Source organism: Oncorhynchus masou, chromosome 24 (genome assembly GCF_036934945.1).
Source record: "Oncorhynchus masou masou isolate Uvic2021 chromosome 24, UVic_Omas_1.1, whole genome shotgun sequence".
Classification (NCBI taxonomy): domain Eukaryota; kingdom Metazoa; phylum Chordata; class Actinopteri; order Salmoniformes; family Salmonidae; genus Oncorhynchus; species Oncorhynchus masou.
Genome location: NC_088235.1, coordinates 7,314,150 through 7,386,238, shown reverse-complemented (window position 1 = coordinate 7,386,238; position 72,089 = coordinate 7,314,150). Strand labels below are relative to the sequence as shown.

Sequence of the window (72,089 nt, the reverse complement as noted above, 5' to 3'; positions counted from 1 at the left end):
GTAGCCCAGGCCAGGGCTTTTTCCGACAGCAGGGTGATGATATATGCGATCTTAGACCGGTCGGGTGGAAACGACGAGGGTTGCAGCTCAAAGGAGAGAGAACATTGAGTGAGAAACCCTTTACAAGCACTTGGATCACCTGAGAACCTTGGGGAGGTGGAAGACGAGGTTCAGCCAGGGGTTAACTGCCATGGGTACGTGAACTTGAGGTACTGGGACGGGAACTGTTGCCGGGGTAAGTCGATCAGACATTTGCTTAATGGAAGTCAGCATCTCCGACAGAAGATGAGAATGTCTTGCCATTAAGGCCTCTTGCTGAACCAGGGCGGCTTCGTGGCGTTGGACAGTCTCCTGGTGGTGGGACAGCGTGGCAAAAAGGTCCTGGGAACTGGCTGCCTCTGGGTTCATTTTTGGCTCTGTGTTTCTGTCAGGACCCAGTTTCGAACCTGGGTCTCCGGAGTGAGAAACAGTCACTTAACCAACTGAGCCACGAATAGACAGCAGAACCCAGAAGATGAGGCAGACACAGCAGTACTTAAGACGGTGTATTTAATGAAGAAAAAATCCTAAAAATAAAAAATGGCAAATCCAAAAGGTGGAAGGAAAAACACAAAAAGATCTAAAAAGAAACTCACCAAAACTAAACTAAAACAAAAAACAGAATACCACAAGAACGTTACCCGGAATCGACAAGAGCACACAGAACACTAGGGCAGGGTGCTAACATACAAACACAGAGCACAGAACTGAGGGAAACAAAGGGTTTAAATACAATCAGGGGAAACGAGACACAGGTGCAAACAATAATGGGGGTCAAGGGAAAAACACAGGGACAAAAAGCACAATGGGGACATCTACTGACAAACAACTGGAACAACCCTGGCCAAATCCTGACAGTATGAACATCAGGGTAGAGACCAGCTGGGGAACAGGCTCCTACTGTAACACCTGTGGTATGAACATCAGGGTAGAGACCAGCTGGGGAACAGGCTCCTACTGTAACACCTGTGGTATGAACATCAGGGTAGAGACCAGCAGGTTTGGAGTTTGTGACCCCACCTTGACCTGCTGGTTTAGGGGAGAATGTGACCCACCTTGACCTGCTGGTTTAGGGGGAGTTTGTGACCCCACCATGACCTGCAGGCTTAGGGTGAGTTTGTGACCCCACCTTGACCTGCTGGTTTAGGGGAGAATGTGACCCCACCTTGACCTGCTGGTTTAGGGGGAGTTTGTGACCCCACCATGACCTGCAGGCTTAGGGGAGTTTGTGACCCCACCATGACCTGCTGGTTTAGGGGGAGTTGGTGACCCCATCATGACCTGCAGGCTTAGGGGAGTTTGTGACCCCACCATGACCTGCAGATTTAGGGGGAGTTTGTGACCCCACCATGACCTGCAGGTTTATGTGAAGTCAGTCAGTGGGCAGAGAGAGAGGTGGATAACCAGACATCAGCGACAGCCCAGCAGCCCTCAGGGTTGTACTCTAGAGGGTATTGTAGCCTAGGTCATATAAAACACTGAGATGTGGCTGGACCTGAGAGCTGGAACACAGTAGCTGGAATCCATTGACACAAATAATGGGATTCTAATTGTATGGCTGCAAGCCCATCTCAACAGTTTGGAAGCTCACTCACCTTCTAATAATGGGATTCTAATTGTATGGCTGCCAGCCCATCTCAACAGTTTGGAAGCTCACTCACCTTCTTCTAATAATGGGATTCTAATTGTATGGCTGCAAGCCCATCTCAACAGTTTGGAAGCTCACTCACCTTCTTCTAATAATGGGATTCTAATTGTATTGCTGCAAGCCCATCTCAACAGTTTGGAAACTCACTCACCTTCTTCTAATAATGGGATTCTAATTGTATGGCTGCAAGCCCATCTCAACAGTTTGGAAGCTCACTCGCCTTCTAATAATGGGATTCTAATTGTATGGCTGCAAGCCCATCTCAACAGTTTGGAAGCTCACTCACCTTCTAATAATGGGATTCTAATTGTATGGCTGCAAGCCCATCTCAACAGTTTGGAAGCTCACTCACCTTCTTCTAATAATGGGATTCTAATTGTATGGCTGCAAGCCCATCTCAACAGTTTGGAAGCTCACTCACCTTCTAATAATGGGATTCTAATTGTATTGCTGCAAGCCCATCTCAACAGTTTGGAAGCTCACTCACCTTCTTCTAATAATGGGATTCTAATTGTATGGCTGCAAGCCCATCTCAACAGTTTGGAAGCACACTCACCTTCTTCTAATAATGGGATTCTAATTGTATGGCTGCAAGCCCATCTCAACAGTTTGGAAGCTCACTCGCCTTCTTCTCATCCGTGGCCAGTGTGTGCCAACTACAGGGGTTTTGGTGGCCCAATGTTCGCCTAACAAAAATAGACAATCAGTCTCTGGAAACATACGGATTAATATAGGACAGTAATGAGCGTAGTGAAGGGGACTGAGGGATGTTCCCTTTGTGCCTGGGAACGAACCCCACCTGGGTCGTTGAAAGGAGTGAAACAGACCATTATCATTTATCAGCCATCATGCCGGGGTCGTCACAAACTGATCCTCGAGCTGTAATTACATGATAAATGTCTGTATAAAACGTCTCTTGTCTCCACAGCACCCGAGAGAGAGAGGGAGAGGGAGAGGGAGGGGGGAGAGGGAGGGGGTGAGGGAGAGAGGGGGAGAGAGAGGGAGAGGGGGAGAGAGAGGGAGAGGGAGGGGGAGAGGGATGGGGGTGAGGGAGAGAGGGGGAGAGAGAGGGGGGAGAGAGAGAGGGAGAGAGAGAGGGAGAGGGAGAGGGAGAGAGGGAGAGGGCCCTGAGGTCCCAGTGTCTCTATAATGTCCCTCCATGACAGAACCCCCTGAGGTCCCAGTGTCTCTATAATGTCCCTCCATGACAGAACCCCTGAGGTCCCAGTGTCTCTATAATGTCCCTCCATGACAGAACCCCCTGAGGTCCCAGTGTCTCTATAATGTCCCTCCATGACAGAACCCCTGAGGTCCCAGTGTCTCTATAATGTCCCTCCATGACAGAACCCCTGAGGTCCCAGTGTCTCTATAATGTCCCTCCATGACAGAACCCCCTGAGGTCCCAGTGTCTCTATAATGTCCCTCCATGACAGAACCCCTGAGGTCCCAGTGTCTCTATAATGTCCCTCCATGACAGAACCCCCTGAGGTCCCAGTGTCTCTATAATGTCCCTCGATGACAGAACCCCCTGAATAATGTCCCTCCATGACCCCCTGAGGTCCCAGTGTCTCTACCCTCCATGACAGAACCCCCTGAGGTCCCAGTGTCTCTATAATGTCCCTCCATGACAGAACCCCCTGAGGTCCCAGTGTCTCTATAATGTCCCTCCATGACAGAACCCCCTGAGGTCCCAGTGTCTCTATAATGTCCCTCCATGACAGAACCCCTGAGGTCCCAGTGTCTCTATAATGTCCCTCCATGACAGAACCCCCTGAGGTCCCAGTGTCTCTATAATGTCCCTCCATGACAGAACCCCCTGAGGACCCAGTGTCTCTATAATGTCCCTCCATGACAGAACCCCCTGAGGACCCAGTGTCTCTATAATGTCCCTCCATGACAGAACCCCTGAGGTCCCAGTGTCTCTATAATGTCCCTCCATGACAGAACCCCCTGAGGTCCCAGTGTCTCTATAATGTCCCTCCATGACAGAACCCCTGAGGTCCCAGTGTCTCTATAATGTCCCTCCATGACAGAAATGTCCCTCCATGACCCCCTGAGGTCCCAGTGTCTCTATAATGTCCCTCCATGACAGAACCCCCTGAGGTCCCAGTGTCTCTATAATGTCCCTCCATGACAGAACCCCTGAGGTTCCAGTGTCTCTATAATGTCCCTCCATGACAGAACCCCTGAGGTCCCAGTGTCTCTATAATGTCCCTCCATGACAGAACCCCTGAGGTCCCAGTGTCTCTATAATGTCCCTCCATGACAGAACCCCCTGAGGTCCCAGTGTCTCTATAATGTCCCTCCATGACAGAACCCCCTGGTGTCCCAGTGTCTCTATAATGTCCCTCCATGACAGAACCCCCTGAGGTCCCAGCGTGTCTCTATAATGTCCCTCCATGACAGAACCCCCTGAGGTCCCAGTGTCTCAATAATGTCCCTCCATGACAGAACCCCTGAGGTCCCAGTGTCTCTATAATGTCCCTCCATGACAGAACCCCCTGAGGTCCCAGTGTCTCTATAATGTCCCTCCATGACAGAACCCCCTGAGGTCCCAGTGTCTCTATAATGTCCCTACATGACAGAACCACCTGAGGTCCCAGTGTCTCTATAATGTCCCTCCATGACAGAACCCCCTGAGGTCCCAGTGTCTCAATAATGTCCATCCATGACAGAACCCCCTGAGGTCCCAGCGTAACTCTCTAATTCACCATTAACAAGATTTCTCGTCCACCCCCTGACACACGCACACACACACACACACACACACACACACACACACACACACACACACATTTACATTTACATTTACATTTAAGTCATTTAGCAGACGCTCTTATCCAGAGCGACTTACACCACTGGAGGTTGTTGTCACCTTAATTTGGGAGGAAGGGCTCGTGGTAATGGCTGGAGCAGGAATCAGTGGAATGGTATCAGACACACGGTTTCCATGGTTTCCATGTATTTGATGCCCTTCCATTAACTCCGTTCCAGCCGTTATTACGACCCCATCCTCCCATCAGCAGCCTCCACTGACGCACACACACACACACACACACACACATAAATAAGCCACCCTGCACCAGACCAGGAACAGCTTAGTGTGAGGGCCCTCTCTCTAATTGCGGACCATTGCACATAATGCCTGTGTGGCCGGAACAGGGGAGGTTCAACATTGTTTTCCAACACTGTGAAATGGCATCGAGGCCTCCTCTCACACGCCCAATGATAATTGAACAATTCAACTTTAGCATGCTAATGACCACTTCAGCGTTGCATACTGGATAACTAATTACCGTGGCAGGCCTCTCAACGCTGTCCAATGAAACGGCGTCCATGCTAACATACAATCACAAGATGATGAGGCTGTGTACGCTATCGGACAAGCTATCGTACAGTTTTTATCAACTTTTTGTGATTGTACGATAGCACACACACAACCTAATTTTGTGATTATATGTTAGCACACACAACCTCATTTTGTGATTGTACGATAGCATGCACAACCTCATTTTGTGCCACTTTTCTAAAGCTTGTCTTAGCAAACTCTGCGTACTGTAATCGTGTGTAAATCAGATGAAAGGATGCTATTCCATTTAGTCTGGAACGGGAGAGAACAAAGCATTTAGTCTGGAACAGGAGAGGACAAAGCATTTAGTCTGGAACAGGAGAGGACAAAGCATTTAGTCCGGAACAGGAGAGGACAAAGCATTTAGTCTGGAACAGGATAGGACGAAGCATTTAGTCTGGAACAGGAGAGGACAAAGCATTTAGTCTGGAACAGGAGAGGACAAAGCATTTAGTCTGGAACAGGATAGGACGAAGCATTTAGTCTGGAACAGGAGAGGACAAAGCATTTAGTCTGGAACAGGAGAGTACAAAGCATTTAGTCTGGAACAGGAGAGGACAAAGCATTTAGTCTGGAACAGGAGAGGACAAAGCATTTAGTCTGGAACAGGAGAGGACAAAGCATTTAGTCTGGAACAGGAGAGGACAAAGCATTTAGTCTGGAACAGGAGAGAACAAAGCATTTAGTCTGGATCAGGAGAGGGCAAAGCATTTAGTCTGGAACAGGAGAGGACAATGCATTTAGTCTGGAACAGGAGAGGACGAAGCCTTTAGCCTGGAACAGGAGAGGACAAAGCATTTAGTCCGGAACAGGATAGTACAAAGCATTTAGTCTGGAACAGGATAGGACGAAGCATTTAGTCTGGAACAGGAGAGGACAAAGCATTTAGTCTGGAACAGGAGAGCACAAAGCATTTAGCCACCACTTAATGATGTCATCCGTTGACAGGAGGTGGGATTACTTGCATGACATCTTTTAATTCAGTTCATTGAATAACACCTTCACATTAGGTGTATTGATTAAGGTTAGGTCTAATGGTGTGAGTGATTAAGGTTAGGTGTAATGGTATGAGTGATTAAGGTTAGGTGTAATGGTATTGTTGATTAAGGTTAGGACTAATGGTATTGATCATCTCTAGGTGTAATGGTATGATTGATTAAGGTTAGGTGTAATGGTATGAGTGATTAAGGTTAGGTGTATTGGTATGATTGATTAAGGTTAGGTGTATTGGTATGATTGATTAAGGTTAGGACTAATGGTATTGATCATCTCTAGGTGTAATGGTATGATTAATTAAGGTTAGGTGTATTGGTATGATTGATTAAGGTTAGGACTAATGGTATTGATCATCTCTAGGTGTAATGGTATGATTGATTAAGGTTAGGACTAATGGTATTGATCATCTCTAGGTGTAATGGTGTGAGTGATTAAGGTTAGGTCTAATGGTATTGATCATCTCTAGGTGTAATGGTATGATTGATTAAGGTTAGGTCTAATGGTATTGATCATCTCTAGGTGTAATGGTATGATTGATTAGGTCTAATGGTATGATTGATTAAGGTTAGGTGTAATGGTATTGATCATCTCCAGGTTGCAGTAAAGAGAGGTGATGTTTCAGTGGACCAGGGAACTACAACAGCCTCCAGCGACACAGCAGCTCCTTCATATCCTCCAGTCATAACTGATTGTGATGAAGCACGAGGAACCACATTGGAAAGGCATGACAGATGGTCACGCGACGGGATTCAGAGTCCGACTGAAAGCGGAAGACCGAAGCATATATTTTGTTTTGTTAAATGAACGTGGCTCTTCAAAACGCCAAGTCATTTCATTTGCAAGTTGTGATACAAAGGAGACTGATAAGCGTGAGCGAGAGACGACGGATATGATCGGGTACGTATTCTGAGGTGATCGGAGCCAATATCAAACGACACAAAGAAAGCTTTTGTTGGAGAATTCCTGTTGCAGTTCAGCCAATATCGTCTCTCTGCTTTAATTACAATTTTTTATTTTATTTGTTACCCTCCCATTGTTGGGCTTTTTTTTTATTTTATTTTATTGAGGTTGTGCCTGGCTACGTTAGTTATCAGGCCCATCTCTACTCCAAGAGAAGGTCACCAGAGACCGCGACGGGCAGAGTGCCTCAGTTTATTGGCTTTTCATTGAGTCCCTTTATACGAAGCTGATTTGACTATCTGCCGTTGCGATACTGAGCTCGGTTCGTAGCGTTTGGTGGCGCCGCCATCCGGATATTGTTCATCGCTGCTCTGAGATATTCCAGGGTGTATTTACACTTGTGGGTGAATTAAATATTCCTCATCCCTTTTGTAATATCCTCTTTTATATGTGTGGTCTCTCTCTCTCTGTGTGTGTGTGTGTGTGTGTGTGTGTGTGTGTGTGTGTGTGTGTGTGTGTGTGTGTGTGTGTGTGTGTGTGTGTGTGTGCGTGTGTATCAGTGTGTGTATCAGTGTGTGTATCAGTGTGTGTGTATCAGTGTGTGTGTCAGTGTGTGTGTATCAGTGTGTGTATCAGTGTGTGTGTCAGTGTGTGTGTCAGTGTGTGTATCAGTGTGTGTGTCAGTGTGTGTATCAGTGTGTGTGTCAGTGTGTGTATCAGTGTGTGTGTATCAGTGTGTGTATCAGTGTGTGTGTCAGTGTGTGTGTCAGTGTGTGTGTCAGTGTGTGTGTCAGTGTGTGTATCAGTGTGTGTGTCAGTGTGTGTGTCAGTGTGTGTGTCAGTGTGTGTATCAGTGTGTGTGTATCAGTGTGTGTATCAGTGTGTGTGTATCAGTGTGTGTGTCAGTGTGTGTGTCAGTGTGTGTGTGTCAGTGTGTGTATTAGTGTGTGTGTCAGTGTGTGTATCAGTGTGTGTATCAGTGTGTGTGTCAGTGTGTGTGTCAGTGTGTGTATCAGTGTGTGTGTCAGTGCAGCTGTAACTCTTTGTGTATCTTATGTCCCCCCCCAAAAGCATTGCCCCCACCAAAAAAGCATTGCCCCCCAAAAAGTATTGCCCCCCCCAAAGCATTACCCCCACCAAAAAAGCATTGCCCCCCAAAAAAGCATTGCCCCCACCAAAAAAGCATTGCCCCCCATAAAAGCATTGCCCCCCAAAAAAAGATTTGCCCCCCAAAAAGTATTACCCCCCAAAAGCATTGCCCCCACCAAAAAAGCATTGCCCCCCAAAAAAAGCATTGCCCCCACCAAAAAAGCATTTCCCCCACCAAAAAAGCATTTCCCCCACCAAAAAAGCATTGCCCCCACCAAAAAAGCATTTCCCCCACCAAAAAGCATTTCCCCCACCAAAAAAGCATTTCCCCCACCAAAAAAGCATTGCCCCCACCAAAAAAGCATTGCCCCCCCATAAAAGCATTGCCCCCACAAAAAAGCATTGCCCCCCCCAAAAAAAAAAGCATTGCCCCCCCCCCAAAAAGCATTGCCTCCCCCAAAAAAAGCATTGCCTCCCCCAAAAAAAGCATTTCCCCCACCAAAAAAGCATTGCCCCCCATAAAAGCATTGCCCCCCATAAAAGCATTGCCCCCACCAAAAAAAACATTGAGTTGTCCTGTATCTGATAGCTTGCGGATCATTTAGTGATCTACGGTACTTTAAAGAACCCTAGAAATGCCCATAACATTATGCCATAACACCCCAGTATGATACAGGGTGTATGGGGGGTGGGGTTTATCCACTTGAAACTGGGCAGCTCATTAAACCACACAATGCTGAGCCATTTGTACAAAAGGCCCTCTTCCCTCACCTTCTCTCTACTTTAGGGGAAATTACCCTCGGCTATCCTTCCTCCTGCTCCACGAGGACCACTTCAGACATTCTGCCTCACTGACAAAGGCAGAGGCTGAACATCCTAGCGAACGTTTATAGAGGAAATGCAGGCTTTCTGATCTTCATTTCACTGTTGTGCTTCTGTACGACAGTCTTCTGTATGACAGTCTTCTGTATGACAGTCTTCTCTATGACAGTCTTCTGTATGACAGTCTTCTATACGACAGTCTTCTCTATGACAGTCTTCTATATGACAGTCTTCCATATAACAGTCTTCCGTATGACAGTCTTCTGTATGACAGTCTTCTGTACGACAGTCTTCTCTATGATAGTCTTCTGTATGGCAGTCTTCTGTATGACAGTCTTCTCTATGACAGTCTTCTGTATGACAGTCTTCTATATGACAGTCTTCTCTATGACAGTCTTCTGTATGACAGTCTTCTATACGACATTCTTCTCTATGACAGTCTTCTATATGACAGTCTTCCATATAACAGTCTTCCATATGACAGTCTTCTGTATGACAGTCTTCTGTATGGCAGTCTTCTGTATGACAGTCTTCTCTATGACAGTCTTCTGTATGACAGTCTTCTATATGACAGTCTTCTCTATGACAGTCTTCTGTATGACAGTCTTCTATACGACATTCTTCTCTATGACAGTCTTCTATATGACAGTCTTCCATATAACAGTCTTCCGTATGACAGTCTTCTGTATGACAGTCTTCGCTATGACAGTCTTCCGTATGACAGTCTTCTATATGACAGTCTTCTCTATGACAGTCTTCTGTATGACAGTCTTCTATACGACAGTCTTCTCTATGACAGTCTTCTATATGACAGTCTTCCATATAACAGTCTTCCATATGACAGTCTTCTGTATGACAGTCTTCTGTACGACAGTCTTCTGTATGACAGTCTTCTGTATGACAGTCTTCTATACGACAGTCTTCCATATAACAGTCTTCTCTATAACAGTCTTCTCTATGACAGTCTTCTGTACGACAGTCTTCTGTATGACAGTCTTCTCTATGACAGTCTTCTCTATGACAGTCTTCTGTATGACAGTCTTCTCTATGACAGTCTTCTATATAACAGTCTTCTCTATGACAGTCTTCTCTATGACAGTCTTCTATATAACAGTCTTCTCTATGACAGTCTTCTCTATGACAGTCTTCTGTACGACAGTCTTCTACATGACAGTCTTCTATATGGCAGTCTTCCATATGACAGTCTTCTCTATGACAGTCTTCTCTATGATAGTCTTCTATATGACAATCTTCTGTATGACAGTCTTCTATATGACAGTCTTCTATATGACAGTCTTCTGTACGACAGTCTTCTCTATGACAGTCTTCTGTATGACAGTCTTCTATATGACAGTCTTCCGTATGACAGTCTTCTGTATGACAGTCTTCTGTATGACAGTCTTCCATATGACAGTCTTCTCTATGACAGTCTTCCGTATGACAGTCTTCCGTATAACAGTCTTCTATATGTGGCAGGGTAGCCTAGTGGTTAGAGCGTTGGACTAGTAACCGGAAGGTTGCAAGTTCAAATCCCGAGCTGACAAGGTACAAATCTGTCGTTCTGCCCCTGAACAGGCAGTTAACCCACTGTTCCTAGGCCGTCATTGAAAATAAGAATTTGTTCTTAACTGACTTGCCTAGTTAAATAAATATAAAAGAAATGGCAGTCCTCTGGGTGTCATTGGGTCTGTCTTTGACCTGTCCACTACTTTTCAATAACAAGAAATTCAAAAATAGCAAGCATTTGAAACAATGCTCAGTTGCACAGTCTTGTCCTGTGCGCCCTGGTTAGAGAGGTGGCTCCATAATTAAAGAGGTCTTGTCCTGTGCCCCCTGGTTAGAGAGGTGGCTCCATAATTAGAGGTCTTGTCCTGTGCCCCCTGGTTAGAGAGGTGGCTCCATAATTAGAAGTCTTATCCTGTGCCCCCTGGTTAGAGAGGTAGCTCCATAATTAGATGTCTTGTCATGTGCCCCCTGGTTAGAGAGGTAGCTCCATAATTAGAGGTCTTGTCCTGTGCCCCCTGGTTAGAGAGGTGGCTCCATAATTAGAGGTCTTGTCCTGTTCCCCCTGGTTAGAGAGGTGGCTCCATAATTAGAGGTCTTGTCCTGTGCCCCCTGGTTAAAGAGGTGGCTCCATAATTAGAAGTATTGTCCTGTGCCCCCTGGTTAGAGAGGTGGCTCCATAATTAGAAGTCTTGTCCTGTGCCCCTGGTTAGAGAGGTGGCTCCATAATTAGAAGTATTGTCCTGTGCCCCCTGGTTAGAGAGGTGGCTCCATAATTAGAGGTCTTGTCCTGTGCCCCCTAGTTGAGAGGTGGCTCCATAATTAGAGGTCTTGTCCTGTGCCCCCTGGTTAGAGAGGTGGCTCCATAATTAGAGGTCTTGTCCTGTGCCCCCTGGTTAGAGAGGTAGATCCATAATTAGAAGTCTTGTCCTGTGCCCCCTGGTTAGAGAGGTGGCTCCATAATTAAAGAGATCTTGTACTGTGCCCCCTGGTTAGAGAGGTGGCTCCATAATTAGAGGTCTTGTCCTGTGCCCCTGGTTAGAGAGGTGGCTCCATAATTAGAGGTCTTGTCCTGTGCCCCCTGGTTAGAGAGGTGGCTCCATAATTAGAGATCTTGTCCTGTGCCCCCTGGTTAGAGAGGTGGCTCCATAATTAGAGGTCTTGTCCTGTGCCCCCTGGTTAGAGAGGTGGCTCCATAATTAGAGGTCTTGTCCTGTGCCCCCCTAGTTGAGAGGTGGCTCCATAATTAGTGGTCTTGTCCTGTGCCCCCTGGTTAGAGAGGTGGCTCCATAATTAGAGGTCTTGTCCTGTGCCCCCTGGTTAGAGAGGTGGCTCCATAATTAAAGAGATCTTGTACTGTGCCCCCTGGTTAGAGAGGTGGCTCCATAATTAGAGGTCTTGTCCTGTGCCCCCTGGTTAGAGAGGTGGCTCCATAATTAGAGGTCTTGTCCTGTGCCCCCTGGTTAGAGAGGTGGCTCCATAATTAGAGGTCTTGTCCTGTGCCCCCTGGTTAGAGAGGTGGCTCCATAATTAGAGGTCTTGTCCTGTGCCCCCTGGTTAGAGAGGTGGCTCCATAATTAGTGGTCTTGTCCTGTGCCCCCTGGTTAGAGAGGTGGCTCCATAATTAGAGGTCTTGTCCTGTGCCCCCTGGTTAGAGAGGTGGCTCCATAATTAGAGGTCTTGTCCTGTGCCCCCTGGTTAGAGAGGTGGCTCCATAATTAGAGATCTTGTCCTGTTCTCCCCTGGTTAGAGAGGTGGCTCCATAATTAAAGAGATCTTGTCCTGTGCCCCCTGGTTAAAGAGGTGGCTCCATAATTAGAGGTCTTGTCCTGTGCCCCCTGGTTAGAGAGGTGACTCCATAATTAGAGGTCTTGTCCTGTGCCCCCTGGTTAGAGAGGTGGCTCCATAATTAGAGGTCTTGTCCTGTGCCCCCTGGTTAGAGAGGTGGCTCCATAATTAAAGGTCTTGTCCTTTGCCCCCTGGTTAGAGAGGTGACTCCATAATTAGAGGTCTTGACCTGTGCCCCCATGGTTAGAGAGATGGCTCCATAATTAGAGGTCTTGTCCTGTGCCCCCTGGTTAGAGAGGTGGCTCCATAATTAGAGGTCTTGTCCTGTGCCCCCTGGTTAGAGAGGTGGCTCCATAATTAAAGGTCTTGTCTTGTGCCCCCTGGTTAGAGAGGTGGCTCCATAATTAGAGGTCTTGTCCTGTGCCCCCTGGTTAGAGAGGTGGCTCCATAATTAGAGGTCTTGTCCTGTGCCCCCTGGTTAGAGAGGTGGCTCCATAATTAGAGGTCTTGTCCTGTGCCCCCTGGTTAGAGAGGTGGCTCCATAATAAGAGGGGAAGGATGTGGAGGGGGAGACAACATGTTACTCCTGTAATTTAATTAAGCACACACACACACCATAAGATCATATGACTTGTTTGTGCTCACCATATGTCTATGTTCTACTGGTACAGACCGTAGTGCATCTCCCCACAGTCAATGACCACGGCAATGTGAACTGAATCCACTCTGTGACAGATTGATTTCCATAGCCTACTGCGCTCTCATAACCCGACGCCCCATACTTTTTATTTTAAATTGAATGACTTGTTAGTTTGTGTTTTCTCCAGTTGAATGTGAAGACGAAAATGTCCCAAATATATGTATTTTTTTGCTCCCAGATAGCGTGTATACTGCGTGGAGGTTTTCCTGGTGGAAACCCGACCTCCACGTGGTTGGTTGTTTACGTCTTCCAGGAACGGGCCGCAGCGGAACAGCGCTGATTGGGAAACATCATTCCTGGATACAATTTCATTGCAGCAAGTTTGGACGGCTGGAAAATATATCGGCTGCCTCATCCACAAAGAGGTTCTGGAGAAAAACACTGACTCCTGTTGTCAACTTTCTCTGGCTTTATTAAAGTAAGAGCTCGACGTATGTCTCCGTCTTTTGTTCTAACGCTAGTAGTAGTCTCCGTCTTTTGTTCTAGTAGTCTCGTCTTTGTTTTCACTGCTAAGCCACGTTCTTTTTCGAGTGTTTTTGTCGTGAACTAACACGTTTGTTGACATTGGCAATATAGAAGTTGTAGCTAAATACAGCGAGATAAAGTAACGTAAATGATGTGTTGTCCAAATATAGTTTAATTATCTAGGACATGCTGTGCCTGCTCCCCTCCAAGTCGCACAGTCAAAAACGGCTGGCAATAATGTGGAACAGGAATCTATTCAATAACAAGGTTTCCAACATACAACAGAGTTGTTTATCGGCAGAATAAGATACCAGGTAGGGAGTGGGCTACGTGGTGAGGTGATGCCTATTCGACAGCTAGTTAATTCGGTGAATTGATCATGCTACTTTGTATACGTAGTTTTTTCGGCATCCTTGTTATTTACGAAGTTTTTGGAAACAGTTTTCCGGTTGGAACGTAACACATTATACCCAGCCGTCAAAAACACGTTTTCTCAATGTTTTTTTATTTTTATTTAGCTATATAGTCTTGTTGTTTAAGATGTTGTCTAAATGAGCTTTTACTTTCCTATAGTGTGATGCGGTTTGACGTCAACATATAGCTACACCTCACCGCTTCTATAGTTACATACACAAACCATTAGCAACACCTTCCTGATATTGAGTCGCTGCATCCCCCCCGTTTTGCCCTCAGAACAGACTCGATTCGTCGGGTCATGGACTCGACAAGGTGTTGAAAGCGTTCCACAGGGATGCTGGCCCATGTTGACTCTAATGTTGTGTCAAGTTGGCTGGAGGTCCTTTGGGTGGTGGACCATTCTTGAAACACACACGGGAAACTGTTGAGTGTGGAAAAACCCTGCAGCGTTGCAGTTCTTGACACACACAAACCGGCGCGATTGGCACCTAATTACTACCACACCCCCTTTCAAAGGCACTTAAATCTTTTGTCCTTCCCCATTCACCCTCTGAATGAGACACATACACAATACACGTCTCGGGGGCTTATAAATCCTTAATGAACCCGTCTCCTCCCCTTCATTTACACTGATTGAAGTGGATTTAACAGGTGACATCAATTAGGGATCATAGCTTTCACCTGGCCAGTCCCACGTTCCAAATGTTTTATACACTCAGTGTTGTTCCACTTATTATCAAGTTTGTTTCTGGTTGTTTCAGATCCACAAGAAGAATGTTTCAGCTTGGAAGCCAGCTGGCCCAGTTTCACTTCTCCACAGGACCCAGTACTGCTATTACAGGTGCCACCGGAGACCGTACACAGCCTGCCCTAACAGTACAGGACTTTATCCAACATGTCAGGTAGGCCTAAATGATTGATTTAACACGGCAGGGACTTATACAAGTGCTTATAGAGAGAGGACTAATTTGTAATAAGAGCGTCTGCCAAATGACTTAAATGTAAATGTAAGTGTGTTCTGTACGTATGGTGAGATTGTTAGCTTGATGTTCTCGTTTATCCTCGACAGTGGTGGCTAGCTAGACTACGTTGTGGGGACAGGGGGGGGTCAGGTTGTATGTAGCTAGCTAGACTACATGACCGGGAGGGGGCAGGTTGTACGTAGCTAGCTAGACTACATTATGGGGACGGGGGGTGGGTCAGGCTGTACCTAGCTAGCTAGACTACATTATAGAGACGGGGGGTCAGGCTGTACGTAGCTAGCTAGACTACATTATGGGAACGGGGGATGGGTCAGGTTGTACCTAGCTAGCTAGACTACATTATAGAGACGGGGGGTCAGGCTGTACGTAGCTAGCTAGACTACATTATGGGAACGGGGGATGGGTCAGGTTGTACCTAGCTAGCTAGACTACATTATAGAGACGGGGGCAGGGGGTACGTAGCTAGCCAGACTACATTATAGAGACGGGGGGGGGGTCAGGCTGTACCTAGCTAGCTAGACTACATTATGGAGACGGGGGGCAGGCTGTATGTAGCTAGCTAGACTACATTATAGGGACGGGGGTCAGGCTGTATCTAGCTAGCTAGACTACATTATGGGGACGGGGGTCAGGTTGTGTGTAGCTAGCTAGACTACATTATAGGGACGGGGGTCAGACTGTATGTAGCTAGCTAGACTACATTATAGAGACGGGGGTCAGGCTGTACCTAGCTAGCTAGACTACATTATGGAGATGGGGGGGGGGGGGGTCAGGCTGTATGTAGCTAGCTAGACTACATTATGGGGACGGGGGTGGGTCAGGTTGTACCTAGCTAGCTAGACTACATTATAGAGACGGGGGCAGGGGTACGTAGCTAGCCAGACTACATTATAGAGACGGGGGGGTCAGGCTGTACCTAGCTAGCTAGACTACATTATGGAGACGGGGGCAGGGGGTGCGTAGCTAGCCAGACTACATTATAGAGACGGGGGGTCAGGCTGTATGTAGCTAGCTAGACTACATTATAGGGACGGGGGGTCAGGCTGTATCTAGCTAGCTAGACTACATTATGGGGACGGGGGTCAGGTTGTGTGTAGCTAGCTAGACTACATTATGGGGACGGGGGGTCAGGTTGTGTGTAGCTAGCTAGACTACATTATAGGGACGGGGGTCAGACTGTATGTAGCTAGCTAGACTACATTATGGAGACGGGGGGGGGGTCAGGCTGTATGTAGCTAGCTAGACTACATTATGGGGACGGGGGTGGGTCAGGTTGTACCTAGCTAGCTAGACTACATTATAGAGACGGGGGCAGGGGGTACGTAGCTAGCCAGACTACATTATAGAGACGGGGGGGGGGTCAGGCTGTACCTAGCTAGCTAGACTACATTATGGAGACGGGGGCAGGGGGTACGTAGCTAGCCAGACTACATTATAGAGACGGGGGGTCAGGCTGTATGTAGCTAGCTAGACTACATTATAGGGACGGGGGGTCAGGCTGTATCTAGCTAGCTAGACTACATTATGGGGACGGGGGTCAGGTTGTGTGTAGCTAGCTAGACTACATTATAGGGACGGGGGTCAGACTGTATGTAGCTAGCTAGACTACATTATAGAGACGGGGGTCAGGCTGTACCTAGCTAGCTAGACTACATTATGGAGACGGGGGGGGTCAGGCTGTATGTAGCTAGCTAGACTACATTATGGGGACGGGGGTGGGTCAGGTTGTACCTAGCTAGCTAGACTACATTATAGAGACGGGGGCAGGGGGTACGTAGCTAGCCAGACTACATTATAGAGACGGGGGGTCAGGCTGTACCTAGCTAGCTAGACTACATTATGGAGACGGGGGCAGGGGGTACGTAGCTAGCCAGACTACATTATAGAGACGGGGGGTCAGGCTGTATGTAGCTAGCTAGACTACATTATAGGGACGGGGGGTCAGGCTGTATCTAGCTAGCTAGACTACATTATGGGGACGGGGGTCAGGTTGTGTGTAGCTAGCTAGACTACATTATAGGGACGGGGGTCAGACTGTATGTAGCTAGCTAGACTACATTATAGAGACGGGGGTCAGGCTGTACCTAGCTAGCTAGACTACATTATGGAGACGGGGGGTCAGGCTGTATGTAGCTAGCTAGACTACATTATGGGGACGGGGGGTGGGTCAGGTTGTACCTAGCTAGCTAGACTACATTATAGAGACGGGGGCAGGGGGTACGTAGCTAGCCAGACTACATTATAGAGACGGGGGGGGGGTCAGGCTGTACCTAGCTAGCTAGACTACATTATGGAGACGGGGGCAGGGGGTACGTAGCTAGCCAGACTACATTATAGAGACGGGGGGTCAGGCTGTATGTAGCTAGCTAGACTACATTATAGGGACGGGGGTCAGGCTGTATCTAGCTAGCTAGACTACATTATGGGGACGGGGGGTCAGGTTGTGTGTAGCTAGCTAGACTACATTATAGGGACGGGGGGTCAGGCTGTACCTAGCTAGCTAGACTACATTATAGGGACGGGGGTCAGACTGTATGTAGCTAGCTAGACTACATTATAGAGACGGGGGTCAGGCTGTACCTAGCTAGCTAGACTACATTATGGAGACGGGGGGTCAGGCTGTATGTAGCTAGCTAGACTACATTATAGGGACGGGGGGTCAGGTTGTGTGTAGCTAGCTAGACTACATTATGGGGACGGGGGGGTCAGGTTGTGTGTAGCTATCTAGACTACATTATAGAGACGGGGGTCAGGCTGTACCTAGCTAGCTAGACTACATTATGGAGACGGGGGGGGTCAGGCTGTATGTAGCTAGCTAGACTACATTATAGGGACGGGGGGTCAGGCTGTATCTAGCTAGACTACATTATGGGGACGGGGGGTCAGGTTGTATGTAGCTAGCTAGACTACATTATAGGGACGGGGGTCAGACTGTATGTAGCTAGCTAGACTACATTATAGAGACGGGGGGGGGGGGGTCAGACTGTATCTAGTTTATGAGGGGGGTCAGGCTGTATCTAGTTTATGGGGGGGGGGGTCAGGCTGTATCTAGTTTATGGGGGGGGGTCAGGCTGTATCTAGTTTGAGGGGGGGGGGGTCAGGCTGTATCTAGTTTGAGGGGGGGGTCAGGCTGTATCTAGTTTGAGGGGAGGGGGGTCAGGCTGTATCTAGTTTATGAGGGGAGGGGGTCAGGCTGTATCTAGTTTATGAGGGGAGGGGGTCAGGCTGTATCTAGTTTGAGGGGGGTCAGGCTGTGTCTAGTTTATGTGGGGGAGGGGGGTCAGGCTGTATCTAGTTTATGAGGGGAGGGGGTCAGGCTGTATCTAGTTTGAGGGGGGTCAGGCTGTGTCTAGTTTGAGGGGAGGGGGGTCAGGCTGTATCTAGTTTGAGGGGGGGGTCAGGCTGTACGTAGTAACAGCATAAGGACCTTGGGTTATATCCCTCTTTATTTTCTTTAGGAAACTTGGCGGACTGAAAAAAGAGAACATTTTCTGCGACCTACGAGTCCCGACCCCGTTTCAAACCACCAAGGCAGACGACATCGACCTCGTCATCCTCACAGGTGCTCAGTCGAGTATTAAACTAACTAGGCCTATGTACTGTGTGGTTGACTTGACTCCTAACCAATGCTCCTTCTCTTTTCTTTTTTTTTTGAGCACTGAGCAAATTTCACTTCTGCTGAGCGCAAACTTGAAAATTCTGTGCAGCTTCCAGCTCTCGTTTACTGTGAACACTGAGGCTGTACCTGCTTTAAGTTAGTTTTAATAGTGCCCAAGTAGGCTACTGTGGCTATGTGATCATAATGTAGGTCTACCAGAGTGGCCTGCCATCAAAAACAATGGAGAAAAACCTGTAGGTGTTCACTCCAACCCTGTTCCTGGAGAGCTACCGTCTTCTAGGTGTTCACTCCAACCCTGTTCCTGGAGAGCTACTGTCCTCTAGGTGTTCACTCCAACCCTGTTCCTGGAGAGCTACTGTCCTCTAGGTGTTCACTCCAACCCTGTTCCTGGAGAGCTACTGTCCTCTAGGTGTTCACTCCAACACTAATTAACTGGTAGATGAGCTGAATCAAGTTCGTTACAACTGGGGAGACTCTCCAGGAACAAGGTTGGAGAGCCCTGTTCCAACTCAAACCTCTACTCCCAACTCAAACCTCTACTCCCAACTCAAACCTCTACTCCCAACTCAAACCTCTACTCCCAACTCAAACCTCTACTCCCAACTCAAACCTCTACTCCCAACTCAAACCTCTACTCCCAACTCAAACCTCTACTCCCAACTCAAACCTCTACTCCCAACTCAAACCTCTACTCCCAACTCAAACCTCTACTCCCAACTCAAACCTCTACTCCCAACTCAAACCTCTACTCCCAACTCAAACCTCTACTCCCAACTCAAACCTCTACTCCCAACTCAAACCTCTTCTATCTGTCTTCTAAGGTCACGGGGTGTTCTGCATCGACCTGAAGCCCTGGAGAGGAACGGTGTCTTCCCAACGGCAGCAATGGCACGTCCAGCTCAAAGAACAGCACCACAACTTTGCCAACACCTCCATAGAACAGGTGGCTGACCCCCTTGAGGCCGTCATGGTAAATATGTCAAAACACCTTTCAGTTAATAAATCCATATCAAATGTAGCCAAGTCTTTCACATAGACTAGTGGTCCAAAAGATTACAGGATGAAGTTTAGATCAGGGGTTATCACTTTTATTGGGGGGGGGGTAACAAATTCATAAGACCCCCCCCCCCCAATAACTTGATTGAGATAATAAATGGCCTATAGTTTTACTATGACTGTGGCAGGGCATGGTCGGACAAGCCTCAGGCCCTGGGAAGGAGCGTTTTTAAAGGCCCACCTCTTAGGCATAGGAAAGGACATTTCCTGCAATTCTACAATTTTTTGGTAATTGGGCAAAGAAATGTTATTTAATGGGGGGTGGGCAAAGAAATGTTATTTAATGGGGGTGGGCAAAGAAATGTTGTTTAATGGGGGGGGGGGGGGGGGGGGGCAAAGAAATGTTGTTTAATGGGGGGTGGGGGAGGGGCAAAGAAATGTTGTTTAATGGGGGGGGGGCAAAGCAATTTCGTTACAGCTTTAAAGCTAATATCCTGTAACTCTACACATTTTGCCATGAGACCGAGACCTTTGCAGTTTAAAATCTTAAATTGCAGTGCATTTTATGTAAAAATGAGAATTATAATTTATGTATTTGCCCAAGGTTTAAGAACATACGATGTGTATTAATATTATAACATTGTATTACACCCTCAACTTATTCCAGAAATCCTTTGAAATGAGTTAAATGTGTTTAAATTAGTTTTTTATTTAAAAAGGGTATATACTCTTATTTTTTTATGTCTGGCCACAGACCCCACTTTGAGAACCCCTCGCCTAGATGGCATCAGTTCCCGTCAGTGTAGGCTAAGTGGTCTGGTACTTCCATTCTGCCAGCCAAGCTCCCTCTTATCCAACCTCTGCCCCAACATAGCATCTACAGCAGGGTTGTTCATTTTGCCCCTACGGTGTTCACCGAGGTCCGGAGGGCCGCACTTAAAATGGATGATTTATTTACTCTATCCATAGCTTAAAATGGATGATTTATTTACTCTATCCATAGCTTAAAATGGATGATTTATTTACTCTATCCATAGCTTAAAATGGATGATTTATTTACTCTATCCATAGCTTAAAATGGATGATTTATTTACTCTATCCATAGCTTTAAAATGGAGGATTTATTTACTCTATCCATAGCTTAAAATGGAGGATTTATTTACTCTATCCATAGCTTAAAATGGATGATTTATTTACTCTATCCATAGCTTCTGGATCGGCTCCCTGACTGTCTCGCTTTCGTTTAGATGACTGTTAGTTAGCTGGACAGTGAAGACTTTTTTTTTGGACCTTTATTTAACTAGGAAAGTCTGTTTAGAACAAATTCTTATTTTCAATGACGGCCTGGGAACAGTGGGTCAACCTGTTCAGGGGCAGAACAACAGATTTGTACCTTGTCAGCTCGGGAGTTTGAACTTGCAACCTTCCGGTCACTAGTCCAATGTTCTAACCACTAGGCTACCCTGCCGCCCCACTATAAATGTAGGTCTGTTATTTCTACAGAGATTCAGTTTTATTTTGGTCATCTCAGTGTTGATTGAGATTGTTTTTCCCCCCCCAGATTGAAGGGGTTCGCAGGCCAGATCTGGCCCATATGTTTGACATCCCTGAGGCTCTTGCTCTATGCAGTGAATGGAAATGAGTGACTCCTGTCCTGCCCTGGTAGACAGCTGTGTTGAGGCACCTGTTTTCCCCTCTATAAACATAATTACAGCCGTTAAAAAAATCAAGAGGCCCTACTTTGTGGAAGGGAATTCACCGAACCCTGCTCCGCTGTAGTGTTAATCAACTCATTTCCATATAAATGTACTACTCTGACTCAGTACTACTCTGACTCAGTCAAGATCCAGGACAAAGCAGACATTTTAGATTAGAATCCAAAACAAGTCAGTCAGACTTTTTGTTTTTTTAACTACAGCTTGGTTTAGAAGGATATTTTATCATCAAATCCTTCCAATGGTGATTTTTTTTTTTTGGGGGGGGGGGGGTAACACAATTTTCCTAAACTGTGCTTTCCATTTCCATAGTGTGTCAGAAGAACATACATTATGAGTTATGTTTTTGGGGGGTTATTATTTGTGGTTGTTAAAATGATGCTTGGTGAATAATGATACACTATACTTGACAGACCTGCTAATGATTCGGTCTCTGATTATTAGCTAATGATTTACATCTATACACTTAGATTTTAAATTCACTTTTTAGTGTTAGTTATTTGGGGGGGGGGGGTAGTTGAGTGTCATCCGCATAGCAACTATAGGAGAGACCATGTGAGGATATGACAGAGCTGTGTGACTTGGTATAATGAGAGAAGAGGGCCTAGAACCGAGCCCTGGGGGACACCAGTAGTGGGAGTACGTGGTGCAGATACAGATAATCTCCATGTGGTAAGAGCAGCCAGACGGGTAGAATGCAACCAAGAGTGTGCAGAGCCTGAGAGGGTGGAGAGGAGGATCTGATAGAGCCTGAGACGCCCAGCCCTGAGAGGGTGGAGATGAGGATCTGATAGAGCCTGAGACGCCCAGCCCTGAGAGGGTCTGATAGAGCCTGAGACGCCCAGCCCTGAGAGGGTGGAGAGGAGGATCTGAAGGTTCACGGTGTTGAAAGCAGAGGATAGATCTAGGAGGATGAGAACAGGAGAGTCAGCTTTGGCAGTGTGACGAGCCTCTGACACAGAGAGAGGAGCAGTCTCAGTTGAGTAACCAATCTTGAAGCCTGACTGATTAGGGTCCAGAAAATAATTCCTAGAGAGTTGGTCAGAGACGGCACGCTCAAGTATTTTTGGAAAGAAAGCGGGGATACAGGTCTGTAGTTTCTGAAGTCAGAGGGTTTCAGGACGAGGGGTGCAACTCTGGACATTTTGAGGTTAGAGGGTCAGCCAAGGGTCAGGGATGAGTTGCTGAGGAGGATCTGAAGGTTCACGGTGTTGAAAGCAGAGGATAGATCTAGGAGGATGAGAACAGGAGAGTCAGCTTTGGCAGTGTGACGAGCCTCTGACACAGAGAGAGGAGCAGTCTCAGTTGAGTAACCAATCTTGAAGCCTGACTGATTAGGGTCCAGAAAATAATTCCTAGAGAGTTGGTCAGAGACGGCACGCTCAAGTATTTTTGGAAAGAAAGCGGGGATACAGGTCTGTAGTTTCTGAAGTCAGAGGGTTTCAGGACGAGGGGTGCAACTCTGGACATTTTGAGGTTAGAGGGTCAGCCAAGGGTCAGGGATGAGTTGCTGAGGGAAGTGAAGGTCTCCAGTGATGGGATGGGGTTAGGCAGGTTGACGGGGTGGCCGGACCTCACTAGTTGCTGGATGTCATCTGGAGAGAGAGAGGGAGAAAGAGGTCAAGAGTCAGGGATGAGTTGCTGGGGGAAGTGAAGGTCTGGGGAGAAGGGGATGGGGTCGGGCAGGCAGGTTGTCGGGGTGGCTGGACCTCACTAGTTGCTGGATGTCATCTGGAGGGAGAAAGGGGTCAAGGGTCAGGGATGAGTTGCTGGGGGAAGTGAAGGTCTGGGGAGAAGGGGATGGGGTCGGGCAGGTTGTCGGGGTGGCTGGACCTCACTAGTTGCTGGATGTCATCTGGAGAGCGAGAGGGAGAAAGAGGTCAAGGCGACGGGAAGTTCTAGGTGAGTGAGACCAGTGGACTCAATAGGTTGAGTGGGACCAGTGGACTCAATAGGGTGAGTGAGACCAGTGGACTCAATAGGGGGAGTGGGACCAGTGGACTCAATAGGGTGAGTGGGACCAGTGGACTCAATGGGGGGAGTGGGACCAGTGGACTCAATAGGGGGAGTGGGACCAGTGGACTCAATAGGGGGAGTGGGACCAGTGGACTCAATAGGTTGAGTGAGACCAGTGGACTCAATAGGGTGAGTGGATCAGAGAGACCAGTGGACTCAATAGGGTGAGTGAGACCAGTGGACTCAATAGGGTGAGTGAGACCAGTGGACTCAATAGGGTGAGTGGGACCAGTGGACTCAATAGGGTGAGTGGGACCAGTGGACTCAATGGGGTGAGTGGGACCAGTGGACTCAATGGGTTGAGTGGGACCCGTGGACTCAATGGGTTGAGTGGGACCCGTGGACTCAATGGGTTGAGTGGGACCCGTGGACTCAATGGGTTGAGTGGGACCCGTGGACTCAATGGGTTGAGTGGGACCCGTGGACTCAATAGGGTGAGTGGGTCAGAGAGAGTGGGACCAGTGGACTCAACAGGGGGAGTGGATCAGAGAGAGTGGGACCAGTGGACTCAATAGGGTGAGTGGATGTTGTCAACCTTCTTGGAGGGGAAGGTGGGAAAGTGTTTCCTCGGTTTAGAGGCAGAGACATTTAGATTGATAAAGTGTACCTATACTAGCATACTGTGTACTCATTGTCGCGTACTATTTAACATGTCCCATTTAGTAGAAATTATGCAGTATCCCTCGGCCGCAATGCAAGACTGGATCCTGAGTAGGTGGGGGTTGAGTGTGGGGGTGCATTTTTTTCTCTCTCCCAAATTCAACAGACGTCCATCACATTAACCAGCCTGATAATAGCTAATTTCCAATACGATCAATTTGTCTAAACTCTGAATATAAAATGAATCGGGTTATAGGCCTAGTCAGTCTGGTTATAACCAATCACATTCAACTCATACCACAGCCCATCTATCCTATTTTAGACTGAAGACAGAAACGGATCATTTGGTCCCATTTCAGCATATTTGTTAGCGAAGAGGAAGTGTGTACACTTTGGCAAATGTTCAAATCAAAAGGCTATTTCACAGGAAAACGTGGCCGGCCGGGCGCATCGCGAGTTCAGAACCGTTGCATAGCAACATAAACTATATCGCTGATCATTGGGAACGAGCTCAGAATGACTACGAAGGCTTGATCCATCAATTCAGGTATGAAATAGGTAGGCCAGCCTTCAGAACTGGTTAACATGACCTCAATAACAGCCCAGTCCATGATGCTGACACATTCAGTCATTTATTTTATTTTACTAGGCAAGTCAGTTAAGAACAAATACTTATTTTCAATGACTGCCTAGGAACAGTGGGTTAACTGCCTGTTCAGGGGCAGAATGACAGATTTGTACCTTGTCAGTTTGGGGATTTGAACTTGCAACCTTTCGGTTATTAGTCCAACGCTCTAACCACTAGGCTACCCTGCCGCCCCACTTAAAGTGATCGATCAAACGATGGTTTGGCGTTTTAGTTTAAATACTCTGAAGGCCACGGGAACAGGAAACCCTTTTCAATGAGAACAGATCCTCTTTGGTCAAAGTATTTTTTATTTAACTAGGCAAGTCAGTTAAGAACAAATTCTTATTTTCAATGACGGTCTACCGGGGAACAGTGGGGTTAACTGCCTTGATCAGGGGCAGAACGACAGATTTTTACCTTGTCAGCTCGGGGATTTGAACTTGCAACCTACTAGTCAAACGCTCTAACCACTAGGCTACCCTGCCGCCCCACTTAAAGTGATCGATTTTCAAAATGTTGCATACTATTTAAAAAAAAAAAAATGTGCATACTCAATCGGACCACTATTTAGGACACGAGTCTGGGTATTTGGTCGTTGGCTTTAACAGCAGATACAGAGGAAGGTAGAGAGGAGGGAGTGGAAGGATGATGGGACAGCTGCCCACCGCCCTGTTCTGTAAGCTATACCCCCTCGAGACCAAGACAGGTAACCTGTGGCATCTATATATATCCTCCAGACCAAGACAGGTAACCTGTGGCATCTATATATATCCTCCAGACCAAGACAGGTAACCTGTGATCTCTATATAAATCCTCCAGACCAAGACAGGTAACCTGTGATCTCTATATAAATCCTCCAGACCAAGACAGGTAACCTGTGATCTCTATATATATCCTCCAGACCAAGACAGGTAACCTGTGATCTCTATGTAAATCCTCCAGACCAAGACAGGTAACCTGTGGCATCTATATATATAAATCCTCCAGACCAAGACAGGTAACCTGTGATCTCTATATAAATCCTCCAGACCAAGACAGGTAACCTGTGATATATATATATATCCTCCAGACCAAGACAGGTAACCTGTGATCTCTATATATATCCTCCAGACCAAGACAGGTAACCTGTGATATATATATATATATCCTCCAGACCAAGACAGGTAACCTGTGATCTCTATATATATCCTCCAGACCAAGACAGGTAACCTGTGATCTCTATATGTAAATCCTCCAGACCAAGACAGGTAACCTGTGATCTCTATATATATCCCCCAGACCAAGACAGGTAACCTGTGGCATCTATATGTAAATCCTCCAGACCAAGACAGGTAACCTGTGGCATCTCTATGTAAATCCTCCAGACCAAGACAGGTAACCTGTGGCATCTCTATGTAAATCCTCCAGACCAAGACAGGTAACCTGTGGCATCTCTATGTAAATCCTCCAGACCAAGACAGGTAACCAGTGATCTCTATGTAAATCCTCCAGACCAAGACAGGTAACCTGTGGCATCTCTATATAAATCCTCCAGACCAAGACAGGTAACCTGTGGCATCTCTATATATATATATCCTCCAGACCAAGACAGGTAACCTGTGATCTCTATATATATCCTCCAGACCAAGACAGGTAACCTGTGATCTCTATATAAATCCTCCAGACCAAGACAGGTAACCAGTGATCTCTATATAAATCCTCCAGACCAAGACAGGTAACCTGTGATCTCTATATAAATCCTCCAGACCAAGACAGGTAACCTGTGATCTCTATATAAATCCTCCAGACCAAGACAGGTAACCTGTGATCTCTATATAAATCCTCCAGACCAAGACAGGTAACCTGTGATCTCTATATAAATCCTCCAGACCAAGACAGGTAACCTGTGATCTCTATAAATCCTCCAGACCAAGACAGGTAACCTGTGATCTCTATATATATCCTCCAGACCAAGACAGGTAACCTGTGATCTCTATATATATATATCCTCCAGACCAAGACAGGTAACCTGTGGCAGTACCTGAGGAGGAGCGGCCTGTCGGTGCGTCAGGAGCTCTTCCTCCCCAGGCTAGTCTTCCTCGCCCCAGACTGCCAGCTGGATGAAGAGTTGAGGAAGAGGAGGGAGCTGGTCTCCCACAGTCAAATAGATGAGTTCCTCCGCTCCTTCAGAGAGGGCTATGTAGCTTGGATATCAGATGCCCTGACTCCTGCCTGGCTGTCTGGTGAGTGGAGGAAGCTTTTTGGGTCACATATATATTTTTTAAACAAATATATATATTTTTATTTATTTTTTAAACAAAAATATATATCTTTTTTTTTCTTAAACAAAAATGGATGCCTTGGATAAGAAAAGACTTTAAACTGCCATATTTCCCCAAAATATGGTGAAATAAGGGAGCTTTTCAATATTTCTAAGCTAATCAATATTTACTACTGTCAGCCTCGTCTGCCATTCATTGCTTGCTGTACTGCTGAAGGTAGACAGAGATGCACATTTGCATGTGTTTAAGCGTTTTGTAAATCCTGTGTGTTTTTGTTTCCTCCGTGTCCTGCAGGTCACCTGTCGTACGGTCAGATAGGGGAGCTGAAACGAGTGGTGAGGAGAATGGGGACCTGGGACCTGGTCAGACTACAGGGAGGAGAGCAGCTCAAGGTGGCTTTTACAACTTCATGGATATTAATGTCTGCCATTTCACAGACTCTTTTGTCCCAAACCACGAACGTGTGTGTGTGTGTGTGTGTGTGTGTGTGTGTGTGTGTGTGTGTGTGTACATTATAAATATGGGTGGCCCCGGGAATCGAACCCACATTCCGTGAGGTACCAGCACCGTGCTCTACCAACGGAGTCACTCAGGACTCCCATGGCCTTGTATATCTACATTTTAATAATAAATTATAATTAATAATAATAAAGTAGGCTACTTTCTAGTGCTGTACTGAAACCAAAAGACACTTGACTTTTTTGTTTTGCTGTGAAGTGTGTGTCGTGAATTTTTTTTAAAGTTTGTCTGTACTTGGTTTGAAGGGAGACTTCCGGAGCTGTCCTTACATCGCTCTGAACCGCCAGGAGACCGACACCATGGAGTTCTTCAAGATCAAAACGCTGTCTGCTAATTCGCTGTGGGCTCTGCTGGGACACGCCCCTCAGGTTAGTGCACCCAGCCCCGTCGTCGTGACAACCAGCGCACCGTATTGAGCTGTGATTGGTTGATGCTGTTGTGATTCTGCTCACTGACTGAAAGACCCAACACAAGGGCTTAGAAAGAGGAGTGGCTTGCCTCTACAACGCCTTGGCCAGACGAGATCAGAGAGAATCTGAAATCGGGGGCAGAGAAGACTGAACAGCCTGTGTTAAAGGTTTTAGGGTTCCCGAGTGGCTCAGGGGTTTTAGGGTTCCCGAGTGGCTCAGGGGTTTTAGGGTTCCCGAGTGGCTCAGGGGTTTTAGGGTTCCCGAGTGGCTCAGGGGTTTTAGGGTTCCCGAGTGGCTCAGGGGTTTTAGGGTTCCCGAGTGGCTCAGCGGTCTAAGGCACTGCATCTCAGCGCTTCAATTACATTTCAACTGTGGCATTCACACAACATATTGCAGTGGTTACTTCATTATTATTATTTTTTATGATATTTGCTCAGTTGGCAATATTATGTTGAATATTTCTGCTTCTTGATTCAGATTTCCGACTTATACAATACAAACCAACTTTATTGTCCATGTTACAACTGACAGAACTGTATTTTATAGATGATACGGCTGTTTTGGGGGGGGTAGGGCTGTGGCGGTCACCAAATTTCGTTGAACAGTGATTGTCAAGCGAAAAATAATTGTCCGAATCTTGGTAATTGACCCGGTAATTAACATAAACCCATTTAGCATCTCCTGGCTTCCACACATTGCCCACAAGCCACTGATGCAGACCTTTGGAACATCTACATTTAAAAAGTCTAATAAATCCATGTAATATAGTCTACACCTTCACAATAAATCCATGTAATATAGTCTACCTACACCATCACAATAAATCCATGTAATATAGTCTACACCTTCACAATAAATCCATGTAATATAGCCTACACCATCACAATAAATCCATGTAATATAATCTACACCTTCACAATAAATCCATGTAATATAATCTACACCTTCACAATAAATCCATGTAATATAGTCTACACCATCACAATAAATCCATGTAATATAGTCTACACCATCACAATGAATCCATGCAATATAGTCTACACCATCACAATAAATCCATGTAATATAGTCTACCTACACCTTCACAATAAATCCATGTAATATAGTCTACTACACCATCACAATAAATCCATGTAATATAGTCTACACCACCACAATAAATCCATGTAATATAGTCTACACCACCACAATAAATCCATGTAATATAGTCTACACCACCACAATAAATCCATGTAATATAGCCTACACCATCACAATAAATCCATGTAATATAATCTACACCTTCACAATAAATCCATGTAATATAATCTACACCATCACAATAAATCCATGTAATATAGTCTACACCATCACAATAAATCCATGTAATATAGTCTACACCATCACAATAAATCCATGTAATATAGTCTACCTACACCATCACAATAAATCCATGTAATATAGTCTACCTACACCTTCACAATAAATCCATGTAATATAGTCTACCTACACCATCACAATAAATCCATGTAATATAGTCTACACCATCACAATAAATCCATGTAATATAGTCTACCTACACCATCACAATGAATCCATGCAATATAGTCTACCTACACCTTCACAATAAATCCATGCAATATAGTCTACCTACACCATCACAATAAATCCATGTAATATAGTCTACCTACACATCACAATAAATCCATGTAATATAGTCTACCTACACCATCACAATAAATCCATGTAATATAGTCTACACCATCACAATGAATCCATGCAATATAGTCTACCTACACCTTCACAATAAATCCATGTAATATAGTCTACCTACACATCACAATAAATCCATGTAATATAGTCTACACCTTCACAATGAATCCATGCAATATAGTCTACCTACACCTTCACAATAAATCCATGTAATATAGTCTACACCTCCACAATAAATCCATGTAATATAGTCTACACCTTCACAATAAATCCATGTAATATAGTCTACACCATCACAATAAATCCATGTAATATAGTCTACACCATCACAATAAATCCATGTAATATAGTCTACACCTTCACAATAAATCCATGTAATATAGTCTACACCATCACAATAAATCCATGTAATATAGTCTACACCTTCACAATAAATCCATGTAATATAGTCTACACCTTCACAATAAATCCATGTAATATAGTCTACACCATCACAATAAATCCATGTAATATAGTCTACACCATCACAATAAATCCATGTAATATAGTCTACCTACACCATCACAATAAATCCATGTAATATAGTCTACACCTTCACAATAAATCCATGTAATATAGTCTACCTACACCTTCACAATAAATCCATGTAATATAGTCTACACCTTCACAATAAATCCATGTAATATAGTCTACCTACACCTTCACAATAAATCCATGTAATATAGTCTACCTACACCATCACAATAAATCCATGTAATATAGTCTACACCACCACAATAAATCCATGTAATATAGTCTACACCATCACAATAAATCCATGTAATATAGTCTACCTACACCATCACAATAAATCCATGTAATATAGTCTACCTACACCATCACAATAAATCCATGTAATATAGTCTACCTACACCTTCACAATAAATCCATGTAATATAGTCTACACCATCACAATAAATCCATGTAATATAGTCTACACCTTCACAATAAATCCATGTAATATAGTCTACCTACACCATCACAATAAATCCATGTAATATAATCTACACCTTCACAATAAATCCATGTAATATAGTCTACACCTTCACAATAAATCCATGTAATATAGTCTACCTACACCATCACAATAAATCCATGTAATATAGTCTACCTTCACAATAAATCCATGTAATATAGTCTACCTTCACAATAAATCCATGTAATATAGTCTACCTACACCATCACAATAAATCCATGTAATATAGTCTACACCATCACAATAAATCCATGTAATATAGTCTACCTACACCATCACAATAAATCCATGTAATATAGTCTACCTACACCATCACAATAAATCCATGTAATATAGTCTACCTACACCATCACAATAAATCCATGTAATATAGTCTACCTACACCATCACAATAAATCCATGTAATATAGTCTACCTACACCATCACAATAAATCCATGTAATATAGTCTACCTACACCATCACAATAAATCCATGTAATATAGTCTACCTACACCATCACAATAAATCCATGTAATATAGTCTACCTACACCATCACAATAAATCCATGTAATATAGTCTACCTACACCATCACAATAAATCCATGTAATATAGTCTGTCTACACCATCACAATAAATCCATGTAATATAGTCTACACCATCACAATAAATCCATGTAATATAGTCTACACCATCACAATAAATCCATGTAATATAGTCTACACCATCACAATAAATCCATGTAATATAGTCTACACCTTCACAATAAATCCATGTAATATAGTCTACACCTTCACAATAAATCCATGTAATATAGTCTACCTACACCATCACAATAAATCCATGTAATATAGTCTACCTACACCATCACAATAAATCCATGTAATATAGTCTACACCATCACAATGAATCCATGCAATATAGTCTACCTACACCTTCACAATAAATCCATGCAATATAGTCTACCTACACCATCACAATAAATCCATGTAATATAGTCTACCTACACCTTCACAATAAATCCATGTAATATAGTCTACACCATCACAATAAATCCATGTAATATAGTCTACACCATCACAATAAATCCATGTAATATAGTCTACCTACACCATCACAATAAATCCATGTAATATAATCTACACCTTCACAATAAATCCATGTAATATAGTCTACACCTTCACAATAAATCCATGTAATATAGTCTACCTACACCATCACAATAAATCCATGTAATATAGTCTACACCTTCACAATAAATCCATGTAATATAGTCTACCTACACCATCACAATAAATCCATGTAATATAGTCTACACCTTCACAATAAATCCATGTAATATAGTCTACCTACACCATCACAATAAATCCATGTAATATAGTCTACCTACACCATCACAATAAATCCATGTAATATAGTCTACCTACACCATCACAATAAATCCATGTAATATAGTCTACCTACACCATCACAATAAATCCATGTAATATAGTCTACCTACACCATCACAATAAATCCATGTAATATAGTCTACCTACACCATCACAATAAATCCATGTAATATAGTCTACCTACACCTTCACAATAAATCCATGTAATATAGTCTACCTACACCATCACAATAAATCCATGTAATATAGTCTACCTACACCATCACAATAAATCCATGTAATATAGTCTACACCATCACAATAAATCCATGTAATATAGTCTACCTACACCTTCACAATAAATCCATGTAATATAGTCTACACCATCACAATAAATCCATGTAATATAGTCTACACCATCACAATAAATCCATGTAATATAGTCTACACCTTCACAATAAATCCATGTAATATAGTCTACCTACACATCACAATAAATCCATGTAATATAGTCTACCTACACCTTCACAATAAATCCATGTAATATAGTCTACACCATCACAATAAATCCATGTAATATAGTCTACCTACACCATCACAATAAATCCATGTAATATAGTCTACACCTTCACAATAAATCCATGTAATATAGTCTACCTACACCTTCACAATAAATCCATGTAATATAGTCTACACCATCACAATAAATCCATGTAATATAAAGAAAGTCTAAAGAAACATGATATGAAAGAAAATGTTGTCAATTTCAGAAGAACAGAATAGCATGCTCTGAGTTGTCCTTTATGTTAGGGTCCTGCTCTGGCTATGCCATGCGGCTGTGGGCTAGTTCATTTAGCAGACAATATTTGCTTAGGATTCCGTGGCGTTATTTTATAATATGTTATAGTATGAAGAAAACAATTGAACGAAGCTGAATAAAATAGAAAGGATATTTTCTCCAAAACTTTAGCGGGATATAACGTCCTTTATCAGAAGTGACCGCAAATGTGATTATGCATCTAATGCTTTGTTATAAAGGTGCATTTTAATGGTGATAATGACCTTCCACCAAACTGGAAACTCACGTGCTGCATATGTTAGGCTCTACACCCCCCCAGTTAGGCTCTACACCCCCCCAGTTAGGCTCTACACCCCCCAGTTAGGCTCTACACCCCCAGTTAGGCTCTACACCCCCCAGTTAGGCTCTACACCCCCCAGTTAGGCTCTACACCCCCCAGTTAGGCTCTACACCCCCCAGTTAGGCTCTACACCCCCAGTTAGGCTCTACACCCCCCAGTTAGGCTCTACACCCCCCAGTTAGGCTCTACACCCCCAGTTAGGCTCTACACCCCTTGTGAAGCGGATTAATGTGCTTCATTTTAAGAAGTGATTTTGGTTGTGATGCAAACCTTATCTAAACGTGTAGCCGAGCCCATAGGTCTATATGAGGTGTGATACTAACCTTATCTAAACATGTGGGACGACCACGTATCGCTGTAGTTAGCTAGGTGGGACGACCACGTATCGCTGTAGTTAGCTAGGTGGGACGACCACGTGGTTGGCTAGGTGGGACGACCACGTATCCTGACCTTGCTCTAGAGTGTTTGTTCTTCATAGAAGACATTGCCTACCTACTCCTCCCTGTCCTTCTATTGGCCAGGTCCTACTGTGTTCTCCCATCATAAGCATCCCAAGGGGAGACTTTGGCTCAGGGAGCTGCAGACAGAGATTCGGTAGTTTTGGTGGTCAGGGTCGGTGACGTGGAGGTAGGTTCGGTGGTCAGGTTCGGTGGTCGGTGACGTAGCGGTAGGTTCGGTGGTCAGGGTCGGTGACGTAGCGGTAGGTTCGGTGGTCAGGGTCGGTGACGTAGCGGTAGGTTCGGCGGTCAGGGTCGGTGACGTAGCGGTAGGTTCGGCGGTCAGGGTCGGTGACGTAGCGGTAGGTTCGGCGGTCAGGGTCACGGTCGGTGACGTGGAGGTAGGTTCGGCGGTCACGGCCGGTGACGTGGAGGTAGGTTCGGCGGTCACGGCCGGTGACGTGGAGGTAGGTTCGGCGGTCAAGGCCGGTGACGTGGAGGTAGGTTCGGCGGTCAAGGCCGGTGACGTGGAGGTAGGTTCGCGGTCACGGCCGGTGACGTGGAGGTAGGTTCGGCGGTCAAGGCCGGTGACGTGGAGGTAGGTTCGGCGGTCACGGCCGGTGACGTGGAGGTAGGTTCGGCGGTCACGGCCGGTGACGTGGAGGTAGGTTCGGCGGTCACGGCCGGTGACGTGGAGGTAGGTTCGGCGGTCACGGCCGGTGACGTGGAGGTAGGTTCGGCGGTCAGGGTCACGGCCGGTGACGTGGAGGTAGTTTCGGCGGTCAGGGTCACGGCCGGTGACGTAGCGGTAGGTTCGGCGGTCAGGGTCACGGCCGGTGACGTGGAGGTAGGTTCGGCGGTCAGGGTCACGGCCGGTGACGTGGAGGTAGGTTCGGCGGTCAGGGTCACGGCCGGTGACGTGGAGGTAGGTTCGCGGTCAGGGTCGGTGACGTAGCGGTAGGTTCGGCGGTCAGGGCCGGTGACGTGGAGGTAGGTTCGGCGGTCACGGCCGGTGACGTGGAGGTAGGTTCGGCGGTCAGGGTCACGGCCGGTGACGTAGCGGTAGGTTCGGCGGTCAGGGTCACGGCCGGTGACGTGGAGGTAGGTTCGGCGGTCAGGGTCACGGCCGGTGACGTGGAGGTAGGTTCGGCGGTCAGGGTCACGGCCGGTGACGTGGAGGTAGGTTCGGCGGTCAGGGTCACGGCCGGTGACGTGGAGGTAGGTTCGGCGGTCAGGGTCGGTGACGTAGCGGTAGGTTCGGCGGTCAGGGCCGGTGACGTGGAGGTAGGTTCGGCGGTCAAGGCCGGTGACGTGGAGGTAGGTTCGGCGGTCACGGCCGGTGACGTGGAGGTAGGTTCGGCGGTCACGGCCGGTGACGTGGAGGTAGGTTCGGCGGTCAGGGTCACGGCCGGTGACGTGGAGGTAGGTTCGGCGGTCAGGGTCACGGCCGGTGACGTAGCGGTAGGTTCGGCGGTCAGGGTCACGGCCGGTGACGTGGAGGTAGGTTCGGCGGTCAGGGTCACGGCCGGTGACGTGGAGGTAGGTTCGGCGGTCAGGGTCACGGCCGGTGACGTGGAGGTAGGTTCGGCGGTCAGGGTCGGTGACGTAGCGGTAGGTTCGGCGGTCAGGGCCGGTGACGTGGAGGTAGGTTCGGCGGTCACGGCCGGTGACGTGGAGGTAGGTTCGGCGGTCAGGGTCACGGCCGGTGACGTAGCGGTAGGTTCGGCGGTCAGGGTCACGGCCGGTGACGTGGAGGTAGGTTCGGCGGTCAGGGTCACGGCCGGTGACGTGGAGGTAGGTTCGGCGGTCAGGGTCACGGCCGGTGACGTGGAGGTAGGTTCGGCGGTCAGGGTCACGGCCGGTGACGTGGAGGTAGGTTCGGCGGTCAGGGTCGGTGACGTAGCGGTAGGTTCGGCGGTCAGGGCCGGTGACGTGGAGGTAGGTTCGGCGGTCAAGGCCGGTGACGTGGAGGTAGGTTCGGCGGTCACGGCCGGTGACGTGGAGGTAGGTTCGGCGGTCACGGCCGGTGACGTGGAGGTAGGTTCGGCGGTCAAGGCCGGTGACGTGGAGGTAGGTTCGGCGGTCAGGGTCACGGCCGGTGACGTAGCGGTAGGTTCGGCGGTCAGGGTCACGGCCGGTGACGTGGAGGTAGGTTCGGCGGTCACGGCCGGTGACGTGGAGGTAGGTTCGGCGGTCAAGGCCGGTGACGTGGAGGTAGGTTCGGCGGTCACGGCCGGTGACGTGGAGGTAGGTTCGGCGGTCAGGGTCACGGCCGGTGACGTGGAGGTAGGTTCGGCGGTCAGGGTCGGTGACGTAGAGGTAGGTTCGGCGGTCACGGTCGGTGACGTAGAGGTAGGTTCGGTGGTCAGGGTCACGGTCGGTGACGTAGAGGTAGATTCGGTGGTCATCACCTCGCTCAGGTCCTGGAGATTACAGCTGCCCTCGCTGTGGCCGGTTGCCCTCGCTGTGGCCGGTTGCCCTCGCTGTGGCCGGTTGCCCTCGCTGTGGCCGGTTGCCCTCGCTGTGGCCGGTTGCCCTCGCTGTGGCCGGTTGCCCTCGCTGTGGCCGGTTGCCCTCGCTGTGGCCGGTTGCCCTCGCTGTGGCCGGTTGCCCTCGCTGTGGCCGGTACCTCAGCTTGTCTTCTGTACTAAGTTTGATAGCAGCCCAATTTTCTGCACTTTCCTCATTTGGAAAAGTTTTCTGAAGAATGTGTTTTGGTCCAGCAATAAAACACAAAGCTTTTTTTTTTTGTGTGGCGGAAATTACCATCGTTTTCATATTTATTTTCTTCCCATAATTGGAAAAAAGCTCTTCAAAGAAAAGCCAGTGATTGTTGAAATAATTATCTCCCAGTGTGTATAGAAACCCCTTGCCGCAGAGTGTGTAGGAGTCCTCTGAGCTTGGGCAATTACACAAAGACAAGTGCTGCACAATCCCAGGTGTCTGTTCTTCGCTATAGCAGTGTAGCACAACGGCACTGTGCCCACTCACAGAGCACCAGACCGGTGATGAACCCTACCCTTTTTTATGTAACGGTGGCTAATTAAACTCTGTCGTTCTATTATCTCTGTCGTTCTATTATCTCTGCTGAGCAGCCGAGCCACGGTGAAGAGTATGGCGGAGAGATCCCATGTCCGTCTGGATGAAGATAACTCAATAGGCCTGGTGGATGTTATTCATCTGTCTACTGTGTATTCAGTCCATCCACCCCCTTCTCCTCCTCCTTGTAGTACGATGCCATCGTTCTCAAGCCCTCTTTTTGTTCATTGGGTGAAACATTAACATGTGGAAATCCATGTTTTAGATTTAACACAATGGTTAGATGAGGACGTCTGCAGTTGTAGTCAGAATTGACTATTAATATATTTGAAAATGTTTTTTTTTTTTAATGCCGTCAATTTTTTTATTTAACTAGGCAAATTTGTTAATAACAAATTCTTATTTACAATGACGGCCTACTGGGGAACAGTGGGTTAACTGCCTGTTCAGGTGCAGAAACCACTAGGCTACCTCCTACCCGCTGTGTCTAGGGGCCACAGGTCTGTATCATATCCTACCCACTGTCTAGGGGCCACAGGTCTGTATCGTATCCTACCCGCTGTTCAGGGGCCACAGGTCTGTATCGTATCCTACCCACTGTCTAGGGGCCACAGGTCTGTATCGTATCCTACCCACTGTCTAGGGGCCACAGGTCTGTATCGTATCCTACCCACTGTTCAGGGGCCACAGGTCTGTATCGTATCCTACCCACTGTTCAGGGGCCACAGGTCTGTATCGTATCCTACCCACTGTCTAGGGGACACAGGTCTGTATCGTATCCTACCCACTGTCTAGGGGACACAGGTCTGTATCGTATCCTACCCACTGTCTAGGGGACACAGGTCTGTATCGTATCCTACCCACTGTCTAGGGGACACAGGTCTGTATCGTATCCTACCCACTGTCTAGGGGACACAGGTCTGTATCGTATCCTACCCACTGTCTAGGGGACACAGGTCTGTATCGTATCCTACCCACTGTCTAGGGGGACACAGGTCTGTATCGTATCCTACCCACTGTCTAGGGGGACACAGGTCTGTATCGTATCCTACCCACTGTCTAGGGGGACACAGGTCTGTATCGTATCCTACCCACTGTCTAGGGGGACACAGGTCTGTATCGTATCCTACCCACTGTCTAGGGGGCCACAGGTCTGTATCATATCCTACCCACTGTCTAGGGGACACAGGTCTGTATCATATCCTACCCACTGTCCAGGGGCCCCAGTCACATTCATATTAAAACACTCGGTGTATTGTAACGTTCTGTTATTGCTCTGAGTTGATGATGTCATCCCCGCAGTTGATTTCTCCATTGTCTGTCTATGCGATCTAGTAGTCCCTAAGGTTACGACTGGCTCACCAAAATGCCACCCTATTTATTACCTATGGGTCCCGGTCAGAAGTAGTGCACTGGAATAGTGTGCGGTGTGGGACACACGGCGTAGATTCTAATTCAGAACCCTGTTCCCATCTGTTATGTTGAATCCCACATAAACTAGTTAACAGACACTTTGGCCCATTTTTTTTTTTGTGTGTGTTGTGTGTCTGTTGTCTTGACGATCAGTCTTAAATAATGCTCAGCATCCATATGCTCTTTTTAAACCCCATTTTTGCTTTAGTTAATGGAGTCACAGAGAGGCGGTCAGTGAATGCTCTGGGGGGGGTTAATGACATTAAGACATGTTTGTAAAGGGCTAAATTAAATCAGTCGTAGATTGTAGCTCCGTCAAGTCATGCCAGACAACCAGACAACCCCATTGAAGAAAGAGAGCAGGAGAGAGAGAGAGAGGGAGGGAGGGGGGGAGATTCCTACTCTAACCTCCTCGCAGCAAATGCACTTATGTTGTAGGGACATAAAGTAAGTGGGTCTGGGATGTGAATGGAGCTAAATGGTTATTGGTGCTAGCTGGGTCTCTACTGGCTTCCGGCTGGTTCTGTTATCCCTGTTGCTTCATCGGTTTACGCTGCTGCTGCTACTCTATCATATATCCTGATGCCTAGTCACCTTCCCCCTATACATATCCATCACTACAGTATCCCTGTCTCCTTCCCCCTATACATATCCATCACTCCAGTATCCCTGTCACCTATACATATCTACCTCCATCACTCCAGTATCCCTGTCCCCTATACATATCTACCTCCATCACTCCAGTATCCCTGTACATTGTTAATATGGTACTGACCCTGTATATATCTACCTCCATCTCCCCTTACCCCCCTATACATATCTACCTCCATCACTCCAGTATCCCTGTCACCTTCCCCCTATACATATCTACCTCCATCACTCCAGTATCCCTGTCTCCTTCCCCCTATACATATCTACCTCCATCACTCCAGTATCCCTGTCCCCTTCCCCCTATACAGATCTACCTCCATCCCTCCAGTATCCCTGTCCCCTTCCCCCTATACATATCTACCTCATCACTCCAGTGTCCCCTTCCCCCTATACATATCTACCTCCATCACTCCAGTGTCCCCTTACCCCTATACAGATCTACCTCCATCACTCCAGTGTCTCCTTACCCCTATACATATCTACCTCCATCACTCCAGTATCCCTGTCTCCTTCCCCCTATACATATCTACCTCCATCACTCCAGTGTCCCCTTACCCCTATACAGATCTAACTCCATCACTCCAGTGTCCCCTTACCCCTATACATATCTACCTCCATCACTCCAGTGTCCCCTTACCCCTATACAGATCTACCTCCATCACTCCAGTGTCCCCTTACCCCTATACAGATCTACCTCCATCACTCCAGTGTCCCCTTACCCCTATACAGATCTACCTCCATCACTCCAGTGTCTCCTTACCCCTATACAGATCTACCTCCATCACTCCAGTGTCTCCTTACCCCTATACATATCTACCTCCACCACTCCAGTATCCCTGTCTCCTTACCCCTATACATATCTACCTCCATCACTCCAGTATCCCTGTCCCCTTCCCCCTATACAGATCTACCTCCATCCCTCCAGTATCCCTGTCCCCTTCCCCCTATACAGATCTACCTCATCACTCCAGTATCCCTGTCCCCTTCCCCCTATACATATCTACCTCCATCACTCCAGTATCCCTGTCTCCTTACCCCTATATCAAATCAAAATCAAATCAAATCAAATTTATTTATATAGCCCTTCGTACATCAGCTGATATCTCAAAGTGCTGTACAGAAACCCAGCCTAAAACCCCAAACAGCAAGCAATGCAGGTGTAGATGCACGGTGGTTAGGAAAAACTCCCTAGAAAGGCCAAAACCTAGGAAGAAACCTAAAGAGGAACCAGGCTATGTGGGGTGGCCAGTCCTCTTCTGGCTGTGCCGGGTAGAGATTATAACAGAACATGGCCAAGATGTTCAAATGTTCATAAATGACCAGCATGGTCGAATAGTAATAAGGCAGAACAGTTGAAACTGGAGCAGCAGCACGGCCAGGTGGACTGGGGACAGCAAGGAGTCATCATGTCAAGTAGTCCTGGGGCATGGTCCTAGGGCTCAGGTCTGGAGCAGCAGCACGGCCAGGTGGACTGGGAACAGCAAGGAGTCATCATGTCAGGTAGTCCTGGGGCATGGTCCTAGGGCTCAGGTCCTCCGAGAGAGAGAAGGAGAGAATTAGAGAACGCACACTTAGATTCACACAGGACACCGAATTGGACAGGAGAAGTACTAAAGATATAACAAACTGACCCCAGCCCCCCGACACATAAACTACTGCAGCATAAATACTGGAGGCTGAGACAGGAGGGGTCAGGAGACACTGTGGCCCCATCCGAGGACACCCCCGGACAGGGCCAAACAGGAAGGATACATATCTACCTCCATCACTCCAGTATCCCTGTCCCCTATACATATCTACCTCATCACTACAGTATCCCTGTCATCTTCCCCCTATACATATCCATCACTACAGTATCCCTGTCTCCTTCCCCCTATATATAGCTTGCTCAGTTGTGCACCGGGGCCTCCCACTCCTCTTTCTATTCTGGTTAGAGCCAGTTTGCTCTGTTCTGTGAAGGGAGTAGTACACAGCGTTGTACAAGATCTTCAATTTCTAGGCAATTTCTCGCATGGAATAGCCTTCATTTCTCAGAACAAGAATAGACTGACGAGTTTCAGAAGAAAGATCTTTGTTTCTGGTCATTTTGAGCCTGTAATCGAACTCACAAATACTGATGCTCCAGATACTCAACTAATCCAAAGAAGGCTAGTTTTCAGCTGTGCTAAGATAATTGCAAAGGGGTTTTCTAATGGTCAATTATCATAAAAAAAAGACTACACTTGGATTAGCTAACACAATGTGCCATTGGCACACAGGTTGCTGATAATGGGCCTCTGTATGCCTATGTAGATATTCCATTAAAAATCAGCCGTTTCCAGCTACAATAGTAATTTACAACATTAACAATGTCTACACTGTATTTCTGATTTTATTTTATTTTAATGGACACAAATGTGCATTTTTCCCAAGGACATTTCTAAGTGACCCCAAACTTTGGAACTGTAGTGTATCTACCTCACTCCAGTATCTACAGGCAGAAAATAGTCATTAGGCTGATGGCTACACTGTTACCCCGCTACATATCGGCTGATGGCTACACTGTTACCCGCTACATATCGGCTGATGGCTACACTGTTCCCCCGCTACATATCGGCTGATGGCTACACTGTTCCCCCGCTACATATCGGCTGATGGCTACACTGTTCCCCCGCTACATATCGGCTGATGGCTACACTGTTCCCCCGCTACATATCGGCTGATGGCTACACTGTTACCCCGCTACATATCGGCTGATGGCTACACTGTTCCCCCGCTACATATCGGCTGATGGCTACACTGTTCCCCCGCTACATATAGGCTGATGGCTACTCTGTTAACCCGCTACATATCGGCTGATGGCTACACTGTTCCCCCGCTACATATAGGCTGATGGCTACTCTGTTACCCCGCTACATATCGGCTGATGGCTACACTGTTTCCCAGCTACATATAGGCTGATGGCTACACTGTTCCCGACTACATATAGGCTGATGGCTACACAGTTCCCCAGCTACATATAGGCTGATGGCCGCACAGTTACCCCGCTACATATCGGCTGATGGCTACACTGTTACCCCGCTACATATCGGCTGATGGCTACACTGTTCCCCCGCTACATATCGGCTGATGGCTACACTGTTCCCCCGCTACATATAGGCTGATGGCTGCACTGTTACCCCGCTACATATCGGCTGATGGCTGCACTGTTTCCCAGCTACATATAGGCTGATGGCTACACTGTTCCCCAGCTACATATAGGCTGATGGCTACACTGTTCCCCAGCTACATATAGGCTGATGGCTACACTGTTCCCCCGCTACATATCGGCTGATGGCTACTCTGTTCCCCAGCTACATATAGGCTGATGGCTACACTGTTTCCCAGCTACATATAGGCTGATGGCTACACTGTTTCCCAGCTACATATAGGCTGATGGCTACACTGTTTCCCAGCTACATATAGGCTGATGGCTACTCTGTTCCCCCGCTACATATAGGCTGATGGCTGCACTGTTACCCCAGCTACATATCGGCTGATGGCTGCACTGTTACCCCAGCTACATATCGGCTGATGGCTACACTGTTACCCCAGCTACATATCGGCTGATGGCTACACTGTTCCCCCGCTACATATAGGCTGATGGCTACACTGTTCCCCCGCTACATATCGGCTGATGGCTCCGTTTCTCTTCTTCACTGACGAAAGAGGGAGTCCGTCACAATGGCTGCATAGCGTTCTATTTTTCAACAGAATTAGGTAGCCTGGTTGGAAACCTGTCTCTTTGGAAGCTGTTCTCTCCCTGGCAGCTCCACCTGATCTACTGGGGCCCGAGTGAACGGACTGCAGTACAACAGGGCTTTGATTCAATCTGACAGTGGGATATAGGCCTTGGGTCATTTTCTGATTGAGCAGCGTCTAGTGCGTGAATGGGATCCCCACCACCAAGGCCTTTTGAAACCAGTGTCTGTAACCTACCATCTGATTGAGTCCCGGCCAAGTGCTTTGTTTCGTCCTCCTTTCCTCTACTTCCTGCCCCCCCCCCCCCAACGCAGGAAGCAACAGTTTGTCAATATAGCTAGAAGTCAGAGGTGTTTGTAGAGGTATAGACCAGAGATCACAGACCCCACTGACCCCTGAGTGAGAGGTTACAGACGGTCAGAGACACCTCCAAGCCAAACCGACCACCATAACTTTAAAACAAACAATACTTTTTTTATTTTTTTAAATTTGTGTTTGTTTATTTATTCGTTTTCTTATGTTTTTAGTTTGTGAAATTTGATGGGGAGCTTTACACGTGGAGGACCACTGTTTTGTATGTAAATAAATAAAAATACAACATAAGGCTTCTCTCCTAAACGAACCACTCATCTCCTCTGTCCTCCCCTGTAGGTAACGGTATCTCCTCTGTCCTCCCCTGTAGGTAACGGTATCTCCTCTGTCCTCCCCTGTAGGTGACGGTAAAGATGTATAAACGTGGAGCTCCAGGCTGGCTGGGGAAGCCCCTGACGTCCACCAGCACCATCCCCCACAACACACAGGTCATCTTCCGGATCAACGGAGAGGACACGGACGCCAGGATCCCCGCTAACACCATCCAGAGCATCACACTCAGCATATGACTCTTTTTACCCTTGGTTACGGCCAAAATGTCTCCCTATATAGTACACTACTTTTAGTGCCTCCCTATATAGTACACTACTTTTAGTGCCTCCCTATATAGTACACTACTTTTAGTGCCTCCCTATATAGTACACTACTTTTAGTGCCTCCCTATATAGTACACTACCTTTAGTGCCTCCCTATATAGTACACTACCTTTAGTGCCTCCCTATATAGTACACTACCTTTAGTGCCTCCCTATATAGTACACTACTTTTAGTGCCTCCCTATATAGTACACTACTTTTAGTGCCTCCCTATATAGTACACTACTTTTAGTGCCTCCCTATATAGTACACTACTTTTAGTGCCTCCCTATATAGTACACTACTTTTAGTGCCTCCCTATATAGTACACTACTTGTAGTGCGCTGGTATATGGACTAGGGTGCCATTTTGGGATCCATCACAGACCGTGGATCTGTATGAGAAACTAGCCTGTTCTCCACGGTCTGCAGGTTTTAGGTGTGTGTGTGTGTGTGCAGTTTTCTAAACTACCAGGTTAGGTATCTGTTGAATCAGACTCTATATTTACACAAATTTACCAAACTAGATTTTTTTGGCCCTTAAGACCAGAAGGGCAAAAGGAGCGAAAGGGATTGTTGGTAACTGAAGGACCCTGTAGTCCGGCTTCAGGGACCTCCTTCTATACTAGTTATCACACAACAATAACAATATGTACCTGCTGTTTTTAATTATGTATATGAATACCTTTTTATCACATGGATCATTTAGTTGTGCTCCACAGCCACCAAACATCCCTCAACCACAGCCTCCTGCATGCCGCCAAACATCCCTCAACCACAGCCTCCTGCAGGCCGCCAAACATCCCTCAACCACAGCCTCCTGCAGGCCGCCAAACATCCCTCAACCACAGCCTCCTGCAGGCGGCCAAACATCCCTCAACCACAGCCTCCTGCAGGCGGCCAAACATCCCTCAACCACAGCTACACAGCCTCCTGCAGGCCGCCAAACATCCCTCAACCACAGCCTCCTGCAGGCTGCAAACATCCCTCAACCACAGTCTCCTGCAGGCCACTAAACATCCCTCAACCACAGCCTCCTGCAGGCCACTAAACATCCCTCAACCACAGCCTCCTGCAGGCCCAAACATCTCTCAAACATCCCTCAGGCGGCCAAACATCACAGCCTCCTGCAGGCCACTAAACATCCCTCAACCACAGCCTCCTGCAGGCCACCAAACATCCCTCAACCACAGCCTCCTGCAGGCCACCAAACATCCCTCAACCACAGCCTCCTGCAGGCCACTAAACATCCCTCAACCACAGCTCCTGCAGGCCACAAACATCCCTCAACCACAGCCTCCTGCAGGCCGCCAAACATCCCTCAACCACAGCCTCCTGCAGGCCGCCAAACATCCCTCAACCACAGCCTCCTGCAGGCCGCCAAACATCCCTCAACCACAGCCTCCTGCAGGCCGCCAAACATCCCTCAACCACAGCCTCCTGCAGGCCGCCAAACATCCCTCAACCACAGCCTCCTGCAGGCCGCCAAACATCCCTCAACCACAGCCTCCTGCAGGCCGCCAAACATCCCTCAACCACAGCCTCCTGCAGGCCGCCAAACATCCTCAACCACAGCCTCCTGCAGGCCGCCAAACATCCCTCAACCACAGCCTCCTGCAGGCCGCCAAACATCCCTCAACCACAGTCTCCTGCAGGCCGCTAAACATCCCTCAACCACAGTCTCCTGCAGGCGGCCAAACATCCCTCAACCACAGTTCCTGCAGGCCGCTCATCCCTCAACCACAGCCTCCTGCAGGCCGCCAAACATCCCTCAACGACAGCCTCCTGCAGGCGACAATATCCCTCAACCACAGCCTCCTAAGGCCGCCAAACATCCCTCAACCACAGCCTCCTGCAGACCGCCAAACATCCCTCAACCACAGCCTCCTTCAGGCCACTAAACATCCCTCAACCAGTCTTCAGACCATGAAACATCCCTCAACCACAGCCTCCTGCAGGCCACTAAACATCCCTCAACCACAGTCCTCCTACAGACCACCAAACCCTCAACCACAGCCTCCACTTGTCACCCTGTGTCAGTTGGTTTGAAACACATACATGGTTCAGCTGCTGAAAATCTGTTTCATAATCAGCACTTAGCCTAATGTAAACTTCCCTCGTTCACACACCGCCTTGTTCCATCCGTGGTGGCCTGTCACACTCAACGACAATATTATGTTATGGAGATGGTTCAGAACAATTAGCCTGATTTAAACTTACTCTTGTTTTGAATGATAATTCTAGTGTCTGGCCCTTAACGTGTTAACGAGTTATGTCAGTTGGTTTGATTGTCACCCACTACTACATGGTTCAGCTGCGGAGTGTGTACCTGACGTGCTAATTGTTACAGTTTAAAAACCGCTGTCCCTTCAGTGTTAATGAGGGCTGGGGAAGGTACCTGTATTACTGACTGGCCCCTTAGTGTTAATGAGGTCTGGGGAAGGTACCTGTATTACTGACTGGCCCCTTAGTGTTACCTGTATTACTGACTGGCCCCTTAGTGTTAATGAGGGCTGGGGAAGGTACCTGTGTTACTGACTGGCCCCTTAGTGTTAATGAGGTCTGGGGAAGGTACCTGTATTACTGACTGGCCCTTCAGTGTTAATGAGGTCTGGGGAAGGTACCTGTATTACTGACTGGCCCCTTAGTGTTACCTGTATTACTGACTGGCCCCTTAGTGTTAATGAGGGCTGGGGAAGGTACCTGTATTACTGACTGGCCCCCTAGTGTTAATGAGGTCTGGGGAAGGTACCTGTGTTACTGACTGGCCCCTTAGTGTTACCTGTATTACTGACTGGCCCTTTAGTGTTAATGAGGGCTGGGGAAGGTACCTGTATTACTGACTGGCCCCTTAGTGTTACCTGTATTACTGACTGGCCCCTTAGTGTTAATGAGGGCTGGGGAAGGCACCTGTATTACTGACTGGCCCCTTAGTGTTACCTGTATTACTGACTGGCCCCTTAGTGTTAATGAGGGCTGGGGAAGGCACCTGTATTACTGGCGGTTTTGGTTAGATGGCTGAATTGGTTTGATGGCGAGTGGCAAAGTCTGTTTTTCCTGGGTTTCTGAATGTTTTTTGGGGGGTGGGGGGGAGGAGACAATTATGCTCTTCTCTCTGGCAGGAGGATCCTCAAGAGATCACGTGTTCAGACCCAAACCTGTGTTCAAATACTATTTTAAAATAATTTTCAGTACTTTAGCTGTGCTTGATTTGAGCTTGCCTGTTTCAATAGAAAAGTCCCAAAAGTACAAACCTGGCACCCCAGGCAGGCTTAAGCAAACGCTTGAAGTATTTGAAAGATTTGCAAATAGTATTTGAACCCAGGTCTGGCTCAAACAGGCTTGCCCAGTACCATTTTTAATTCCTAGCTTTTAGTGGCACGACCTGTCACTCCCCTGCTTTTGCTAACAGCTAGCAATTGTATTTACTGTGTCTGTTGTTGGGCCTAACTAATGTTATTTCTACCAGGATATCAGTGCCTTGAGCTAGTTCAGGAGGGAAATCTCTGTGGCATCTCGCTGACTAGCATCTCTCTCTACCCGAAACGACACCATACTCAACTCCAGCTCCTCACTTTCCCAAAGGTCTGTTTTTCTACATGTGCCTGGGGGTTAGGATGTTTGTTGGGTGTGGGAGCACTGAGCAGCACTACCCCCACACATATATATATATATATATATATATATATATATATATATATATATATATATATATATAACGACTCTCTATTCTCAGTGAAACCGTGGTTGCCTTGGGCCATTTTTCCAAGACGTTTTTCATGGTTTGTGTGGGGTTTTTATACCTATTGGGTGTGCATTCAGAATGGATGTGTCTTGTGTTTTTAATATGTAACTATACCTACGCCTTACTTTCTGAATGTGTCGTTGGACATTGATATATGTTCTCCTACTCGGCCGACTCAATGGCGCGTTCTCAGGAAAATGTATCTTTTTGAGACCCTATGCTCCAACTAGTTTTACAAACACAGTAGACCTGCTGTGGGACTCTAAAAGGAGATCTACAGTAGACTCGCTGTGGGACTCTAAAAGGAGATCTACAGTAGGTTTACAGATTATACTGCACATTTTTAAAAACAAGTCTTGACAATACTACAAGCACCTATACCATTTTGTATTCAAAGGCATAATTAAGCCATCCTCTGCATGCTTATTTTACCATTTATTTATAAATATATATATTTAATAGAAATCTTTAGTGATTGTATTAAATTATCTATTCAAATGTTTGTACTACTATGATGTTTTAAAAATAAAATGGGGGGTGAAAAATCATCTAATCTTGGTAGTGTATCCTGAAGTCTCTCTGTACTTGCACATCTCTGCACTCATCACAACGACACTGAACAAACATAAAATGCAACATGTGGAGTGTTGGTCCCGTGTTTCGGCAACATGTGGAGTGTTGGTCCCGTGTTTCAGCTACATGTGAAGTGTTGGTCCCGTGTTTCGGCTACATGTGAAGTGTTGGTCCCGTGTTTCGGCAACATGTGGAGCGTTGGTCCCGTGTTTCGGCAAGGTGAAGGAGCGTTGCAACTGGCATGCTGACTGCAGGAATGTCCAGAGTTGTTGCCAGAGAATTGAATGGTAATTTCTCTACTACAAGCTGCCTCCAATGTCATTTTAGAGAATTTGTTCTCACAACCACAGATCACGCCAGCCCGGGGACCTCCACCAGCCCGGGGACCTCCACCAGCCCGGGGACCTCCACCAGCCCGGGGACCTCCACCAGCCCGGGGACCTCCACCAGCCCGGGGACCTCCACCAGCCCGGGGACCTCCACCAGCCCGGGGACCTCCACCAGCCCGGGGACCTCCACCAGCCCGGGGACCTCCACCAGCCCGGGGACCTCCACCAGCCCGGGGACCTCCACCAGCCCGGGGACCTCCACATCCGGCTTCTTCACCTCCGAGATTGTCTGAGACCAGCTACCCGGACAACTGGTGAAACTGTGGGTTCGCAGAACTGAAGAATTTCTGCAGAAACTGTCAGAAACCATCTCAGGGAAGATCATGTGATGCTTGTCTTCCCTCACCAGGGTCTTGAACTGACAGCAGTCTGGCGCCGTAACCAACCTTTTTGTGGGTAAATGCTGGAGAAGTGTGCTCTCCATGGATGAATCCCGCTTTCAGCTGTGCCGGGCAGATGGCGTTGTGTGGGCAAGCGGTTTGCTGATGTCAACGTTGTGAACACAGTACCCCATGGTGGCGGTGGGGTTATGATGTGGGCAGGTATAAGCTACAGACAACGAACACAATTCCATTTTATTGATGGCAATTTGAATGCACAGGGATACTGTGGTGAGATCCTGAGGCCCATCACTACTTTCCATGACGACGTCTATCGCTACTTTCCATGACGACGTCTATCGCTACTTTCCATGACGACGTCTATCGCTACTTTCCATGACGACGTCTATCGCTACTTTCCATGACGACGCGTCTATGACGACGTCTATCTACTTTCCATGACGACGTCTATCGCTACTTTCCATGACGACGTCTATCGCTACTTTCCATGACGACGTCTATCGCTACTTTCCATGACGACGTCTATCGCTACTTTCCATGACGACGTCTATCGCTACTTTCCATGACTTTCCATGACGTCTCTATCGCTACTTTCCATGACGACGTCTATCGCTACTTTCCATGACGACGTCTATCGCTACTTTCCATGACGACGTCTATCGCTACTTTCCATGACGACATCTATCGTCTTTCCATGACGACATCTATCGCTACTTTCCATGACGACGTCTATCGCTACTTTCCATGACGACGTCTATCGCTACTTTCCATGACGACGTCTATCGCTATTTTCCATGCTACTTTCCATGACGACGTCTATCGCTACTTTCCATGACGACGTCTATCGCTACTTTCCATGACGACGTCTATCGCTACTTTCCATGACGACGTCTACCGCTATTGAAGCCTGCATGATGTCTGAACCGTGGTGGATCCTGGCCTTCAACAGCCTGATGTCTGAACCGTGGTGGATCCTGGCCTTCAACAGCCTGATGTCTGAACCGTGGTGGATCCTGGCCTTCAACAGCCTGATGTCTGAACCGTGGTGGATCCTGGCCTTCAACAGCATGATGTCTGAACCATGGTGGATCCTGGCCTTCAACAGCCTGATGTCTGAACCGTGATGTCTTCAACAGCCTGATGTCTGACCGTGGTGGATCCTGGCCTTCAACAGCCTGCCTGATGTCTGAACCGTGGTGGATCCTAGCCTTCAACAGCCTGCCCATGATGTCTGAACCGTGGTGGATCCTAGCCTTCAACAGCCTGATGTCTGAACCATGGTGGATCCTGGCCTTCAACAGCCTGATGTCTGAACCATGGCGGATGGGCAGGGATTAGGATCGGATGAATGGAAGGCTGGCCACAGGTAGACAATGGGGGCTCTGTCGGGCACTAGTAGTGTGGTAGCCCGTTGGGAGGAGACGTTCCACACACACAGTTGGGAGGGGAAAGGGGATGTGGTGCAGAACTCTAGGTGGAGACCAGAACACAGAACACGGTGCAACCTACAAGGTAACAAGGTAACCTGATCCAGGCTGGAATTCCATAGGAATGGCAGCAGATCAATGAGGGTTCTGTTTAAAGGGTAAATCATACAGGATGTTGAGCTGAGTGCAGTGAACCCATCAAATTATACATGGGTCCTGTTGTGACTCTCTTTGTAATGGATGTTTAAATGAGCTGAAGATTTAACCGGATTTACAACTATCCCTGTTTCATTGTATTTATTTAACAGCTATACCTATCCCTGTTTCATTGTATTTATTTAACAACTATACCTATCCCTGTTTCATTGTATTTATTTAACAACTATACCTATCCCTGTTTCATTGTATTTATTTAACAACTATACCTATCCCTGTTTCATTGTATTTATTTAACAACTATACCTATCCCTGTTTCATTGTATGTATTTAACAACTATACCTATCCCTGTTTCATTGTATGTATTTAACAACTATACCTATCCCTGTTTCATTGTATGTATTTAACAACTATACCTATCCCTGTTTCATTGTATGTATTTAACCCGGGATACCTATCCCTGTTTCTTGTATGTATTTAACAACTATATATCCCTGTTTCATTGTATGTATTTAACAACTATACCTATCCCTGTTTCATTGTATGTATTTAACAACTATATATCGACTGTTTCAACTTACCGATCCCTGTATGTATTTAACAACTATACCTATCCCTGTTTCATTGTATGTATTTAACAACTATACCTATCCCTGTTTCATTGTATGTATTTAACAACTATACCTATCCCTGTTTCATTGTATGTATTTAACAACTATACCTATCCCTGTTTCATTGTATGTATTTAACAACTATACCTATCCCTGTTTCATTGTATGTATTTAACCGGGATGGTCGACTCGGTAACTATGTATTTAACCCGGATGTTCGACTCGGTAACTATGTATTTAACCCGGATGGTCGACTCGGTAACTATTGCCACTGCTGTCCAGGGAGTCATGGGAGTTTGTGTTCTTTGCTTTACTGAGCTAAAAAGGGAGATTTTAACAATAAAGACTATTTTATTTAATTCCATTTTCCTCTAAGAGTTGCTGAACCTCCCTCTCTGAATTTCCCGCTCTCTACCCATTGATAGACCCAGCTATAAGAGGCTAGCTCAGTCACCTGTGACTAATAGCACAACAAGTGGAAGGTTAAAGGTCACAACCTCAACGGTGACACCAGGCCTCTGACCCTGACCTGTAAGGCTGTGACTATGGAGACCGTTCGCTGGGCTGCACAGCCAGGTGATTGCTTTGACCTGACCCTCTAAGGTGGACATCTGGCCTGAGGAGATCTGGACAGACGGGACAAGGGGAAGACTATATAAATATATTGATAATAAAAAGTAATTCTATGGGACAGAGCCTTGTTAGAGCTGCCGTGTGTGAGAGAAAGAGAGAGAGAGAGAGAGGGCGTGAGAGCAGGCTGGACTGCCAGGCTGACCTACTGAATGGAGCAGGCTGGACTGCCAGGCTGACCTACTGAATGGAGCAGGCTGGACTGCCAGGCTGACCAACTGAATGGAGCAGGCTGGACTGCCAGGCTGACCTACTGAATGGAGCAGGCTGGACTGCCAGGCTGACCAACTGAATGGAGCAGGCTGGACTGCCAGGCTGACCTACTGAATGGAGCAGGCTGGACTGCCAGGCTGACCTACTGAATGGAGCAGGCTGGACTGCCAGGCTGACCTACTGAATGGAGCAGGCTGGACTGCCAGGCTGACCAACTGAATGGAGCAGGCTGGACTGCCAGGCTGACCAACTGAATGGAGCAGGCTGGACTGCCAGGCTGACCAACTGAATGGAGCAGGCTGGACTGCCAGGCTGACCTACTGAATGGAGCAGGCTGGACTGCCAGGCTGACCTACTGAATGGAGCAGGCTGGACTGCCAGGCTGACCTACTGAATGGAGCAGGCTGGACTGCCAGGCTGACCTACTGAATGGAGCAGGCTGGACTGCCAGGCTGACCTACTGAATGGAGCAGGCTGGACTGCCAGGCTGACCTACTGAATGGAGCAGGCTGGACTGCCAGGCTGACCTACTGAATGGAGCAGGCTGGACTGCCAGGCTGACCTACTGAATGGAGCAGGCTGGACTGCCAGGCTGACCTACTGAATGGAGCAGGCTGGACTGCCAGGCTGACCAACTGAATGGAGCAGGCTGGACTGCCAGGCTGACCAACTGAATGGAGCAGGCTGGACTGCCAGGCTGACCAACTGAATGGAGCAGGCTGGACTGCCAGGCTGACCTACTGAATGGAGCAGGCTGGACTGCCAGGCTGACCTACTGAATGGAGCAGGCTGGACTGCCAGGCTGACCTACTGAATGGAGCAGGCTGGACTGCCAGGCTGACCAACTGAATGGAGCAGGCTGGACTGCCAGGCTGACCAACTGAATGGAGCAGGCTGGACTGCCAGGCTGACCTACTGAATGGAGCAGGCTGGACTGCCAGGCTGACCAACTGAATGGAGCAGGTTGGACTGCCAGGCTAACCTACTGAATGGAGCAGGCTGGACTGCCAGGCTGACCTACTGAATGGAGCAGGCTGGACTGCCAGGCTGACCTACTGAATGGAGCAGGCTGGACTGCCAGGCTGACCTACTGAATGGAGCAGGCTGGACTGCCAGGCTGACCTACTGAATGGAGCAGGCTGGACTGCCAGGCTGACCAACTGAATGGAGCAGGCTGGACTGCCAGGCTGACCTACTGAATGGAGCAGGCTGGACTGCCAGGCTGACCTACTGAATGGAGCAGGCTGGACTGCCAGGCTGACCTACTGAATGGAGCAGGATGGACTGCCAGGCTGACCTACTGAATGGAGCAGGATGGACTGCCAGGCTGACCTACTGAATGGAGCAGGCTGGACTGCCAGGCTGACCAACTGAATGGAGCAGGCTGGACTGCCAGGCTGACCTACTGAATGGAGCAGGCTGGACTGCCAGGCTGACCTACTGAATGGAGCAGGCTGGACTGCCAGGCTGACCTACTGAATGGAGCAGGCTGGACTGCCAGGCTGACCTACTGAATGGAGCAGGCTGGACTGCCAGGCTGATCTACTGAATGGAGCAGGCTGGACTGCCAGGCTGATCTACTGAATGGAGCAGGCTGGACTGCCAGGCTGACCTACTAAATGTTCTACTAGGCCATTTTTTTCCAGCCACCAGGCTGGAAACCTATGATGTCTGGAGATTGGAATCCAGGCTGGAAACCTATGAAACCTATTACAGTGTAATGATGTATGACCCCTGACCGTTACAGTGTAATGATGTCTGACCCCTGACTCATGACCGTTACAGTGTAATGATGTCTGACCCCTGACTCATGACCGTTACAGTGTAATGATGTATGACCCCTGACCCCTGACTCATGACCGTTACAGTGTAATGATGTATGACCCCTGACCCATGACCGCTCAGTATAATGATGTATGACCCCTGTTACAGTGTAATGATGTATGACCCCTGACCCCTGACCGTTACAGTATAATGATGTATGACCCCCCCTGACCGTTACAGTATAATGATGTATGACCCCTGACTCATGAATGATGTATGACGTTACAGTGTAATGATGTATGACCCATGACCGTTACAGTGTAATGATGTATGACCCCTGACTCGTTACCGTTAGTGTAATGATGTATGACCCCTGACTCATGACCGTTACAGTGTAATGATGTATGACCCTGACCGTTACAGTATAATGATGTATGTCCCCTGTACCCCGTTACAGTGTAATGATGTATGACCCCTCATGACCGTTACAGTGTAATGATGTATGACCCCTGACTCAGTGAATGATGTATGACCGTTACAGTGTAATGATGTATGACCCCTGACTTACATGAATGATGTACCCCTGACAGTGTAATGATGTATGACCCCTGACCCCTGACCGTTACAGTGTAATGATGTATGACCCCTGACTCATGATGTATGACCCTGACCGTTACAGTGTAATGATGTATGACCCCTGACTCAATGATGTATGACCCCTGACCGTTACAGTGTAATGATGTATGACCCCTGACCGTTACATGACCGTTACAGTGTAATGATGTATGACCCCTGACTCAGTGTAATGATGTATGACCCCTGACCGTTACAGTGTAATGATGTATGACCCCTGACCGTTACAGTGTAATGATGTATGACCCCTGACTCATGACCGTTACAGTGTAATGATGTATGACCCCTGACTCATGACCGTTACAGTGTAATGATGTATGACCCCTGACCCCTGACTCATGACCGTTACAGTGTAATGATGTATGACCCCTGACTCATGACCGTTACAGTGTAATGATGTATGACCCCTGACTCATGACCGTTACAGTGTAATGATGTATGGCCCCTGACTCATGACCGTTACAGTGTAATGATGTATGACCCCTGACTCATGACCGTTACAGTGTAATGATGTATGACCCCTGACTCATGACCGTTACAGTGTAATGATGTATGACCCCTGACTCATGACCGTTACAGTGTAATGATGTATGACCCCTGACTCATGACCGTTACAGTGTAATGATGTATGGCCCCTGACTCATGACCGTTACAGTGTAATGATGTATGACCCCTGACCGTTACAGTGTAATGATGTATGACTCATGACCGTTACAGTATAATGATGTATGACCCCTGACCTTTACACAGTGTAATGATGTATGACCCCTGACTCATGACCGTTACAGTGTAATGATGTATGACCCCTGACTCATGACCGTTACAGTGTAATGATGTATGGCCCCTGACTCATGACCGTTACAGTGTAATGATGACCCCTGACCCCTGACCGTTACAGTGTAATGATGTATGGCCCCTGACTCATGACCGTTACAGTGTAATGATGTATGACCCCTGACTCCTGACCGTTACAGTGTAATGATGTATGACCCCTGACTCATGACCGTTACAGTGTAATGATGTATGACCCCTGACCGTTACAGTGTAATGATGTATGACCCTTGACCACTGACCGTTACAGTGTAATGATGTATGACCCCTGACCGTTACAGTGTAATGATGTATGGCGCCGGAGAAGTTGGCTGATGTGTTACTTGCTCATAACCAGCTGCTATTTTGTTCGTTTTTTTGGGTTGTTTGTAACTTATTTTTGTACTTAATGTTGCTTTCGCTTATGACCGAAAATAACTTTTCAACTTCAGAACAGCGATTACTCACCTCGAACTGGAAGAAGCTCTTTCCTTTAATGAGTCCGACACGAAGGATTTACTGCTTTCTCGGGAACAGGCCCAAATCCCCGTCATTTGCGTGAAGAAAAGACGGAGAAAAAGGGAGCGGATGTCGGGCTGAGAATTCGTAGGCGAGTGAGTAAACCCCCACTTCCATCCTTTCTATTGGCCAACGTGGAATCATTGGAAAATAAAATTGATGACCTACGATCAAGATTATCCTACCAACGGGACATTTTAAAAACTGTAATATCTTATGTTTCACCGAGTCGTTGCTGAACGACGACACGGATAATATAAAGCTGTCGGGATTTTCAATGCACCGGCAGGACAGAGAAGCTACGTCTGGTAAGACGAGGGGTGGGGAAGTGTGTCTATTTGTCAATAACAGCTGGTACGCAATGTCTAATATTAAAGAAGTCTCGAGGTATTGCTCACCTGAGGCAGAGTACCTTTTGATAAGCTGTAAGACCACACTGTATACCAAGAGATTTCTAATCTATATTATTCATAGCTGTCTATTTACCATCACAAACCGATGCACTGAGACTCAACCAGCTGTATAAGGCCATAAGCAAAGAGGACAATGCTCATCCAGAGGCGGCGCTCCTAGTGGCCGGAGACGTTAATGCAGGCAAACATATCCATTTTACCTAATTTCTACCAGCATGTCACATGTGCAACCAGAGCAAAAAAAACTCTCGACCACCTTTACTTCACACACAGAGAGGCGTACCAAGCTGACCATAATTCATGTGTAAGACTGTTTTGCTAGCACAGACTGGAATATGTTCCGGGATTCATCCAATGGCATTGAGGAGTATACCACCACAGTCATCGGCTTCATCAATAAATGCATCGACGACGTCGTCCCCACAGTGACCATACGTACATTTCCCAACCAGAAGCCATGGATTACAGGTAACATCCGCACTGAGCTAAAGGCTTGAGCTGCCACTTTTAAGGAGCGGGACACTAATCTGGACGTTTATAAGAAATCCTGCTACGCCATCAGACAAACCATCAAACAAGCAAAGCGTCAATACAGGATTAAGATTGAATCCTGCTACACCGGCTCTGACACTCGTCAGATGTGGCAGGGCTTGAAAACTATGACGGACTACAAAGGCAAACCCAGACGGAATACCAGAGCTACCGAGTGACGCGAGCCTACCAGATGAGCTAAATGCCTTTTTAAGCTTGCTTCAAGGCAAGCAACACTGAAGCATGCACGAGAGCACCAGCTGTTCTGGACGACTGTGTGATAGCGCTCTCGGTAGCCGATGTGAATGCGAATTCAGAAACATTGCCTTTGAAAGGTGCATAGCCGAAAAGAGGCAATGAGATTGAATCAATCCCTTAGTTTGGACAAGATGAATCGGTAATGTTGAGTTTTGCTGCTGTCTGAATTCAATTGTTACAAAAGTAATCTAGACAGGGAGAGTGGTTTGACCTTTGACCCCATCCAGCTCAGCCAGCTCCTGTAGATGTACCGCTGTAGTTATGACAGGGTAACACCAGAGAGAGGTCAACACACTCTTTTAACTAAAATACTTTCTGAGCAGCAGGCCTGTTTGGCCCGGTAAGGGCCCTAGACAGTGAATTGTGTTGTTTCTGAGAGTCTAACCTCACAGTGAACCTTCTGTTTACTCTAACTGGTGAAGCAGACAGAGCTTCAGGAAGAGCCTCGAAGGACTTCTACTGTGATTACTGAGCATGTGTACACGCACACGCACGCAGCACACGCCATTACGGGGCACTGAAGTTGTCGGTACATTTATTTCTGGTATTTGACACCACTGGAACGTGCGGAAATAGCTGTGACTCATTAGGACTGTACTGAAATAGCTGTGACTCATTAGGACTGTAGTGAAATAGCTGTGACTCATTAGGACTGTAGTGAAATAGCTGTGACTCATTAGGACTAGTCAAATAGCTGTGACTCATTATGACTGTAGTGAAATAGCTGTGACTCATTAGGACTGTAGTGAAATAGCTGTGACTCATTGGGACTGTAGTGAAATAGCTGTGACTCATTGGGACTGTAGTGAAATAGCTGTGACTCATTGGGACTGTAGTGAAATAGCTGTGACTCATTGGGACTGTAGTGAAATAGCTGTGACTCATTGGGACTGTAGTGAAATAGCTGTGACTCATTGGGACTGTAGTGAAATAGCTGTGACTCATTGGGACTGTAGTGAAATAGCTGTGACTCATTGGGACTGTAGTGAAATAGCTGTGACTCATTGGGACTGTAGTGAAATAGCTGTGACTCATTGGGACTGTAGTGAAATAGCTGTGACTCATTGGGACTGTAGTGAAATAGCTGTGACTCATTGGGACTGTAGTGAAATAGCTGTGACTCATTGGGACTGTAGTGAAATAGCTGTGACTCATTGGGACTGTAGTGATATAGCTGTGACTCATTGGGACTGTAGTGAAATAGCTGTGACTCATTGGGACAGTAGTGACATAGCTGTGACTCATTACGACAGTAGTGACATAGCTGTGACTCATTGGGACAGTAGTGAAATAGCTGTGACTCATTGGGACTGTAGTGAAATAGCTGTGACTCATTGGGACAGTAGTGAAATAGCTGTGACTCATTACGACAGTAGTGAAATAGCTGTGACTCATTAGGACTGTAGGGTTTGTCGGATGCCAGGAGAACGCTACTTGCCCCAATGCAATATTTTACAATCCAGATGTACAAAGCTCTTAGACACTTACCTAGAAAGACACAGCTGTAATTGCTGCCAAAGGTGATTCTAACATGTCCGCGGTGTAAATACTAATATAAATGAGATTTCTGTATTTAATTTTCAATACATTTGCAAACGTTTCTAAAAACATGTTTTTACTTTTCCATTATGAGGTATTGTGTGTAGATGGGTGAGGGGGAAAACATGTTTAATCTATTTTGAATTCAGGCTGTAACACAACAGAATGTGGAGTCAAAGGGGTATGAATACTTTCTGAAGGCACGGATTGATTGTTTGAAATGATTCGATAATTAAAAGTAGTAAACTGCATCATCTGGAGAAAAAATTACATTAAAAAATGATCCAGGATAAAAACACAAGGCCTGAAGGCTCCGTGTTCCGTGTTCCGAACTCTTACAAAGAGCTGACTCCGTGTTCCATGTTAGAACATAGAACTCTCCACTACAATGAGCTGAAGGCTCTGTGTTCCGTGTTAGAACATGGAACTCTCCACTACAATGTTCTGTGTTCATGTTAGAACATGGAACTCTCCACTACAATGAGCTGAAGGCTCTGTGAACATGGAACTCCCACTACAATGTGTTAGAACATGGAACTCTCCACTACAATGAGCTGAAGGCTCTGTGGTCCGTGTTAGAACATGGAACTCTCCACTAATGAGCTGAAGGCTCTCGTGGTCCGTGTTAGAACATGGAACTCTCCACTACAATGAGCTGAAGGCTCTGTGGTCCATGTTAGAACATAGAACTCTCCACAAATGAGCTGAAGGCTCTGTGGTCCATGTTAGAACATGGAACTCTCCACTACAATGAGCTGCTCCATGTTAGAACATAGAACTCTCCACTACAATGAGCTGAAGGCTCTGTGGTCCATGTTAGAACATAGAACTCTCCACTACAATGAGCTGAAGGCTCTGTGTTCCGTGTTAGAACATGGAACTCTCCACTACAATGAGCTGAAGGCACTGTGTTCCGTGTTAGAACATGGAACTCTCCACTACAATGACACTCTGTGGTCCATGTTAGAACACAGAACTCTTACCTGCACTGTTCTGTTCATTCAAAATGGGGGTTTTCAAGAGGTTGAGAGTACTTATACAATGAGCAAGGCTCTGTGTAATGCATTACTGTAATGCTTTTCTTTGTCAAAGCGAAGCATCTTTTGATATATATTTCAATGGTGGTGATAAAGGAGTCATTATAGGTTGAGATGTAATAATGCAGTCCAATTTCACAGGCTTTTACACGATGCCTGTCCCTTTTCCTTAGATGATAAAAGGCCAGGTACAGTCCCATCCCACAGGCTTTTACACGATGCCTGTCCTTTCCTTCCAGGTACAGTCCCATCCCACAGGCTTTTACACCTGCCCCTTCCCTTTTCTCAGACACCCAGAGCTCCCTCTGGTCCATGGCTGTGGCATTATAAGGCAACAAAGCATTTCAAGGTTATTGTTTTGATCCATATTTTTCTCACTACTTATGTTGTGTGTGTAAATATATGTGTATATATATTGTTTATCGAGTCATTGAATGTGTGGAATAGATTGGATAGTGGACTACTCTGAGACCTTATCTAGAAAATTTTTAATGCGTACTTTGTATAGAGACTAGCGTGTAGATGACAAAAAGACAGTCTCTTTCTGAAATGGCACCCTATTCCCTACATAGTGCACTACTTTTGACCAGAGAAAAACATATCCATAATGTTGCATTAAGGGGTTAACAAGGACAAGAGCTGGGAGGACTGACTCAGCGACTCAAACAATGACCAGTACTCCAACCTCTAGTAAAAGCATCAGGGACAAGAACTGGGAGGACTGACTCAGACAATGACCAGTACTCCAACCTCTAGTAAAAGCATGTTAACATGGACAAGAACTGGGAGGACTGACTCAGTGACTCAGACAATGACCAGTACCCCAACCTCTAGTAAAAGCATGTTAACATGGACAAGAACTGGGAGGACTGACTCAGTGACTCAGACAATGACCAGTACTCCAACCTCTAGTAAAAGTATGTTAACAAGGACAAGAACTGGGAGGACTGACTCAGTGACTCAGACAATGACCAGTACTCCAACCTCTAGTAAAAGCATCAGGGACAAGAGCTGGGAGGACTGACTCAGTGACTCAGACAATGACCAGTACCCCAACCTCTAGTAAAAGCATCAGAGACAAGAACTGGGAGGACTGACTCAGTGACTCAGACAATGACCAGTACCCCAACTTCTAGTAAAAGTATGTTAACAAGGACAAGAGCTGGGAGGACTGACTCAGTGACTCAGACAATGACCAGTACCCCAACCTCTAGTAAAAGCATCAGGGACATCCTTTATACCAGGCCACCATCTGCTGCAGCGTGAGGTCCTTTATACCAGGACTCCAGGGCACTATCTGCTGCAGCATGAGGTCCTTTATACCAGTTCACCAGGCCACTATCTGCTGCAGCGTGAGGTCCTTTATACCAGGACTCCAGGTCACCATCTGCTGCAGCGTGAGGTCCTTTATACCAGGACTCCAGACCACTATCTGCTGCAGCTTGAGGTCCTTTATACCAGGACTCCAGGCCACCATCTGCTGCAGCGTGAGGTCCTTTATACCAGTTCACCAGGCCACTATCTGCTGCAGCGTGAGGTCCTTTATACCAGTACTCCAGGCCACTATCTGCTGCAGTGTGAGGTCCTTTCTACCAGGACTCCAGGTCACCATCTGCTGCAGCGTGAGGTCCTTTATACCAGGACTCCAGGTCACCATCTGCTGCAGCGTGAGGTCCTTTATACCAGGACTCCAGGTTACCATCTGCTGCAGCGTGAGGTCCTTTATACCAGGACTCCAGGCCACCATCTGCTGCAGCTTGAGGTCCTTTATACCAGGACTCCAGGCCACTATCTGCTGCAGCGTGAGGTCCTTTATACCAGGACTCCAGGCCACTATCTGCTGCAGCGTGAGGTCCTTTATACCAGGACTCCAGGCCACTATCTGCTGCAGCGTGAGGTCCTTTATACCAGGTCACCATCTGCTGCAGCGTGAGGTCCTTTATACCAGGACTCCAGGTCACCATCTGCTGCAGCGTGAGGTCCTTTATACCAGGACTCCAGGCCACTATCTGCTGCAGCGTGAGGTCCTTTATACCAGGACTCCAGGCCACTATCTGCTGCAGCGTGAGGTCCTTTATACCAGGACTCCAGGTCACCATCTGCTGCAGCGTGAGGTCCTTTATACCAGGACTCCAGGTTACCATCTGCTGCAGCGTGAGGTCCTTTATACCAGGACTCCAGGCCACTATCTGCTGCAGCGTGAGGTCCTTTATACCAGGACTCCAGGCCACTATCTGCTGCAGCGTGAGGTCCTTTATACCAGGACTCCAGGTCACCATCTGCTGCAGCGTGAGGTCCTTTATACCAGGACTCCAGGCCACTATCTGCTGCAGCGTGAGGTCCTTTATACCAGGACTCCAGGCCACTATCTGCTGCAGCGTGAGGTCCTTTATACCAGGACTCCAGGTTACCATCTGCTGCAGCGTGAGGTCCTTTATACCAGGACTCCAGGTCACTATCTGCTGCAGCGTGAGGTCCTTTATACCAGGACTCCAGGTCACCATCTGCTGCAGTGTGAGGTCCTTTATACCAGGACTCCAGGTCACCATCTGCTGCAGCGTGAGGTCCTTTATACCAGGACTCCAGAACACCATCTGCTGCAGCGTGAGGTCCTTTATACCAGGACTCCAGAACACCATCTGCTGCAGCGTGAGGTCCTTTATACCAGGACTCCAGAACACCATCTGCTGCAGCGTGAGGTCCTTTATACCAGGACTCCAGGCCACTATCTGCTGCAGCGTGAGGTCCTTTATACCAGGACTCCAGACCACTATCTGCTGCAGCGTGAGGTCCTTTATACCAGGACTCCAGACCACCATCTGCTGCAGCGTGTGTTCTTTTATACCAGGACTCCAGGCCACCATCTGCTGCAGCGTGTGTTCTTTTATACCAGGACTCCAGGCCACCATCTGCTGCAGCGTGAGGTCCTTTATACCAGGACTCCAGGCCACCATCTGCTGCAGCGTGAGGTCCTTTATACCAGGACTCCAGTTCACCATCTGCTGCAGCGTGAGGTCCTTTATACCAGGACTCCAGGTCACCATCTGCTGCAGCGTGAGGTCCTTTATACCAGGACTCCAGGCCACTATCTGCTGCAGCGTGAGGTCCTTTATACCAGGACTCCAGGTCACCATCTGCTGCAGCGTGAGGTCCTTTATACCAGTTCACCAGGCCACTATCTGCTGCAGCGTGAGGTCCTTTATACCAGGACTCCAGGCCACTATCTGCTGCAGCGTGAGGTCCTTTATACCAGGACTCCAGGCCACTATCTGCTGCAGCGTGAGGTCCTTTATACCAGGACTCCAGGTCACCATCTGCTGCAGCGTGAGGTCCTTTATACCAGGACTCCAGGTCACCATCTGCTGCAGCGTGAGGTCCTTTATACCAGGACTCCAGGCCACCATCTGCTGCAGCGTGAGGTCCTTTATACCAGGACTCCAGGTCACCATCTGCTGCAGCGTGAGGTCCTTTATACCAGGACTCCAGGCCACCATCTGCTGCAGCGTGAGGTCCTTTATACCAGGGCTCCAGACCACCATCTGCTGCAGCGTGAGGTCCTTTATACCAGGACTCCAGACCACCATCTGCTGCAGCGTGAGGTCCTTTATACCAGGACTCCAGACCACCATCTGCTGCAGCGTGAGGTCCTTTATACCAGGACTGCAAAATGTTAGGAAACAGTAAAGAGACAGTTATTAATGCCTGTGGGTATAACTGACAGTAAAGTGACAGATATTAATGTATGTGGGTATAACTGACAGTTATTAATGTATGTGGGTATAACTGACAGTAAAGAGACAGTTATTAATGCCTGTGGGCATAACTGACAGTTATTAATGTATGTGGGTATAACTGACAGTAAAGTGACAGATATTAATGTATGTGTGAATAACTGACAGTTATTAATGTCTGTGGGTATAACTGACAGTAAAGTGACAGATATTAATGTATGTGGGTATAACTGACAGTAAAGAGACAGTTATTAATGTCTGTGGGTATAACTGACAGTAAAGAGACAGTTAATGTCTGTGGGTATAACTGACAGTTATTAATGTCTGTGGGTATAACTGACAGTTATTAATGTCTGTGGGTATAACTGACAGTTATTAATGTCTGTGGGTATAACTGACAGTTATTAATGTCTGTGGGTATAACTGACAGTTATTAATGTCTGTGGGTATAACTGACAGTTATTAATGTCTGTGGGTATAACTGACAGTTATTAATGTCTGTGGGTATAACTGACAGTTATTAATGTCTGTGGGTATAACTGACAGTTATTAATGTCTGTGGGTATAACTGACAGTTATTAATGTCTGTGGGTATAACTGACAGTTATTAATGTCTGTGGGTATAACTGACAGTTATTAATGTCTGTGGGTATAACTGACAGTTATTTATGTCTGCGGGTATAACTGACAGTTATTTATGTCTGCGGGTATAACTGACAGTTATTTATGTCTGCGGGTATAACTGACAGTTATTTATGTCTGGGTATAACTGACAGTTATTTATGTCTGCGGGTATAACTGACAGTTTATGTCTGCGGGTATAACTGACAGTTTATGTCTGCGGGTATAACTGACAGTTATTTATGTTCTGCGGGTATAACTGACAGTTATTTATGTCTGCGGGTATAACTGACAGTTATTTATGTCTGCGGGTATAACTGACAGTTATTTATGTCTGCGGGTATAACTGACAGTTATTTATGTCTGCGGGTATAACTGACAGTTATTTATGTCTGCGGGTATAACTGACAGTTATTTATGTCTGCGGGTATAACTGACAGTTATTTATGTCTGCGGGTATAACTGACAGTTATTAATGTCTGCGGTATAACTGACAGTTATTAATGTCTGCGGGTATAACTGACAGTTATTAATGTCTGTGGGTATAGCTGGCAGTAAAGTGACAGTTAGTGGCTAATATTTAACACAATATAAATTATACTAAAATACAGTGAAAAGTCCGGACATATAATGAGAACATTCTAGAAATAACAAATCAACTCGGTAGGTTTGGTGCTGTACTGTCATTTGGGCATGGCTACAGAAGCCTATAGCTTGGCTCTCCACATTTCATCCTTGCAGGTTACACTGAGTGGACAAAATATTAAGAACACCTTCCTCATATTGGGTTACACCCCCTTTACACTCAGAACAGCCTCAATTCGTCAGGGCATTGACTCTAAAATGTGTCAAAAGCGTTCCACAGGGATGCTGACCCATGTTGACTACAATGCTTCCCACACTTGTGTCATGTTGGCTGAGGCCTGGTGGACCATTCTTGATACACACAGAGAAACTGTTGAGAGTGAAAAACCCAGCAGCGTTGCAGTTCTTGACACAAACCGGTGAGCCTGGCATCTACTACCATACCTCGTTCAAAGGCACTTAAATCTTTTGTCGAGCCCATTCACCCTCTGAATGGCACACGTACACAATCCATTTCTCAATTGTTTTAAGGCTTAAAAATCCTTAATTAACCTGTCTCCTCCCCCTTCATCTACACTGATTGAAGTGGATTTAACAAGTGACATCAATAAGGGTTCATAGCTTTCACCTGGATTCATCTGGTCAGTCTGTCATTGAAAGAGCAGGTGTTCTTAATGTTTTGTCCACTCGGTATAGAATTGATGGAACTAGAACGCTGCTGGCGTGGTTCTAGAATGTAAAATCAACCTTCCATCCATTCCACTATGCTGCTGTGGTCTGGTCTGTCATCACACATCGGCTAATAAATGGACTGGCGAGACTGGCCCAAGGCCAGGCTCCATCAATAACACACTAATAACATAACGTGTGGATAATGATGAATTAGGTCCTGGCTAAGGCTTTTAAATGGACCAGAATGCATTGCTGCTCTAAAACACCAAGCCACTGTGACTAGGATAAACACACTACCACTGTAGTTCACATTAGTTTAATACATCTGCATCTCGATCGATGGGACAACCTTTTAATGAACGGATCGCTACTGCTATATGTCTGTTTCCTGTGTGACCTCTAAACAGGCTGTTACTGCTATATGTCTGTCTGGTTCCTGTGTGACCTCTAAACAGGCTGTTACTGCTATATGTCTGTCTGTTTCCTGTGTGACCTCTAAACAGGCTGTTACTGCTATATGTCTGTCTGTTTCCTGTGTGACCTCTAAACAGGCTGTTACTGCTATATGTCTGCTTCCTGTGTGACCTCTAAACAGGCTGTTACTACTATATGTCTGTTTCCTGTGTGACCTCTAAACAGGCTGTTACTGCTATATGTCTGTTTCCTGTGTGACCTCTAAACAGGCTGTTACTGCTATATGTCTGTTTCCTGTGTGACCTCTAAACAGGCTGTTACTGCTATTTGTCTGTCTGGTTCCTGTGTGACCTCTAAACAGGCTGTTACTACTATATGTCTGTTTCCTGTGTGACCTCTAAACAGGCTGTTACTGCTATATGTCTGTTTCCTGTGTGACCTCTAAACAGGATGTTACTACTATATGTCTGTCTGGTTCCTGTGTGACCTCTAAACAGGCTGTTACTACTATATGTCTGTCTGTTTCCTGTGTGACCTCTAAACAGGCTGTTACTGCTATATGTCTGTTTCCTGTGTGACCTCTAAACAGGATGTTACTACTATATGTCTGTCTGGTTCCTGTGTGACCTCTAAACAGGCTGTTACTGCTATATGTCTGTCTGTTTCCTGTGTGACCTCTAAACAGGCTGTTACTACTATATGTCTGTTTCCTGTGTGACCTCTAAACAGGCTGTTACTGCTATATGTCTGTTTCCTGTGTGACCTCTAAACAGGCTGTTACTACTATATGTCTGTTTCCTGTGTGACCTCTAAACAGGCTGTTACTGCTATATGTCTGTCTGTTTCCTGTGTGACCTCTAAACAGGCTGTTACTACTATATGTCTGTTTCCTGTGTGACCTCTAAACAGGCTGTTACTGCTATATGTCTGTTTCCTGTGTGACCTCTAAACAGGCTGTTACTGCTATATGTCTGTTTCCTGTGTGACCTCTAAACAGGCTGTTACTGCTATATGTCTGTCTGGTTCCTGTGTGACCTCTAAACAGGATGTTACCGCTATATGTCTGTTTCCTGTGTGACCTCTAAACAGGATGTTACTGCTATATGTCTGTTTCCTGTGTGACCTCTAAACAGGCTGTTACTACTATATGTCTGTTTCCTGTGTGACCTCTAAACAGGATGTCACTGCTATATGTCTGTTTCCTGTGTGACCTCTAAACAGGCTGTTACTGCTATATGTCTGTCTGTTTCCTGTGTGACCTCTAAACAGGCTGTTACTACTATATGTCTGTTTCCTGTGTGACCTCTAAACAGGCTGTTACTGCTATATGTCTGTTTCCTGTGTGACCTCTAAACAGGATGTTACTGCTATATGTCTGTCTGTTTCCTGTGTGACCTCTAAACAGGCTGTTACTGCTATATGTCTGTTTCCTGTGTGACCTCTAAACAGGCTGTTACTGCTATATGTCTGTTTCCTGTGTGACCTCTAAACAGGCTGTTACTGCTATATGTCTGTCTGTTTCCTGTGTGATCTCTAAACAGGATGTTACTACTATATGTCTGTTTCCTGTGTGACCTCTAAACAGGCTGTTACTGCTATATGTCTGTTTCCTGTGTGACCTCTAAACAGGCTGTTACTGCTATATGTCTGTTTCCTGTGTGACCTCTAAACAGGCTGTTACTGCTATATGTCTGTTTCCTGTGTGACCTCTAAACAGGCTGTTACTGCTATATGTCTGTTTCCTGTGTGACCTCTAAACAGGATGTTACTGCTATATGTCTGTCTGTTTCCTGTGTGACCTCTAAACAGGCTGTTACTGCTATATGTCTGTTTCCTGTGTGACCTCTAAACAGGATGTTACTGCTATATGTCTGTCTGTTTCCTGTGTGACCTCTAAACAGGCTGTTACTGCTATATGTCTGTTTCCTGTGTGACCTCTAAACAGGATGTTACTGCTATATGTCTGTCTGTTTCCTGTGTGACCTCTAAACAGGCTGTTACTGCTATATGTCTGTTTCCTGTGTGACCTCTAAACAGGCTGTTACTGCTATATGTCTGTCTGTTTCCTGTGTGACCTCTAAACAGGCTGTTACTGCTATATGTCTGTTTCCTGTGTGACCTCTAAACAGGATGTTACTGCTATATGTCTGTTTCCTGTGTGACCTCTAAACAGGCTGTTACTACTATATGTCTGTTTCCTGTGTGACCTCTAAACAGGCTGTTACTGCTATATGTCTGTCTGTTTCCTGTGTGACCTCTAAACAGGATGTTACTGCTATATGTCTGTTTCCTGTGTGACCTCTAAACAGGCTGTTACTACTATATGTCTGTTTCCTGTGTGACCTCTAAACAGGCTGTTACTGCTATATGTCTGTCTGTTTCCTGTGTGACCTCTAAACAGGCTGTTACTACTATATGTCTGGTTCCTGTGTGACCTCTAAACAGGCTGTTACTACTATATGTCTGTTTCCTGTGTGACCTCTAAACAGGCTGTTACTGCTATATGTCTGTCTGTTTCCTGTGTGACCTCTAAACAGGCTGTTACTGCTATATGTCTGTCTGGTTCCTGTGTGACCTCTAAACAGGCTGTTACCGCTATATGTCTGTCTGGTTTATGGTCTACTGACCATTGGTTTGAAGTGCTTCTCCTGTCCTGTGGTCCTGTAGGTATTAGTGGTTCTGCAGGTATTAGTGGTCCTGTAGGTATTAGTGGTCCTGTAGGTATTAGTGGTTCTGCAGGTATTAGTGGTCCTGTCCTGTAGGTATTAGTGGTCCTGTCCTGTAGGTATTAGTGGTCCTGTAGGTATTAGTGGTCCTGTAGGTATTAGTGGTTCTGCAGGTATTAGTGGTCCTGTCCTGTAGGTATTAGTGGTCCTGTAGGTATTAGTGGTCCTGTCCTGTAGGTATTAGTGGTCCTGTCCTGTAGGTATTAGTGGTCCTGTAGGTATTAGTGGTCTTGTCCTGTAGGTATTAGTGGTCCTGTCCTGCAGGTATTAGTGGTCCTGTAGGTATTAGTGGTCCTGTCCTGTAGGTATTAGTGGTCCTGTCCTGTAGGTATTAGTGGTCCTGTCCTGTAGGTATTAGTGGTCCTGTAGGTATTAGTGATCCTGTAGGTATTAGTGGTCCTGTAGGTATTAGTGGTCCTGTCCTGTAGGTATTAGTGGTCCTGTAGGTATTAGTGATCCTGTAGGTATTAGTGGTCCTGTCCTGTAGGTATTAGTGGTCCTGTCCTGTAGGTATTAGTGGTCCTGTCCTGTAGGTATTAGTGGTCCTGTCCTGTAGGTATTAGTGGTCCTGCAGGTATTAGTGGTCCTGTAGGTATTAGTGGTCCTGTCCTGTAGGTATTAGTGGTCCTGTCCTGTAGGTATTAGTGGTCCTGTCCTGTAGGTATTAGTGGTCCTGTAGGTATTAGTGGTCCTGTCCTGTGGGTATTAGTGGTTCTGTCCTGTGGGTATTAGTGGTTCTGTCCTGTAGGTATTAGTGGTTCTGTAGGTATTAGTGGTCCTGTCCTGTAGGTATTAGTGGTCCTGTAGGTATTAGTGGTCCTGTAGGTATTAGTGATCCTGTAGGTATTAGTGGTCCTGTCCTGTAGGTATTAGTGGTCCTGTAGGTATTAGTGGTCCTGTAGGTATTAGTGGTCCTGTAGGTATTAGTGGTCCTGTAGGTATTAGTGGTCCTGTAGGTATTAGTGGTCCTGTCCTGCAGGTATTAGTGGTCCTGTCCTGCAGGTATTAGTGGTCCTGTAGGTATTAGTGGTCCTGTCCTGTAGGTATTAGTGGTCCTGTCCTGTAGGTATTAGTGGTCCTGTCCTGTAGGTATTAGTGATCCTGTAGGTATTAGTGGTCCTGTCCTGTAGGTATTAGTGGTCCTGTCCTGTAGGTATTAGTGGTCCTGTAGGTATTAGTGATCCTGTAGGTATTAGTGGTCCTGTCCTGTAGGTATTAGTGGTCCTGCAGGTATTAGTGGTCCTGTAGGTATTAGTGGTCCTGTCCTGTAGGTATTAGTGGTCCTGTCCTGTAGGTATTAGTGGTGCTGTAGGTATTAGTGATCCTGTAGGTATTAGTGGTCCTGTCCTGTAGGTATTAGTGGTCCTGTAGGTATTAGTGGTCCTGTAGGTATTAGTGGTCCTGTCCTGCAGGTATTAGTGGTCCTGTCCTGCAGGTATTAGTGGTCCTGTAGGTATTAGTGGTCCTGTCCTGTAGGTATTAGTGGTCCTGTCCTGTAGGTATTAGTGGTCCTGTCCTGTAGGTATTAGTGGTCCTGTCCTGTAGGTATTAGTGGTCCTGTCCTGTAGGTATTAGTGGTCCTGTCCTGTAGGTATTAGTGGTTCTGTCCTGTGGGTATTAGTGGTTCTGTCCTGTGGGTATTAGTGGTTCTGTAGGTATTAGTGGTCCTGTCCTGTAGGTATTAGTGGTCCTGTAGGTATTAGTGGTCCTGTCCTGCAGGTATTAGTGGTCCTGTCCTGCAGGTATTAGTGGTCCTGTAGGTATTAGTGGTCCTGTCCTGTAGGTATTAGTGGTCCTGTCCTGTAGGTTTTAGTGGTCCTGTAGGTATTAGTGGTCCTGTCCTGTAGGTATTAGTGGTCCTGTCCTGTAGGTATTAGTGGTTCTGTCCTGTGGGTATTAGTGGTTCTGTCCTGTAGGTATTAGTGGTCCTGTCCTGTAGGTATTAGTGGTCCTGTAGGTATTAGTGATCCTGTAGGTATTAGTGGTCCTGTCCTGTAGGTATTAGTGGTCCTGTAGGTATTAGTGATCCTGTAGGTATTAGTGATCCTGTAGGTATTAGTGGTCCTGTCCTGTAGGTATTAGTGGTCCTGTCCTGTAGGTATTAGTGGTCCTGTCCTGTAGGTATTAGTGGTCCTGTCCTGTAGGTATTAGTGGTCCTGTAGGTATTAGTGGTCCTGTCCTGCGGGTATTAGTGATCCTGTCCTGTAGGTATTAGTGGTCCTGTAGGTATTAGTGGTCCTGTCGGTATTAGTGGTCCTGTCCTGTAGGTATTAGTGGTCCTGTAGGTATTAGTGGTCCTGTAGGTATTAGTGGTCCTGTAGGTATTAGTGGTCCTGTCCTGCGGGTATTAATGATCCTGTAGGTATTAGTGGTCCTGTCCTGCAGGTATTAGTGGTCCTGTAGGTATTAGTGGTCCTGTCCTGTAGGTATTAGTGGTCCTGTCCTGTAGGTATTAGTGGTCCTGTCCTGTGGGTATTAGTGGTTCTGTCCTGTAGGTATTAGTGGTTCTGTAGGTATTAGTGGTCCTGTAGGTATTAGTGGCCCTGTAGGTATTAGTGGTCCTGTCCTGTAGGTATTAGTGGTCCTGTCCTGTAGGTATTAGTGGTCCTGTCCTGCGGGTATTAGTGGTCCTGTAGGTATTAGTGGTCCTGTAGGTATTAGTGGTCCTGTAGGTATTAGTGGCCCTGTAGGTATTAGTGGTCCTGTCCTGCAGGTATTAGTGGTCCTGTCCTGCAGGTATTAGTGGTCCTGTAGGTATTAGTGGTCCTGTCCTGTAGGTATTAGTGGTCCTGTCCTGTGGGTATTAGTGGTTCTGTCCTGTAGGTATTAGTGGTTCTGTAGGTATTAGTGGTCCTGTAGGTATTAGTGGTCCTGTAGGTATTAGTGGTCCTGTAGGTATTAGTGGTCCTGTAGGTATTAGTGGTCCTGTCCTGTAGGTATTAGTGGTTCTGTCCTGTAGGTATTAGTGGTTCTGTAGGTATTAGTGGTCCTGTAGGTATTAGTGGTCCTGTAGGTATTAGTGATCCTGTAGGTATTAGTGGTCCTGTCCTGTAGGTATTAGTGGTCCTGTAGGTATTAGTGGTCCTGTAGGTATTAGTGGTCCTGTCCTGCGGGTATTAGTGATCCTGTCCTGTAGGTATTAGTGGTCCTGTAGGTATTAGTGGTCCTGTCCTGTAGGTATTAGTGGTTCTGTCCTGTAGGTATTAGTGGTTCTGTAGGTATTAGTGGTCCTGTAGGTATTAGTGGTCCTGTCCTGTAGGTATTAGTGGTCCTGTAGGTATTAGTGGTCCTGTAGGTATTAGTGATCCTGTAGGTATTAGTGGTCCTGTCCTGTAGGTATTAGTGGTTCTGTCCTGTAGGTATTAGTGGTCCTGTCCTGTAGGTATTAGTGGTCCTGTCCTGTAGGTATTAGTGGTCCTGTCCTGTAGGTATTAGTGGTCCTGTAGGTATTAGTGATCCTGTAGGTATTAGTGGTCCTGTCCTGTAGGTATTAGTGGTCCTGTCCTGTAGGTATTAGTGGTCCTGTAGGTATTAGTGGTCCTGTAGGTATTAGTGATCCTGTAGGTATTAGTGGTCCTGTCCTGTAGGTATTAGTGGTCCTGTCCTGTAGGTATTAGTGGTCCTGTCCTGTAGGTATTAGTGGTCCTGTCCTGTAGGTATTAGTGGTCCTGCAGGTATTAGTGGTCCTGTAGGTATTAGTGGTCCTGTCCTGTAGGTATTAGTGGTCCTGTCCTGTAGGTATTAGTGGTCCTGTAGGTATTAGTGGTCCTGTCCTGTGGGTATTAGTGGTTCTGTCCTGTGGGTATTAGTGGTTCTGTCCTGTAGGTATTAGTGGTTCTGTAGGTATTAGTGGTCCTGTCCTGTAGGTATTAGTGGTCCTGTAGGTATTAGTGGTCCTGTAGGTATTAGTGATCCTGTAGGTATTAGTGGTCCTGTCCTGTAGGTATTAGTGGTCCTGTAGGTATTAGTGGTCCTGTAGGTATTAGTGGTCCTGTCCTGCAGGTATTAGTGGTCCTGTCCTGCAGGTATTAGTGGTCCTGTAGGTATTAGTGGTCCTGTCCTGTAGGTATTAGTGGTCCTGTCCTGTAGGTATTAGTGGTCCTGTCCTGTAGGTATTAGTGGTCCTGTCCTGTAGGTATTAGTGGTCCTGTCCTGTGGGTATTAGTGGTTCTGTCCTGTGGGTATTAGTGGTTCTGTCCTGTAGGTATTAGTGGTTCTGTAGGTATTAGTGGTCCTGTCCTGTAGGTATTAGTGGTCCTGTAGGTATTAGTGGTCCTGTCCTGTAGGTATTAGTGGTCCTGTCCTGTAGGTATTAGTGGTCCTGTCCTGTAGGTATTAGTGGTCCTGTAGGTATTAGTGGTCCTGTCCTGTAGGTATTAGTGGTCCTGTCCTGTGGGTATTAGTGGTTCTGTCCTGTGGGTATTAGTGGTTCTGTCCTGTAGGTATTAGTGGTTCTGTAGGTATTAGTGGTCCTGTCCTGTAGGTATTAGTGGTCCTGTAGGTATTAGTGGTCCTGTAGGTATTAGTGATCCTGTAGGTATTAGTGATCCTGTCCTGTAGGTATTAGTGGTCCTGTAGGTATTAGTGGTCCTGTAGGTATTAGTGGTCCTGTCCTGCAGGTATTAGTGGTCCTGTCCTGCAGGTATTAGTGGTCCTGTAGGTATTAGTGGTCCTGTCCTGTAGGTATTAGTAGTCCTGTCCTGTAGGTTTTAGTGGTCCTGTAGGTATTAGTGGTCCTGTCCTGTAGGTATTAGTGGTCCTGTCCTGTAGGTATTAGTGGTTCTGTCCTGTAGGTATTAGTGGTTCTGTAGGTATTAGTGGTCCTGTCCTGTAGGTATTAGTGGTCCTGTAGGTATTAGTGATCCTGTAGGTATTAGTGGTCCTGT

General features: G+C 46.7%; 1 protein-coding gene across 1 annotated transcript; it reads left to right on the top strand.

The window, feature by feature from the left end:
* Window positions 1-13,086: 13,086 nt before the first annotated feature.
* si:zfos-911d5.4 (uncharacterized) lies at window positions 13,087-43,768 on the top strand. Its single transcript, XM_064933034.1, has 8 exons — window positions 13,087-13,252; window positions 14,478-14,618; window positions 18,158-18,261; window positions 19,140-19,288; window positions 26,267-26,495; window positions 26,829-26,926; window positions 27,299-27,421; window positions 42,633-43,768. The coding sequence occupies exons 2-8, from the start codon at window positions 14,491-14,493 to the stop codon at window positions 42,798-42,800; spliced, it is 999 nt and encodes a 332-aa protein (XP_064789106.1). The 5' UTR covers window positions 13,087-13,252; window positions 14,478-14,490; the 3' UTR covers window positions 42,801-43,768.
* The last annotated feature ends 28,321 nt before the right edge of the window (window positions 43,769-72,089 follow it).

What these genes read in the sequence shown, in the direction of transcription:
- si:zfos-911d5.4 (XM_064933034.1), top strand. Translation starts at nt 14,491, where the DNA reads ATGTTTCAGCTTGGAAGCCAGCTGGCCCAGTTTCACTTCTCCACAGGA. An exon ending in CGACCTCGTCATCCTCACAG is followed by an intron (nt 18,262 to 19,139) that starts GTGCTCAGTCGA and finishes CTGTCTTCTAAG; the next exon opens with GTCACGGGGTGTTCTGCATC. An exon ending in GACTCCTGCCTGGCTGTCTG is followed by an intron (nt 26,496 to 26,828) that starts GTGAGTGGAGGA and finishes CGTGTCCTGCAG; the next exon opens with GTCACCTGTCGTACGGTCAG.